At 48.9% G+C, this 69237-nt stretch overlaps 3 protein-coding genes across 8 annotated transcripts; 1 reads left to right on the top strand and 2 right to left on the bottom strand.

Moving 5' to 3' along the window:
* The first annotated feature begins 13417 nt into the window (after positions 1-13417).
* GLT6D1 (glycosyltransferase 6 domain containing 1) lies at positions 13418-30886 on the top strand. 3 transcript variants are annotated; one of them, XM_054502389.2, is made up of 6 exons: positions 13418-13571; positions 15181-15377; positions 15477-15553; positions 23039-23086; positions 28334-28471; positions 29864-30886. In XM_054502389.2, exons 3-6 carry the CDS (start codon positions 15483-15485, stop codon positions 30531-30533), a joined length of 927 nt encoding a protein of 308 aa, XP_054358364.2. In that variant the 5' UTR covers positions 13418-13571; positions 15181-15377; positions 15477-15482; the 3' UTR covers positions 30534-30886. The 3 variants fall into 3 exon arrangements, with proteins under 3 accessions (XP_054358364.2, XP_054358365.2, XP_054358366.2); XM_054502390.2 differs by having other exon boundaries at positions 15224-15377; positions 29864-30733; XM_054502391.2 differs by lacking the exon at positions 15181-15377 and having other exon boundaries at positions 13446-13571; positions 29864-30885.
* Positions 30887-34527: 3641 nt separating this feature from the next.
* Positions 34528-40322, bottom strand: LOC129044151 (beta-lactoglobulin). 2 transcript variants are annotated; one of them, XM_054501826.2, is made up of 6 exons: positions 40155-40322; positions 39030-39166; positions 37877-37950; positions 37522-37629; positions 36427-36522; positions 34528-35531 (listed from the first exon to the last, which is right to left on the bottom strand). In XM_054501826.2, exons 1-6 carry the CDS (start codon positions 40263-40265, stop codon positions 35512-35514), a joined length of 546 nt encoding a protein of 181 aa, XP_054357801.1. In that variant the 5' UTR covers positions 40266-40322; the 3' UTR covers positions 34528-35511. The 2 variants fall into 2 exon arrangements, with proteins under 2 accessions (XP_054357801.1, XP_054357802.1); XM_054501827.2 differs by lacking the exon at positions 39030-39166 and adding an exon at positions 38895-38998 and having other exon boundaries at positions 40155-40285.
* Positions 40323-61048: 20726 nt separating this feature from the next.
* LOC129044554 (beta-lactoglobulin-2-like) lies at positions 61049-67187 on the bottom strand. Of its 3 annotated transcripts, XM_054502530.2 has the most exons (8): positions 67092-67187; positions 66139-66282; positions 65413-65509; positions 64016-64120; positions 63017-63121; positions 62690-62735; positions 62128-62279; positions 61049-61138 (listed from the first exon to the last, which is right to left on the bottom strand). In XM_054502530.2, the coding sequence occupies exons 1-6, from the start codon at positions 67185-67187 to the stop codon at positions 62719-62721; spliced, it is 564 nt and encodes a 187-aa protein (XP_054358505.2). In that variant the 3' UTR covers positions 61049-61138; positions 62128-62279; positions 62690-62718. The 3 variants fall into 3 exon arrangements, 1 of the variants encoding a protein (XP_054358505.2); XR_008504702.2 differs by lacking the exons at positions 65413-65509; positions 66139-66282; positions 67092-67187 and having other exon boundaries at positions 63667-64120; XR_010123393.1 differs by lacking the exons at positions 61049-61138; positions 62128-62279; positions 62690-62735; ... (2 more) ...; positions 66139-66282; positions 67092-67187 and adding an exon at positions 64607-64949 and having other exon boundaries at positions 65413-65470.
* Between the last annotated feature and the right edge of the window lie 2050 nt (positions 67188-69237).

The raw sequence follows: 69237 nt of genomic DNA, 5'->3' as shown, positions 1-69237 counted from the left end.
TGAGTGACATGGGGCCAGTTTTTCCAAGGGGCTTTTATGCTGGTCTTCCATCAGTGTGGCCTTGATATTAATATTTAATTTGTAGAGAAACGCCGAACTGATTTTCTCTCTCATAATCAGCCCTGAGAATCTCACGTGCTCACCTCTTCTAGAGGGGCTGGATAGTGTTAATATCTGGTCCTGTGTCTCATGAATGCAGGTTATTTTGATTGTCATCTCATGGGTCTGAAGATGAGGCTTTAACTGCTATTTGTGTTTAAGGTTTAGTAGGCTTTGTGTCCTTTCTAGACTGGAGTCAAAGCTCTGTAACTTAATGACACAAAGTCTTTAAAAGCAATACCTAGAGTTACACAGATACTGTAACCTTATTTTTTTTAATCTCAGTTTTCAATTGGACTAACTAATTCCAATTGGACTTGAATTAGTTTTCAATTGGACTAACTAATTCAATTGGACTTGAATTAGTTAGACACATAGGAAGAGTGTGTCCTGGGTCACAAATGAAAGTTTCCAACTTCATAGAAGAATTTGAAGCCAAGAGCACAGAAGGTTATATTGAAAGAAAACATTTCCTTTAGATCTTTTCTTTTTTTTTTTTTTTGAGATGGCGTCTCACTTCGTTGCCCAGGCTGCAGTGCAGTGGCGTGATCTTGGCTCACTGCAAATTCCGGCTCCCGGGTTCAAACAATTCTCCTGCCTTAGCCTCCCAAGTAGCTGGGATTACAGGCGCCAGCCACACCTGGCTAATTTTTTTGTATTTTTAGTAGAGATGGTGTTTCACCATGTTGATCAGGCTGGTTTCGAACTCCTGACCTCATGAGGGCCGCCTGCCTCTGCCTCCCAAAGTACTAGGATTACAGGTGTGGGCCACTGTGCCTGGCTGAGATCCTTAAGATAAAATATTCTGTGGCATCAGGCCACAACAGCAGTTAGAACCTGAGGAAACTAGTTACAGGAGATCATGAGTAATTTGCAGGAGAAATTTATTTCAGGCCTTCTTGAAGGGGAGAGAAAGCTGAAAACAGTGAGATGCAATAAAAGTTAAACTTTTGCATTAAAAAAATTAAAATCTCTTGTAATTTTATTGAGTAAATCAATACCTTAATAAAATTTTGTTGTTCTAACCAATTCTTTAATTAGTGTATTTTAATATCAAAACCCAACCTCTAGAAAGACTATGGGAATTTCCTTTTAATTAGAACCAACTTGATTATATAAAGTTTTTTCATAAATTCCCTTTTTGTAAACCTTATTACCACTTACACAAACCATTTACAATACTCTTGGAGTTCCTGTTTTATCCTAAACATCCCTCTTTCTTAAATAACCAGTCATTTTATTTTAGGACAAAAAAATTACCACACAAGACTTTTTCTCATATAAAATTATTTTCCTTTCTTACCAAAAATACCTCTTCATATTTATAACATTCTTTATATCTCTCTTATGTACTGGTTCCTTTTACCTTGTGTGATGGTTAATACTTCATGTTAACTTGATTGTATTGAAGGATGCAAAGTATTGTTCCTGGGAGTGTCTGTGAGGGTGTTGCCAAAGGAGATTCACATTTGAGTCAGTGGACTGGGAGAGGCAGACCCACCCTCAATTTGGGTGGGCACTATCTAATCAGCTGCCAGCACAGCCAGAATAAAAAGCAGGCAGGCTGGGTGTGGTGGCTCATGCCTGTAATCCCAGCACTTTGGGAGGCTGAGGTGGGCGGATCACGAGGTCAGGAGATCGAGACCATCCTGGCTAACATAGTGAAACCCCATCTCTACTAAAAATACAAAAAAATTAGCCGGGCATTGTGGTGGGTACCTGTAGTCCCAGCTACTCGGGAGGTTGAGGCAGGAGAATGGCATGAACCCAGGAGGTGGAGCTTGCAGTGAGCCAAGATCGTGCTAATGCACTCCAGCCTGGGTGACAGAGGGAGACTGTCTCAAAAAAAAAAAGCAGGCAGAAGAATGTAAAAAGACTAGACTGGCCTAGCCTCCCAGCCTATATCTTTCTCCTGTGCTGGATGCTTCCTGCCCTTGAACATTGGACTCCAAGTTCTTCAATTTTGGGACTCACACTGGCTGTCCTCACTCCTCAGCTTGCAGACAGCCTACTGTGGGACCTTGTGATCATGTAAGTTAATACTTAATAAACTCCCCTTTATATGTATATATCTATCCTATTAATTCTGTCCCTCTAGAGAACCCTAACACACCTTGTTTCAAAAATGACCTTTAAATAGCCTTTGAATTAGACAAAAATTATTTCCTTTTCATAAGAACACACTATTTTTCAGAAAAATGTTTTCTCCTATAATCAAATTTTCGTTAAAAATATTGGAAATGATGCAGACATTTAACAAATATTATTTAATTTACTATAACTTTAGATTTTAAATTCTATGATGTTTATTTGTAAGCCTTTATTCCATTACATTTACCTAATTAATTTTTAATAGTTTACCTAGATTGCTTATGAAAATTATGATAGTCATATAAACCAAAAGTAAAATTGTAAGCCCCCCAACCATCTGATTGGGGGGCAACCTCCTCTCTGCCACGCGCATTCCAAAGTTAACCTGAAAAACTAGCTCAGGCCAAGATGGGAAGAGGGAGTTGGATATACCTCATTACCATCAACACAGACCTTCAGACTGAGAGGACAGACGCTTTAAGTCTGATAAGAAACATTTACAATCTATTCTCTCTGAAACCTCTGCCTGGAGGCTTCACCTGTGTGATAAAACTTTGGTCTCCACAACCCTTTATCATAACTCAGACATTCCTTTCTACTGATTTCAGGTCTTTAGGTAATAACCAACTGCTGATCAGAACATCTTTGCGTCTGCCTATGACTTGGAAGGCCCCATTTCCAGTTGTCTGGCTTTTTCTGGACTGAACCAAGGTACATCTTACATGTATCGATTGATGTCTTATGTCTCCTTCAAATGTGTGAAAAAGTTGTGGCCTAACCAGCCTGGTCACAAGTCGTCAGGACCTTCTGAGGCTGCATCATGGGTGTGAAAGGAAAATCTCTTGGGCCCCCCAAATCACTAAGCTAAAGGGAAAAGTCAAGCTGGGAACTGCTTTGGGCAAACCTGCCTCTCATTCTATTGAAAGTCATCCCTCAGCTCACTGGGTTAAATACATATTTGATTGCCTCCTTTGGAGAGGCTCATCAGAAACTTGAAAGAATACAACCATTTATCTCTTATCTACCTATGACCTGGAAGCCCCCTCCCAGCTTCGAGTTGTCCTGCCTTTCCGGACTGAACTAATGTTCATCTCACATATGTTGATTGATGTCTCATGTCTCCCTAAAATGTGTAAAACCAAACTGTGCTTGGACCACCTTGGGCACCTGTCATCAGGACCTGTGTCATGGACACGTGTCCCCAACTTTGACAAAATTAACATTCTAAATTAAATGAGACCTGTCTCAGATTTTGGGGGCTCACATGGGCATGTCCTTAACCTTGGTAAAAGAAACTTCTAAATTCACTGGGACCTGTCTCAGATATATTTTGGCTTACAGTCATCATTTAAAGTTATTTCCCTGTTGACCATTTTTATAGCCAGTGAATTTCAGGTGTTTACCTAAGTAAGAATCTTAAGGTTAAATAAATGGCTTTATTTGGCCAATAACTCGGGATTTACTGTTTTTATTAAATTAACAATATTAGACCAATAAATCTAAATAATAATGTATGTTGACAATTCTGAAGACATTTCTATTTTACCAATTTTTTTAAAGTTAGGCTATTTATTGAAGATTTACTGAAGTCATATGAACTTGAAAAGTATTTGCACTTATTTACTTAATTTATTAGCACTCCTTTATTTTTAAGCCGATTTGGTACCTTGTGGTCACAACACATAACAAAACACATGCATGCACACATAAACACACCTAAGCACGCATGTGCACACACACACACTCACACACATGCACACACAAGCACACATGCACACACACCACATGCACACACTCGCACATGCACACACTGACACACATTTGCACACACTTGCACACACTCGCACATGCACACACCACACATGCACACACACAACTCACATGCACACACCACACACTCGCACACACACATGCATACATTCACGCACACACACCACACACTTGCACATGCACATGAACACATTCACATATATGCACACTCACACTCGCACACACACCACACACTCGCACACTCACACACACACTCGCACACTCACACATGCGCATGCTTGCGCACACACACATGTGCACACGTGCACACACACACACACACACAAAGGTCCCATAGCTCTTGCCTTGGAATTCCAGCCAGGAGGTACCAATGCAAACTCACCAGTTTACCAAAGAATGGTTGGATGTGAATAGTGATTTTTATCTCAACACCAGGAGAAAGGTCCTCTAAACTAGAAAAAAAATATGTTTCATTAAGCAAACCACATCCTCATGTTTTTTTTATAAACTTCACCAAAAATGCATCTTACTTTCTTACTATTCTCTTAGAAACCCTAATTTCCAGCAAACAACCTAGGATGACTTAATTTAACACAACATGACTTTAAGATTTTCAATTACTGGAGAGAATTGTGAGACAACATTTACCAAATTAATCTTACCAAAGATTACTTAAGTCAAGTGAGCTGAAAGGCCTCTGGGCTAGCTTCTATTAGTCTACAAACACTAACTTTTCTTTAAGCCAACTAATTAGAGCCCTTTCATATGATTGGTAGTGAAATATTATTTCCATGTGACACATAAACACACAGACTTAACAGACCCAGACAGAGGCAAATCTTAGAGGTTTAAAATGTTTCACTTGCCTGTTTTCAAAGTTTTTTCTTCCCTACTTTAGACCACTAATCTCTTGATTATCTATTCCATGTCTTAAACAATTGTTAACTAGGTAACTCTAAATTTGCATCTCCAAATACACGATTTAGGTGAAGCAAGGTAAAAAATGTACATCTCAAAGGCACAGACTTGGATCTAAAAAAGGCAAGGTCTGTTATGTAAATGAAGCCATTGTCTCCCTCTTAGTTAAAGTTCCTAGTGGTTTAGATTCAGAGACAGAGATGTCCTTACAAAATGGAAATTTCCTTTAAAGACATAAATTTCCTTTACACAGAATTTTATTGAAGTGACTTAGTTTGATAGGTAGTATTTTCAGCTGAGCTTGATTAGATCACTGGCTTTACAGTGGAACCCTCTAAGGAACAGAGCCAAGAAAACATGCACAATTTTCTGATCTAAATGTGCAATGAGTGGCCCCCTGTAGTAATGACCATTTCCTGTAAACTGTCCTCAGTCTTCCCTAACGTTGTAGCTCTCATCTGCCATGACACACATGCCATGACACATGTGTCAAATCCTCTCACAGTACAGAGTGATCTCTGGTATCTCTAAAAGCCAAAGAAGTCAGGTAATGCAATACAGGAAAGCAGAACTTTAGACCTAAGAAAAACCTGCTGTGACTCTGAAAACTCCACACAGAAAGCAGAACACCCCCGCACAGGGTGAGTGGTGCCTTTATTCTGAGTTATTTAAGGATCCAAGTCATTATGATACAGGAGCGAGAAAGAAATTCAGGCAGATAAGGAGGGTAAGAGTCCTCAGCAAGGTTTCCTTTTAATAAAAAGCAGCCTCCAAATCATTTCTTTCCTAACAAAAAGCAGCCTGAAAAATCAAGCTGCAAGTATAGATAAACAAGCTAAAAGCTTACATAGGTAAATGCTAGCAGCTGTGGTGATAGAAGAGGGATACCTGGAAGCCAAGTCTGTTCAACATGGAGGTTCCCCCTTCCCTTTTCTTGGTTGCCACCTGTGCAGTAATAAAGCAGGCAATATGACACCGGACAGGTAGAGACCCCATCTGGATAATAAAAGATTAGGTTGGGTCGGCCAGCTTCTTTGTGCATATGCAAATGGCATGCCTAGTCTGACCAATCTCTCATGTCCTATGTAAATCAGATATCGCCTCCTCAAGCTCGTCTGTAAAACCTCACGCATTTCACCAAGGACCTGGAAGACCCACTCAGACGCCCCTCTCTCTCTGCAGGTGAGAGAGCTATCCTCTTTTCTCTTTCCTTTGCCTATTAAGTCTCTGATCTTAAACTCACTTCTTGTGTGTCTGCATCCTCGATTTCCCTGGTGTGAGAGGACGAACCTCAGGTATTTACCCCAGACAACAACGCCACTTCAATTAGAACCCTTCTGTAGACATTTTTTTCACTTGGTACCAAAGATGGCAAAAGGGCTTCCCCTTTTCAGGAGAAATAGGGTGGAAGAAAAATAAAAGAATAATTTTTTAAGGAAGCACATGGAGAAATCAAGTGAATGTTTTTTTTTTCTTTTTTGCAGCTTCAAGGAATTTTAGCCAATCCAGAGGCCTGTTACCCATAGTGTGGAATTCTCATTCAGATTTGACCAAGTCAGGTAAAGATGGTCAAATCCAATGGGAGAAAGACCAAAACGACAATGAAACCAAACTATATTGTTGGAAAAAAATGCTTGGTGCTGCCAAGAAAACCAGGCAGAAAATTTCTCAGCAAGGCACATTTACTTCTGCAGAAGGGTGCTGCCTGCATCAGTCACAATCGCAAGAGCACACCGAGCTGGGTAGGGCAGGGGTTTTTATCCCTAATGCAGTTCCTGTTGCTGTGTCCTTTCCCCATTGGCTGGAGTCGGACTGCACAGTCTAAACTGACCTGATTGGCTAGTGTTTGAAATTGAATAAGGCCAATTATGTGGAAAGGGAGAGGCTGGCTGTTCCTTACCAACTAGGTGGGAAGAGTTGTTTACAGAATAAGAGGTTTGCTGGTTACAGATTAAGCAGAAAAACAAGTGCTCATTACAGATTAAGCAGGAAGGGCTGTGTACAGAGCAAGAAAGACCAAGGAGGCTTTGAAGAGGAACTTATATTTCTGGCAATATGATTACTGAGCTCTCTAATGGAAGCAGAAGTGAAGACCAGCTGGGGGTCAATCTTAACTTTTAGTCATGAGGGAGGATTTTCAAGACAAAACTCCAATTCAGCTACTTACCTAGAAATGGGGCCCAGGCTGAAGACTGCTCTCTACCGTCTCAGAAACAGGAAAAGTCCCAAACTCACCTTCCCTGTTGGAATCGAGCTGAAACTCCAGAAAAGGAGTTGCTCAGCAAAAGAAATCTCAGATCTCAACTGAATGTTGGGAGATCAGGGATTCTCTGGGGTAGAAGGGGATACTCCTGGACTTCAGCAAATTGTCCTATTCATTTGAGCAATAAAGATAGCCCAAGCTGATACTGAGCATGGATAGGAGTATCTACAAAAAGAGTCAAACTTGGTAAAATATTTGAAGGGATTCATTCTGAGCCAAATATGAGTGACCACGGCCCGTGACACAGCCCTCAGGAGGGCCTGAGAACATGTGCCCAAGGCGGTTGGTTTTATACATTTTATACAAGCTTGGTTTTATGCATTTTAAGGAGGCATGAGACATCAATCAAATACATTTAAGAAATACATTGTTTTGGTCCAGAAAGGTGGACAAAGCAGGGGCTTTCACATTATAGGTAAATTTAAACATCTTCTGGTTGACAATTGGTTGAGTTTGTCTAAAGACCTGGGATTATAGAAAGGAAATATTCAGGTTAAGATAAAAGATTGTGGAGACCAAGGTTCTTTTGGAGTCTTATAGTGGCTGCCCTTAGAGACAATAGATGGCAAATGTTTCCTATTCAGAGCTTTAAAAGGTGCTAGACTTTTAGTTAATCTCTTTAGGATTGGGAGGGCCTGGAAGAAAAAGATCTAGCTATATTAATTCAGATTATTTAGAGATGCAAATTTTCCCCCACAAAGGACAACTTTACAGGGCCATTTCAAGATACGGCAAAGAAACATGTTTTAGGGGTCAAACATTTTGATTTTCTTCCTTGTCTTATAATGTTATGCCAGAGTCAGGTTGGAAAGTAAGTCACAATATATAGGGTTAAATAAAACCCAGCTAATGATAATTTATGATTTGTATGGCATGACTCCCCAGGCCCCTTAGATAGGAATTTGGGCATGATAAAAAATCAGTTTAAGGAGAATCGCTTGAACCTGGGAGGCAGAGGTTGCAGTGAGCCGAGATCATGCCACTGCACTCCAACCTGGGTGAAAGAACAAGACTCGGTCTCAAAAAAAAAAAAAAAAATCAGAGTTTAGTCCTCAGGAGATTTGTCAAAGGACCATCTCCACTCAGAGTTCCTTCTGTTGGTCACAATTTGTAAGCCAAAAAGTGTCTGAGACAGGTCTTAATCAATTCAGAAGTTTATTTTGCCAATGTTAAGGAAAAGAAAACCAGAATCACAGAAACAGTCTGCGGTCTGTGTCTTTCTCCAAAGATGACTTTGAGGGCCTCAATATTTAAAAGGGAGAAGTGGGCTGGTGGGGAAAAGAAGGAGGGTGTGGCCATCCACAGGTTGCAAGAGAAAAGGAACATGTAGGGGAACAGTCAATCATGTATTTGTCTTGTGCTCAGTAAATCCATGCTTTTCATAAGGTCAGGTGAACATGGAGTAGCTACCTGTGAAGATACTTAACCTTTTATCTGTAGCTTTCTGCTTAGGAACAAAAGGAGAGGCAGCTTCTTATATGACTCAGCTTCCAGCCTAATTTTTTTTCTTTTGGGTGAGTGAAATGAGGTCCCAAGTTTTTTATTTTCCTTTCACAAATCAATTTTTTAAAAAGAAAGTATCATTTAAAATAGCACCAAAAATGAAATACTAGACATACATTTTTACTGAAACATGTTCAGAATTTGCATGCTGAAAACTACAAAACGAACAACTCTTGACGTTCTTTAGGTTCTTATTTGATAGAAAAGTGTTCTCCATTTTTACTTCCAATGTCCCATTTTTTTGGTATCTCTTATAAACAGTATGTTATTGACTTTTTGAAATGTTGTCTAAGAGTCATTTTCTTTAAACTGGAGAGAATAACCAAATTACATTTGCTGTCATTGCTGTTGTAGAAAACTTATTTCTGTCCATTTGCTTTGTATTTCCATTTGTTATACAATCAGTTCTGTTATAATGTGACATACATGTTCCTACATTCACCATGCTCTGCAAAATAGTGCCAAAAAATCTCGTGATGGGTGGGAAAAAATAGGGGTTAGGATCACAATGTTCAAAAACTTCATCAGTAGCACACAAAAAGGAGGAACCTAATGAAAATGGTAAGGAATATGTAAATACTACAATCCATATGGCATTTGACCTTGGAAAGGACTGAAAGTTGCCTGTAGGTAAGGGTAGGGTCTGCAGCCTATGAGTTAGTGTCAAGTGCTGGAGGTCAGGGCCCCTGATTGGACAAGTCTGGACAGGTGTGGCTCAGCCAACCCAGGATGAACCAAGTTTTTAAAATGTAAAGAGACAAAGAACCTAACAGAAAGTGAAAAAAAAGCTACAGACAGTTTACAGACAGGCAATGCAATGACTCTCAAACAGGTGAAAAGATGCTTAACATCAGCTGTAGTAAAATAAATGCAAACTGAAACTACAGCAAGAGAACATTTCATATATTAGAAATAAAGGCTCAGAGTCATAAGGAAAATGAGCACTCAAACAAAGGATTTCTCAGCAAGGCAAACTTACTTCTGCAGAAGGGTGCTGCTTGCACTTCTGGCCACTGTGAGAGCACACTGAACAAAGGAGGGAAAGAGTTTTTATCCCTAACGCGGTTAGTCTCTGCTTCTGTGCCCTGTCTCCATTGGCTGGAATCGGACTGCACAATCTAAACTGACCTGATTTGCTACTGTTTAAAACTGAATATGGCTAATTAGGTGGGAAGGGAGAGGCTGTCTGTTATGGTACAAGGCATGTTTGGCCATGTCAGAGCGTGGCAAAGGCGGGCAGGGTAGTTTTGGCGGGAAGAGCTGTTTTGGCGGGAGGGGCAGTTTACAGAATGGGTAGCCAGGAGTAAAAGAGGACTCTTTCCAAATAAGGAAGAGATGTGAGTTACAGAATGGGACTGGTGGGAGAAGTTGTTTACAGAGTAGGTAGCTTAGGAGAAGGGACAAGGAAGTTGATCTCGAGAACAAAGAACAAGGAAGTCAGAAATTAAACCTTTGAAGAGGAACTTACTGTATCTGACACATACCAGCAGATTGTGAAGTGCTCACCGTGTTCACAGCACCTGTGTCGCTGGGGATGTAGGGAAGCACACTTCCATCCATTGACGGTGCAGTGGAACCAGTCCCACCTCTGTGGAAAGCACCTTGACAATAGCTGCTTAAATTCTAAATGGGCAGAATCTTCAACCTAGTGAGAACTAACCTCTGAATTTTTATCCTGCCCAGATTCCTACCTAAGGGGTCTGGGGAGTCATGCCCTACAGATCATGGATTCTCATCAGATGGGTTTTATTTGACCCTGTATATTGTGACTTGCTTTTCAATCTGACTATGGCATAATATTATGAGCCAAGGAAAAAAATATTTAACCCCAAAATATATTTCCTTGCCATGCCTTGAAATTGCCCTGCAAAGTCTCTTGTGGGAAAAATCCACATCCTATAAAGAATCCGCTTCCCCGTTTGTTTTCCTTCCTTTCTTTCCAGATCCAGGAGATAATCAACCAAGAGCCAGGCACCCTTTTAGGTCCCATAAGAAATATTTTACAACAGGCTCTCTCTCTGAAGTGTGCTATCTGAGAGATTCCTCTGCACAATAAAACTTGGTCCCCACAATCCTTTGTCTTGACCTGAACATCCTTTCCATTAATCCCAGGTCTTCAGATAACCTCAACCAATTGTCACCCAGAAAAAGTTTAAATTTACCTATAGCCTGGAAGTCCCTGCTTTGAGTTGTCCCACCTTTCTGAACCAAACCAATGTATTTCTTAAATGTATTTGATTGACATCTCATGCCTTTCTAAAATATATAAAACCAAGCTCTACCCCGACCACCTTGGGGACATGTTCTCAGGACCTCCTGAGGGCTGTGTCATAGGACATGGTCACTCATATTTGGCTCAGAATAAATCTCTTCAGATATTTTACAGAGTTTGACTCTTTTTGTTGACACCAGCAATTACATTTCTGGGGATCAAGTCAGTGTTGGCCAACACGTGGTTGCAAAGCATACCCCAGGATTGTCGTGGCAGCATTATCACAAATGTCTGGCAATAGGAGACTGGTTATGTAAATTATGGTACACTCATATAATGGAATACAGCCTCCCAAAGTGCTGGGATTACAAGTTCAATTTGAATGAGATGTAATGGAATGATCTTCAAAATACACTGAGAGAGAAATTCAGGGTGCTGAAGAGTGTAGCACATCACCACTTGTACTCAAAAGAGAACTATAGACAAAACTCTGTGTGTCTCTACATGCATAGAAGGGTTATGGGATAAAACCCAAGGGCTGTTACAGTGTGTGCTCCTGGGGTGGAGGAGGAGGAGAGCCAGGGCCAGCAAAGAAGTAGACTTTGTGTGCATTGCAGAACCCTTTGTACCGTTCAGTGTTTTGTTTTTATTTTGAGACAGGGTCTTGCTCTGTCACTTAAGATGGAGTGCAGTGGTTTGATCATGGCTCACTGCAAACTCCGCCTCCTGGCCTCAAGAGATCCTCCCACCTCAGCTTCCTGAGTAGCTGGGACTACAGGTGTGTGCTACCACACCCAGCTAATTTTTCTATTTTAGCAGAGACACGGTTTCTCCATGTTGCCTAGTCTTGAACTCCTGAGCCCAAACAATCCACCCACCTTTGCCTCTCAAAGTGCTGGGATTACAGGCATGAGCCCCCACACCTGGCAGATGCTTTATTTTGATTTTTTTTTTTTTCCAAGTGTGCTAGGTAGAATGGTATTCTTTAAAAACATATGCCCAAGTCCTAACCCCTGGTATCTGTGAATGTGACCTTATTTGGAAATCGGGTCTTTGAGGATTATAGTTAAGATGTAAATTAAGATGAGGTCACACTGCAGTAGGATGGCCCTTAATGCAACATGATGATGTCCTAAGAAGAGGAGGAAAGACACAGACACACACACACACACACACACACACACACACACACACACAGAGAAATGCCATTTGATGACAGAGGCTGAGAGGAGGGATGTGTACGCAAGCCAAGGGAGCCAAGACTGGCCGCAGCATCAGATGCTGGAGACACCTCGATTTTGGACTTCTAGCCTCCAGAATTGTCAGAGAATAAATCTGTGTTGTTTTAAGCTACTCAGTTTAATTTGTTATGGCAGCTATGCAAAACTAACATGTACATATGCTAGTTTTTCTTTTCTTTTTTTTTTTTTTTTGAGACATGGTCTTGCTCTGTTGCTAGGCTGGAGTGCAGTGGCTTGATCTCGGCTCACTGCAACCTCCACTTCCCGGGTTCAGGCAGTTCTCCTGCCTCAGCCTCCTGAGTAGCTGGGACTACAGGCATGCACCACCACGCCTGGCTAATTTTTGTATGTTTAGTAGAGATGGAGTTTCACCATGTTGGCCAGGATGGTCTCCATCTCTTGACCTTGTGATCCGCCCGCCTCAACCTCCCAAAGTGCTGGGATTACAGGCATGAGCTATGGCGCCAGGCCTCCTTTTTCAATGAGAAAAACTATTTTATTTTCAAATGAGAGGGGTGAAATAAATAAACGTTCCCATTATGATCACGAGTGAAGGCAGCTGTCTGAAGATGGTGGAATTGTGTACGATTGTCATTTCCTTTGTGTGGTGAGGCATCTGACTCATAACACAAAAATGTGCTATTTTTGTAATCAGAAAAATAAGTACTTAAATGACATTCTAAGACAGCATAAGAAGGGATTTACTCTCTGGGAGTGATCAGATAGAACCTCAAAGAGGATGAAGGGGGAGAAGGATGCTGCATTTTTCCTCTGTTGTATGAACGTAAACATAGGTCATTCAAAATCTCTCTCCATAAGTAAGAATCAGTGATTAGGAAGTAAGGAGACACAACAATGGAAATGAAAAGCAAAAGATATTTAGAAATATCCTTTAATCTTTCTTTCTTTCTTTTTATTTTATTTTATTATTTTTGAGATGGAGTCTCGCTCTGTTGCCCGGGCTGGAGTGCAATGGCACGATCTTGGCTCACTGCAACCTCTGCCTCCTGGGTTTAAGCGATTCTCCTGTTCTCAGCCTCCCAAGTAGCTGGGATACAGGTGTCCACCACCACGCCTGGCTAATTTTTTGTATTTTTAGTAGAGACAAGGTTTCACCATGTTGGCCAGGCTGGTTTCGAACTCCTGACCTCAGATGATCTGCCCACCTTGGCCTCCCAAAGTGCTGGGATTACAGGCATGAGCCATCACACCCGGCCTATCCTTTAATTTTTCAAATGGGACAAAGTCTTGTCCTCACAACCGTGGGAAGAACCTGTGGGCAGAGGCATCACTGTGATGCTTGCATCATCAAAGGAGCCCAGTGACGTCAGCACCAACGGAAGACTCCAGCGCTAGGAGAGCAGTAGACGGCAGCTGGTTCATGACATGACACAGACCAAAAGATATGATGCTTAGAAGATCCCTGTCCTTGTGGAACATCTTTGGCTATCTCTTTACATCACTCTAACCCAAGGTAAAGGACTTTTAAAGAGGGATCTAGGAAAGTTTGGATGACTGTGGTAAAATCAGGGTTAGGGTCATCCTCTAACCTTGATCTCAGAAAGATATTGACAGACAGGCAGCTCATCAACATACAGCTAGTAGCATGCCCAGGGATGATGTCATGGAGGAGGGCACACTGCTGCAGAGAATCTGGCCAGATGGGCCTGTCTTAACCCATCCACATGGCATTTCTAGTGATCTCGAATTTAAAAGGTGGTCAGTTTCCAATTGCAGAGGCACAAGAACTGGGCCCAACTGAAGCCTGCCCAGGATGGGATTATATGAAGAACTGCCCCATAGAAATATAACATGAGCCACGTTTTCCTTCTTTCTCTCTTTTTTTCTTTTTTCTTTTTTTTTAGATGGAGTCTTGCTCTGTCACCTAGGCTGGAGTGCAGTGGTGCGATCTTGGCTCACTGCAACCTCTGCCTCCCGGGTTCAAGCGATTCTGCTGCCTCAGCCTCCTGAGTAGCTGGGATTACAGGCGTAAGCCACCACACCCGGCTAATTTTTGTATTTTTAGTAGAGATGGGGTCTCACCATGTTGGTCCTGCTGGTCTTGAACTCCTGACCTCATGATCCGCTCCCTTTGACCTCCCAAAGTGCTGAGATTACAGGTGTGAGCCATCGCGCCCAGCCCGTGAGCCACATTTTCAATGTCCAGTTTCCTAGTAGCCACATTACAAACAGTAAGAAGAAACAGGTGAATTAATTTGCATAATTTATTTTTCATTTAACTCACTATTTCCAGACTACAACACCCATACTGTTACCGTTTCACTTGTGATCGATGTGAAGTTATGAGTGAGATGGTAAATTATTTTCTTTCGCACAGTGTTTGACTTTGAGACCCCATGTGTGTTACATACTTGCAGCTCACCTCATTTCACAGCAGCTGCATTTCACACAATCAGGGACCACACGTGGCAAGTGGCTACTTTATGGCTATCAGTGCAGAGCTAAAGCGTCATGTTTGTTAAATTAGTGTTCAAAATTGAAAATCATTGGGAGGCTGAGGTGGGCGGATCACCTGAGGTCAGCAGTTTGAGACCAGCCTGGCCAACATGATGAAACCCCGTCTCCACTACAAATACAAAAATTAGCTGGATGTGGTGGCTGAGGCAGGAGAATCGTTTGAACCCAGGAGGCAGAGGTTGCAGTGAGCCAAGATTGTGCCACTGCACTCCGGCCTGGGAGACAGAATGAGACTCCATCTCAAAAAAAAGTGAAAATCAGAGAATCAGAGACCTGCATTTTGTGTGGACACACAGCCCAGTGGCGTGTTCCCGATGGGCTTGTAAACCAAATCCCACATAAAGCCTCCAACACAAGCTCAGGCACTGGAGAGAGTCCAGACTTCCATCTTAAAGTCTAATGCCTTTAATTTAGACTTCATTCCCTGTTTACAAGATCTACCTTTGAGAGCACTTGTAAATTTTTAGACTGGCATAATCTTGGAACAAATTATTCATCTTACTATCTTAGTGAGGAAGAAAGAATAAAAAGTCGACTTTGGGGGCAGAATACATTCTCCTAGGTCAAGATGACTTCCTCACCAAGACCTTGTTCTATTTTCACAGCCCTGCAGTGGAGAGATTTATTGCGTTTCTTTTATGCAATCAGGGCAGACTTCAGTGTGAACACGGGGAGAGACAGAGTGCATGTGCACCTGGCCCATGGGGAACAGTCAGCCCCAGGCACTTGAAGGAGAACAGATGCTTCCCTAACTCAAGTCGCTGTCTCCTGACAGCTGAACATTCTAGAAGCAACCTCTAAGGTTGGTGTCCAATGCCCATACATTAACCCATTGTTAGATGATGACAAATATGTCATTTTTTATTGCTTAAAATCTAATTTTTTCTCCCTTTTTCCCTAGGAGAGAATGAATTCTAAAAGAATGCTGTTATTGGTTTTATTTGCTTTTTCACTGATGTTGGCTGAGCGTTATTTCAGGTAAATGTAAAATATTGATGAATCATGATCTTTAGTGATTGGCAGAGGTGGTTTTTAATTTAATTAAATTAATTTATTTAATTTTTGAGACAGGGTCTTACTCTGTTGCCCTGGCTGGAGTGCAGTGGTGCCATATTAGCTCACTGCAGCCTTGACCTCCCAGGCTCAAGTGATCCTCCCGCCCCAGCCTCCTGAGTAGCTGGGACTACAGGCACATGTCACCACACACAACTAATTTTTGGATTTTTTTTGTAGAGACCTATGTTGTCCAGGCTGGCAGAGATAATCTAAACTGCTGAGTTTTGTCCAAAGATATCAATACTACTCTCTAAATAAATCAGAAGTTACTTTCTCTTTGTGGGACAAAGGAAAATATATGTATTTTAATTCTTTCATTGTTAAACATTCAACAATTATTTATAGAGTGCCTTCTAGGTGCCAGGCTGTATTCTAGGTGCTGGGGATGCAGTGATAATGAAAGTGCCTGTCCTCAGGGAGCTTTCATTCTATTTGGAGAAGGTAGATAATAAATACACATAAAAGACAATGCCAGGGATATAATATTTTGTAAAACAAGCATAATAAAAAATAAAGGTGAGAGTGCCATTTTAGATGAATCATAAACTATCTCAAGTTTCCATCTTTGTGTTTAATATAAATAAGACTAAAGGTTCCATCTTTGTGTTTAATGTAAACAAGACTAAAGTCAACCTATTTCTATACATATAGAAACATGTGTACTAGAGGACACATCTGTAAACCTGCTGGTATGGTTTGGCTCTTTCTGCACCGAAATCTCAACTTGAATTTTATCTCCCAGAATTCCCACGTGTTGTGGGAGGGACCTGGGGGAGGTAATTGAATCATGAGGGCTGGTCTTTCCCATGCTATTCTCATGATAGTGAATAAGTCTCACGAGATCTGATGGGTTTATCAGAGGTTTCCACTTTTCCACCTTTCTCATTTTCTCTTGCTGCTGCCATGGAAGACATGCCATTTGCCTCTCGCCATGATTCTGAGGCCTTCCTAGCCATGTGGAACTGTAAGTCCAATTAAACCTCTTTTTCTTCCCAGTCTTGGGTATGTCTTTATCAGCAGTGTGAAAACAGACTAATACATCTGCTAATATTTTCCCATCTAGAAAAACTCAAATTCTAGTTTTTTCCATACCACTCCTCACGGTCTTCTTCATAAGCAGTGCAGTGTTTCCAGAGGCTATTTGAACAGCAGTAGTATCATGAGAGATAATGGTTTTTAAAAACGAAAGCTTTGTACAACATGTATCTGGTAAGGGACTTGTACCCAAAATATGCAAAGAGCTCTTAAAATTCAACAATAAGGAAACACCTAAATTTAAAAATTAAATATTGACATTTAAAACATTTAAAAATGAGCAAAAGAACTGAATAGAATCTCACAAGAGAAGATATACAGATGGGAAATAAGCAAACACCAAGATGCTGAGTCTCATTTGTCATCAGGGAATTGCAATGAAAACAAGGAGATACCATTACACGCCCATCAGAACAGCTAACACCCAAAAATCTAAAATGTGAAAACCAGCTTCTGGTGAGGAAGTGGAAGGACAGGAACTCTCATTCATTGCTGATGGGAATGCAAAATGTTACAGGTACTGTGGAAGACAGTGTAGCAGTTCCTTAGAAAGCTAGATAGAGCTTTACCATGCCACAGAGCAGCTGTGCTCCTAGGCATTTAGCCAACTGATTAAAAAACTTATGTCCACACAAACCCTGCACAAGATGTTTATAGAAACTCTATTCATAAATGCCTCAAACCACTAACATACTAGATGCCCTTCAGCAGGTGGATGATAAACAAGCTGTGGTTCACGAAGTGCTCCAAACCAGAAACAAACAAGACGCCTGTCAATAGGAGAAGGATAAACATGCTGTGGCTCATCCGTGCAATGGAATAACACCAAACAGTAAAAAGAAATGAACTGGCCGGGTGCAGTGGCTCATGCCTGTAATCCCAGCACTTTGGGAAGCTGAGGCAGGCAGATCACCTGAGGCTGGGAGTTTGAGACCAGCCTGACCAACATGGAGAAACCCAATCTCTACTATAAATACAAAATTAGCTGGGCGTGGTGGTACATGCCTATAATCCCAGCTACTCGGGAGGCTGAGGCAGATGAATCACTTGAACCCGGGAGGCAGAGTTTGCGGTGAGCCGAGATCATGCCATTGCACTCCAGCCTGGGCAACAAGAGTGAAACTCGATCCCCCCGGCCCCCACCAAAAAAAAAAAAAAAAAAGGAAAAGAAATGAGCTATCAAGCTGTTAGAAGACATGGAGGAACCCTAAATGCATATTGCTAAGTGCAAAAAGCCCATATGAAAAGGCTGCATGCTGTGTAATTCTTATGTGACATTCTGGAAAAGGCAAAACTATATTGGCAGGAAAAAGATCAGTGGTTGCCATGGGGTGGAGGTGGGGGAGGGGATGAATAGGTGAAGCACAAAGGAATTTTGGGGGGCAGTGAAACTGTTCTGTATGACAGTGTGACCATGGACACATGTAACTTTGCATTTGAAAAAAAACCCACAGGATGTTACAGCATGAAGAGTGAAATTAACATATGTAAATTTAAAAAATTAGCTAGGAGGTTCGAGGTATCCTAGGAAGCAATGCAGACTGTGAGAACATAATCTACATCCCAAATGTACAGAACAAGCCCACTGGAAGGGGTCAGGGAAAAAGCTGCTGACCTAAAATAACTTGGGAATGAGTGGAGTTTTTTTTGTTTTGTTTTGTTTGGAGACAGAGTCTCACTCTGTCACCCAGGCTGGAGTGCAATGGCGTGATCTTGACTCACCACAACCTCTGCCTCCTGGGTTCAAGTGATTCTCCTGCCTCAGCCTCCCGAGTAGCTGGGACTACAGGCACATGCCACCACACATGGCTAATTTTTTATTTTTAGTAGATATGGGGTTTCACCATGTTGGCCAGGCTGGTCTCAAACTCCTGACCTCAGGTGATCTGCCTGCCTTGGCCTCCCAAAATGCTGGGATTACAGGTGTGAGCCATGGTGCCCAGCTGGGAATGAGTGAAGTTTAAAAGTAAAGGCAATAGAAACTGCACATGAGCACTGTGTTTGGGTTGATAAAGGTTTTTTTTTCCCACAGGAGAATGAGTTAACAATTCTGCTGCTGCTATACATGTATATTTGAATCAATTAAATAAATGGATGAGGCATGGAGAACAGGTTTCTTGCTGTTGGAGGGAACTTCATAGATAAGCAAGAGAGGGGGCCGCAGTGATCCGGGTGGGAATGGATTGAAGCTGGAGACCTCAGCATGAACTCACGTTTACCTTACTATGAACAGAGATGTTTACATGTCAACATGTTTGAAGATATGTGGAGATACATACAGATTAGTGTCTATTTCCTTGCTCTGTTAACTGAGAGGGCCTCGGAGCAAGGACACCCCAGAAGCAATGAGCACACCTGGTACCCAGATCTTGGTTTCTAGCACCATTCTCCAGGAAAGCAGCAGATCGTGGTTTCTAGCACCATTTTCCAGGAAAGCAGCAGATCTTGGTTTCTAGCACCATTCTCCAAGAAAGCAACCAAGGCTTCTTGGAGAAGTGGGTGGTTCTAGATTCCAGCAGGAGATTTTCAAGATGAGCCCAGAGCATCTCATAGTGCCAGGAAGGTTGGAAGGGATTTTTTACAAATTCTGTATTGAAGGGAGTATGTCACTTAAATAGGACATGGGAGCTAACTGGGAGAGCTCCTGATGGCCAAAGCTGAAGCCATTTGAGCAAGAAAAGAAAGTAACATTGAATTATAACCCAAAGTATGAAACGAACTTCCACAAATTCATACTGATGTAAATGAATGATTGGAGGAACAAAAAGAAGGAAGAAAGGAAGGAAGACAGGTTGGCTGGATGTTGGAAGGACAGAAGGAAGGAAGAAGGGAGAAGAGACAAATTTCCTATATGCAGAAGAATTCCAAATCACACTGTAGATTCTCCACTACAAACGACACAGAACCTGATGCTCCAGTCCTGAAGTGTGGGTTGCGCGCAGAGCTTCCTTATAAAGAAAATGGGGAGAAAGAGCAGTCTTTGCGTGGAGAAACCTGAAAACAGAGCCCTAGCCAGGCGGGCAAGGTCAGCATCACCGGGAGGCATGATAGGGTCTGAGAGGCGGCTGCAGTCAAGAGGATCCTGTGCAGACAGGAGGCTGAGTGGAGTGTGGCATGCTGGGTGGGATCCAGACAGGAGGCTGAGTGGAGTGTGGCATGCTGGGTGGGATCCTGAAAAAAAAAGAGACATTAGGGGAAAACAAGAAAATCCAACCAAAGTATGGACTCTTGTTAACAATAGAGCATCAGTGTTGCTTCGTGAATTGGAACAAAAGTACCCTACTAAAGCAAGATGTTAATAATAGTGGAAACTGGGTGGGTGCAGGGGATTCCGCATGCTAGCTTTAGAATGTTTTTGTAAAGCTGAATCTTCTCTAAAAATAAAGCTGATTGAAACAAAAAAGGGGAAATAAAGTAAAAATAAATCATGCAAAAAAAAAAAAAAAAAAAGGAAAGGAAAAACAAGGCCAGGCGTGGTGGCTCATGCCTGTAATTCCAACACTTTGGGAGGCAGAGGCAGGCTGATCACTTGAGGTCAGGAGTTCAAGACCAGCTGGCTGACATGGCAAAACCCTGTCTCTACTAAAAATACAAAAATTGGCAGGGTATGGTGGTGGGCACCTGTAATCCCAGCTACTGGGGAGGCTGAGGCAGGAGAATAGCTTGAATCTGGGAGGTGGAGGTTGCAGTGAGCTGAAATTGCACCACTGCACTCCAGCCTGGGAGACAGAGTGAGACTCTGTCTCAAAAAGCAAAACAAAATGACCACCCCCACTGCTTTGGTGCCACGTATTTTGTGTCATTTGTCCTCCTGGAGGATTGTACCTTAATGAAAAGGATGCATGGCCAGTTATAAAGAGTTTCAGATGATCTGTTTGAGGATAATGACGGGGTAATCTTCAGCAGAAAGGGGACAGGGACCCACATGCTAATCCATGGCACGGATTCTGCCATCTACCCCAGAACCACAGCCAGGGCCCTGGCATGAAGGAGGTGCTCACTCATTATTTGGTAAGAAATGCGTAAATAAATGGATCTTGATTCTAGATATTTTGTTGTTGAAATTGCAATGGGTCTTTGTTCAAATTTGAAACTTAAATAATTTTTTTTTGTTTATTTAAAGAATAAGGAGTTATTCACTGGTTGGGTTGATCCATTTAGGAAATAAACATACAGGATGCTCAGTTACATTTGAATTACAGATAAACAATGAATCATTTTTTAGCAGAAGTATGTCCCATGCAATAGTTACAATAAAAATTTATTCATTGCTTATCTTAAACTGAATAGACGTCCTGTGTTTCGTCTGGCAAACCTCTCTATAGAAAAGGAATCTCAGGCCAGGTGCAGTGGCTCATGTCTGTAGTCCCAGCACTTTGGGAGGCTGAGGCAGGCAGATCACCTGAATTCAGGAGTTCGAGATCAGCCTGGCCCTGTCTCTACTAAAATACAAAGAAAAAAAATTAGCCGGGCGTGGCAGTGGGCACCTGTAATCTGAGCTACTCGGGAGGCTGAGGCAGGAGAATTGCTTGAACCTAGGAGGCAGAGGTTGCAGTGAGCTGAGATCATGCCACTGCACTCCAGCCTGGGAGACAGAGCAAGACTCCCTCTCAAAATAAAAATAAAAATAAAAATATTAAATAGAAAAGGCATCTCAACCGGTGAGAATGTTTGTTGTCTAAATATTCCACAAACTGCAAAGCAAGGCTGGAGGGGGTCAACTGGGTCCTAATGGTGAGAGAGGCAGGGGAAACAGTAAACCACTGTCTGCGTATGTGTAGGCTGGTGTGTATGTAATGCACGTGTGTGTGTGCTTGCATGTGTGTTTGCATGTGTGTGTGGTGAGCTTGAGGATTTGGGGGTTAGTTACAGAAAGGACAGGACAGGCTGGGCATGATGGCTCATGCCTGTAATCCCAGCACTTTGGGAGGCTGAGGCCGGTGGATCATTTGAGGTCAGGAGTTTGAGACCTTCCTGGCCAACATGGTGAAACCCCATCTCTACTAAAAACACAAAAAATAGCTGGGTGTGGGGCATGTGCCTGTGATCTCAGCTACTGGGTGTGCTGAGGCAAGAGAATCACTTGAACCCAAGAGGTGGAGGTTGCAGTGAGCTAAGATTGCGCCACTGCACTCCAGACTGGGCTACAGAGCAAGACTCTGCCTTGAAAAAAAAAAAATCTCTGTCGAGGGTGATTTTTTTTCCTTAGGTTACAATAACCCTCTTCAGCCAAGGTTGTTCTCTGCTCTGGTCATTCTGCAGGGCCCCAGAAATTAATAAGACCAGCACGATCAAAGAATGGGGACTTTTTATTAAGTTCCCCCTTTGTCGTTTCATGTTTTTGATGAAGTCTGGCATGAACAGTTTGGATTTTGATGAATCTACCCCTGTGGAATCCAATCATGGAATGTCTGCAGCCAAGGATACTCATGATAATGCCAGAAAGGGAGACGGTCTTGAAGTCATTTATTTTACTTAAAAATATCCCAGGGTTACTATCCTAGGCAACACACGGAGACCCTGTCTCTACAAATAATGTAAATGTTAGCCGGGCGTGGTGGCACACCCCTGTGGGCCCAGCTACCTGGGAGGCTGAGATGGGAGGATTGCTTGAGCCCAGGAGGTTGAGGCTGCAGTGAGCTGTGATGATGCCACTGCACTCCAGCCTGGGCGACAGAGTGAGAGCCTGTCTCAGAAAACAAACAAACAAAATTCCTCCCAGGGTTATGAAACAGAGGTTGCCTAATAAGCTTGCTAATTGAATAATTAGCTTAAAAGCACAGTTACACTCTAGATGAATACAGTGTTGAAATGCAAAGGGAGGTAGCTTGTGCCTGTGGTCCCAGATACTTTGGAGGTGGAGGTGGGAGGATGGCTTGAGCTCAGGGGTTTGAGGCTGTTAGTGAGCTATGATCATGCAAGTGGGAACGCATCTCTTAAAATAAATAACAAAATAAATGCAAACAGAATCAAAGATGAACTTCTGGATGCCTCCTCCCCACCCCTTTACAACATATAGCAAAGCCACTTATGTTTGGTAAATAAATTAATTAAATCTATGTTTTTGTCTGAATATACATTCTTTTAGCTGATCTGTTCATCTCCTTTTATTAAAAAAAATCTTCCTCCCAACACCCATATTCTTTCCTGACATTCTGCCTTTGGCCATGACCTCCTTTCCCTACATCTCTTTCCTAGACCAGTTCATACCCTTCCCCACCCAGCTGAGATATCTCTTCTCCGGGAGGCTTCCCCTGACTCTGATTTGGGTTGACACATGTTGATGAAACGCCAAACAGGGCCTGCCCATCACAGGCTCAATAAACATTGAACAGGCTCCTTGTAATCACTTGATTTTCTCTTTGTACCCAGGAATCGCCGAGTAGAAGAACTTCGGCTCTCAGACTGGTTTCATCCTAGGTAAGAACAAAAATGCCTGTTTACGTGCACACACAAACAATATACTTCAATTTGAAGTAACAGGTTTTTCTTCCCCAGTCACCAAATTCAGCTCTCCTGGGAGGTTTCCAGAATTGGAGTTTTATTTTTGAGGCTCTTATAAACAAACCAGGGTCTGTTGATCAAGAACCAGGCGATGATGGTGGTCACGAAGAAGCAGACGCTCTCTACCTGGCTTAGCTTTCCTGGTTTATGCAGTGCGAGAAAGTCTCTTCGGAACCAGCTTGAAAATGCCCTGATGACGCTGCTTGACTTTGGTGGCAGCATTCAGGGGCAGCCTCGTCCTTTGTAAAGTGTATGTAGTTTCAACTTTGTGTTGTGTTCCTATGTAGCTTTGGGGTTATTTACAGTTTGGGGGCTGTTGTAGGCAAAGTTCTGGTGACTAAATGTAACTCTTTTTTTTTTTTACACAGATATATGACTTCCTGTGTGAGACACATTTCTAAAATGAAGTTATTAGGCCAAAGAATGCAGACATTTAAAATTTTTGATGTAAATTTTAAATTGCTAAATTTACTTTTAATAATGGTACCATTTTATCTTCTTGTCTACAGTGCATAAACTAAAGTATTACTAGCTTTTTCATGTTTGGCAAAGCTGCTAGTTAAGGCATCTCAATTCAATTTGCATTTCTGTAATTGTTTGAGTATCTTTTTTTTTTTTTTTGTAGAGACAGAGTTTTGCTCTTGTTGCCCAGGCTGGAGTGCAATGGTGTGATCTTAGTTCACTGCAACCTCTGCCTTCTGGGTTCAAGTGATTCTCCTGCCTCAGCCTCCTGAGTAGCTGGGATTACAGGTGCCTGCCACCACACCTGGCTAATTTTTGTATTTTTAGTAGAGACAGGGTTTCATCATGTTGGCCAGGCTGGTCTTGAACTCCTGACCACAGGTGATCCACCTGCCTCGGCCTCCCGAGTATCTTTTTATATGTTTACCATTCATTCATATTTCATCTTTTGTGTAGTCTTTTTTTTTTTTTTTTTTTTTTTTTTGAGACAGAGTCTCGCTCTGTTGCCCAGGCTGGGGTGCAGTGGCATGATCTCGGCTCACTGCAAGCTCTGCCTGCCGGGTTCACACCATTCTCCTGCCTCAGCCTCCCGAGTAGCTGGGACTACAGGTGCCTGCCACCACGCCTGGCTGATTTTTTTGTATTTTTAGTAGAGACAGCGTTTCACCGTGTTAGCCAGGATGGTCTCGATCTCCTGACCTCGTGATCCACCCTTCTTAGCCTCCCAAAGTGCTGGGATTACAGGTGTGAGCCACCATGCCTGGCCAAAATTACATGACATGTAGAAAATAAAATGTCAAGTTTTATTACATTTTGTAAATGGGTAAAACACTCCAATTAAAAAAGGCAGAGATTGTTAGAATGTATAAAAACATATTTATATGCCATCTACAAGAGACATTTTAGATTCAAAGATGCAAATTAGTTTAACTAAAAGAATTGAAAAGTGTATACCATAAAAACAGTAACCAAAAGAGAGCCAAAGTGACTCTATACAAATATCAGACAAAATAGACAAAGACAAAAATTGTTACTAGAGAAAAAAAATGGAGCATTTTATAATGACAAAAGGATCAATCCATCAATAAGATACAACAAATATATAAACATTTGCATCTAATAACAGTCCTAAAACACATGAAGCAAAAACTGACAGAATTGAAGGGAGAAACTGACAATTCAACAAGAATAGCTGGAGACTTCAGTACTTCACTTCCAATAAGAGACAGAACAACTAATCAACAAGGAAATAGAAGCCTTAAAAATACGACAAACTAGGCCTCACAAACATCTATAGAACCACCTAACAAGGGAAGAGTATATATTCTCAAGCACACATGAGACATTCCCCAGAATAAGCCATATGTTGCACAATAAAATCTCAGTAAATTCAAACGATTGAAGTCATACAAAGTATGTTCTTTGATCATTTTTTCTAAATTCTAAAATTAAAAATCAATAACAGAAAGTAATTTGGGTAATTTATAGATGTGTGGAAATTTAACAGTTCACTCCTAAATAATCAAAAAAGAATCACAAGGGAAATTAAAAAATTTTTAAGGTGATTGAAAATAAAAACACTACATGCCAAACTTATGGGATGTGGCAAAAGCAGTGCTTACTGAGAAATTTATAGCTATAAATGCCTACATTAAAATGAAAGATCTCAAGTCAATAACCTGCTAATTTTTAAATTTTTTTGTAGAGATGAGGTCTTGCTGTGTTGACCAGGCTGGTCTTAAACTTTATACATTAAGGAAAATTTATACATTAAGAAAATCAGAAAAGAAGAACAAAATAATACTAAAGCAAGCACAGGAAAAAAAGAGGAGCAAATCAATTAAATAGAAAATAGAAGAATAATAGAGAAATTAACAAAACCACAATTGGTTTTTTGAAAAGACAAACAAATTTGCCAAAAGTGTAACTTGATTGACCTAGCTAAAAAGGGAGAACTGAAATTACTAGAATTAGGAGTGAAAGAGGGGACATGACCACCAACCCCCAGAAATAATAAGGATTATAAGGGAATACTGTGATTAATTGTATGCTAACAAATTAAATAACCTATATGAAATGAAGAAATTCCTAGAAAGACTAAAGAAAGGGAAAATTTGATTAGAGCTATAATAAGTAAATACATTGAATTAGTAATAAAATCTTTCTACAAAGAAAAGCCCAGAAATACAAAATGTCATTGGTAAACTATGTCAAATGCTAAAGAAGAATTAATATCAATCTTTCACAAACTCTTCAAAATATTAAAAGAGAAAGGAATATTTTTCAACTCATTCTAGACCAGTATTACCCTGATATCAAAACCAGACAAAAGTATCACAAGAAAACTACAGACCAATATCCCATATGAATTTAAATGCAAAACTTTTCAGCAAAATACTATTATAGAAAACTGAATCCAGCAACATATAAAAAAGGATTATACACCATAAACTACATAGTGGGATTTATTCCAGGAATGCAAGGTTGGTTCAATGTATGAAAATTGATTAATGTAATACACTGTATTAATAGAATACAGAATATAAAAACCACAGGATCATCTCAATAGATGCAGAAAAAGCATTGGACAAAATTCAATACTTAAAAAAAAATAAGTACCCAACAAACTAGAAATGGAAGGGAATTTCCTCAACCTGATGAGTCAAAAGTACAACAACAATAAAAATAGGTAAAGTGGACTTCATCAAAACTAAAAACTTTCATGAATCAAAGAACATTATCAAGAAAATGAAAAGACAATCCACAGAACGGGAAAAACATTTGCAATTCATGTATCTGATAAGGGCCTAATATCCAGAATATATAAATAATTCTTATAATTAAACAACAAAATGACAAATAGTAATTTAAAATGGGCAAAGGATCTGAATAGCCATTTCTCCAAAGAAGATATACTAATGGCCAATAAGCACATGAAAAGATGCTCAACATTATTAGTCATCAGGGAAATGCAAATTAAGGTCACAATGAGATAGCACTTCACACTCTATGATGCATAAAGTTGTGTAAAGTAGGATGGCTGGAATAAAAAAGATAACAAAAAAGTGTTGGTAAGGATATGGAGAAATTTGAAATTTCATATACTCTTTTGGTGGGAATATAAAATGGTGCAGCCTTTATGGAAGACAGTTTGTCAGTTCCTCAAAAAGTTAACCATAGAATTACCATATGACCCAACAATTCTACCTCTAGATATATACCCAAGAGAATTAAAAATCTATCTTCACACAAAAACTCACATATGAATTTTAATAGCAGTATTATTCATAATAGCCAGAAAGTGTAAATAACTCAAATGTTCATCAACTAATGAATGTATAAACAAACGTGGTCTAGCCATCCAATGGAATATTATTCAGCCATATTTCCAGAACAGGCAAATCTACAGAGACAGAAAGTAGATGAGTTGTTGCAGGGATTGTAGGGAGAAGGGAATGGGGAGTGACTGCTTTTGGATAGTGATATATCAAAGTATTCCATTTTCTTTGGAGAAACTGTAAATAGCATTGTGTTTTAAATATTACTTTCTGCATGTTCATTGTTCATAGTAATGAGATTAATTTTTTAATGTGTTGATCTTGTATCCTGAAACTTTGCTGAGTTCACTTGTTATTTCTAGGAGATTTTGTTTTTTTTTTTAGATTCCTTAGGATTTTCTATGTAGACAATTATGTAATCTGCAAATAGGGATGGTGTTGTTTTTTTCCTTTCCAATCTGATGGCTTTTATTTCATTTTCTTGCCTTATTGCAGTGGCTAGAACTGCTATCACTATGTTGGAACTGCCACGTTCCTCACTGTAGGGAGAAAGCATTCAGTCTTTCACTATGAAGTGTGTGAGCTGTAGGGTATTTGTAGATGTTCTTTGTCAAGTTGAGGGGATTCCCCTCTATTACTTTTTTTTTCTGGGAGCTTTTATCATGAATGGACATTGAACTTTGTAGGGTGCATTTTCCTGAGTTGAGCATGTGATTGCTCTTCTCTAGCTTTCGATATGGTGGTTTACATTCATTGATTTTCAGATGTTGAATAGCCTATCTTAAATCCTGCTGTTGTCTTGTTGTATTGAAGGCAAATTGGATGGCTCTCTCCCTTGTTGGACTCATCTCTCATTTCTGCTGGATTGCACTGGTGGGCCTAAAGCATGAGGGAGAAGCTGAAAAAAGGACATCCCCAGAAACTTGTAGGAAAAGGGGAGAGAGAAAAAGAAAGCAGAGAAGGAGGGGAAAATAAAGGCATTGTGTAAGGGAGGTGATCTCCTGCCTCCCATCCTGGCGTCAGTGAATGATTGGAGAGTGTTCTGACTCCGGGCTGCCTAATTTTGAGCTGCAGTCAGAGCTCGGAAAAGGCAGCTCCTGGGTTCAAAGGCAGGTGGTTGGGGGAGCAACGCACAAACCCAGGAGCCAGGTGGGCTGGGTGTGGCATCCCGACCCCCACGTGTTAACTGTGCAGTGTCAGGCAACTTACTCAACCGTGTGTGCCTCTAGTTCCCCACGTCGAGATCGGGGTGGTGGCACTCACTGCATAGGGCTTTGCAAGGATGAACCCAGTGGGATAATGCACTCAAACACGGAGCTGGGTGCGCAGTCGGTGCTCTCTAAGCATTAGGCACTACTGCTCGGCACCTGCTGCCGGCGCCTCAGTAAAGCACTCCCTGTTTAACTTGGTTCTTGTTCCACAGAAAACGCCCTGATGTTATAACGAAAACAGACTGGCTCGCTCCCATCCTATGGGAAGGGACTTTCGACAGGCGGGTCCTGGAAAAACATTACAGAAGGCGGAATATCACTGTGGGCCTGGCCGTCTTTGCTACTGGCAGGTAGGTGCCACTCACCTTTGCCCTTTTTTATTTTGGGAAAATGTGGATCAGCATTCACAAGCCTTTAACCTCCAAAGAGCCAACCATAATTAAGCATAATTAATGATAACAATAGCCACGATTTCTGGGAGAAACAAACTCACCTGTCCAAACCCAAAGAGTGGACTCAGACCTGGAGAACAGTGAAAGTGAGACTTTTAGTGACAGTCTTGCAAGATCGGATGTCTGATGAGCAGGCACACCCAGCACAGTTTCAACTGCAACTTATCCCCTAGTGCACAGGTCCCTCCCCTAGTTCCTCACAGGCTGAGTACTGTGGGGGGGGTGGGGGGGTCACAATCTTCCCAGACGTCGCCTATTGGTTGTTGGGCTGCGGCTTTAGGTGTTTTCTTTAGGGTGGTCTTGCTGCATTTTGTTGCAGCCCACAATGCATTGCAATCCTAGTGAGCTCAGGGGCTCTTCAAGTATCTGACTTATGACCTAAGTAGCTGAACAGGCTGATAAGAAGAGACAAAGCAAGCTATTTTGCAGACTAGTAAAGTTTTATCTTAGACTAAATTTTTTGGTTTGGGTGAGGGCAACTAAGGCAGGAGGCCGACAAGCAGGCATTGGCTATTTAAGTGGGGGCCTAGTATATCCTGTTTCTTTTGTAGTTTGCTGACCTAAGCCGATTTAAGGCCCTTTGTCTTGGAGATGGTCTACTGTAGACATGATTTCCTTCCATTTCTGGCTGTCCTGTACAAAGGTGTGCTGGCTTTCTCTGTCGATGGCCAAGTCGTTAACACCAGTGGGAACCTTTTGACTCATACCCATTTAGCTCCTGCTCCCTTTCTTCACAACAGCCATTCCAAAACATGGTGGCTTTTCTCAGGCCCTCCGGGTCAGGACATTTCCTTCCCACTCACCAACTCAGCTGAAGCTGTGGGCCCGACTCCTCCACGCTTGTACATCCCGAGTTCCTTAGCATCAGAGACACCCATGTTAGTGCATTCAGCCACCTCTTCTCCTGATCATGTTTAGAAAAGTAAGTGTCGGCTGGGCACGGTGTCTTATGCCTGTAATCCCAGCACTTTGGGAGGCCGAGGTGGGTGGATCACCTGAGGTCAGGAGTTCAAGACCAGCCTGGCCAACATGGTGAAACACCATCTCTACTAAAAATACAAAAAAAAAATTACCCGGGCGTGGTGGCGCGCACCTGTAATCCCAGCTACTTGGGAGGCTGAGGCAGGAGAATTGCTTGAACCCGGGAGGTGGAGGTTGCAGTGAGCCAAGATCACGCCACTGCACTCCAGCCTGGGCATCAGAGCGAGACTCCATCTCAAAAAAAAAAAAAAAAAAAAAAGAAAAGAAAAAAGAGAAAAGTAAGTTTCTTTCCCAGTGCGTGTTTCCTAGGTTTGCAGAGGAGTACCTGAGGCCGTTCCTACACTCCGCAAATAAGCACTTCATGACAGGCTACCGAGTGATCTTCTACATCATGGTGGACGCCTTCTTCAAGCTGCCTGACATAGAGCCCAGTCCTCTTCGAACGTTCAAATTATTTAAAGTGGCCACCGAGAGGTGGTGGCTCGATGGCCCCCTGGTGCATGTGAAGAGCCTGGGTGAACACATCGCCAGTCACATCCAGGATGAGGTGGACTTGCTCTTCAGCATGGCTGCCAACCAGGTCTTCCAGAACGAGTTCGGGGTGGAGACCCTGGGCCCGTTGGTGGCCCAGCTCCACGCCTGGTGGTATTTCAGAAACACCAAGAACTTCCCTTACGAGAGGAGGCCGACCTCAGCAGCTTGCATCTCGTTTGGACAGGGGGATTTCTATTATGGCAGCTTGATGGTTGGTGGCACACCCCATAATATTTTAGACTTCATCAAAGAATATCTGAACGGAGTTATTCATGACATCAAAAATGGACTCAATAGCACCTATGAAAAGCACCTTAACAAGTATTTTTACCTCAATAAACCCACCAAGCTGTTATCACCAGAATACAGCTGGGATCTTGCATTTTCTCCTCCTCCACAGATCCAATACGTCAAGGTCGCACATGATTCCCAGAGGAAATTATGAATTATGCCATTAGGTTTATGACGAATAAATGAATCACGGCAATTTCTTATAAATGAGGGAAGTCTTAAAACCTTCCATTTTTTAGAGACATACAAATTTACATCCTTCCCAAATAAATGTTTCTTTTTCCCATTTTGAGCCATCTTATTTGGCTAATGTAGGATAAAGAATAAAAGGATAATTACTTAATGTTAATACACAGTAATGTTATTATCTATGTATTGTAGACAATGTGAAAATACATTTGACATAGAATGAATATTTTTAATGGAGAAAGACTCTAGTTGAGAAAAAACATTCATAAAAGGGAAAAGTAGTTCACACAAAGGAAAAAATAAATGCCAGGCCACTCACTGAGAAGTCACTGTGTTTTTCCACGCTGGGATACGTGTGGCTTGTGGTCAACCTTGCCTATTGTCTCAGTCTGTCTGCTGTGTGATTCGACACAGGTGAGCTAGAGGAATCCAGCCAAAGCCACGTCTTACTATTATGGTTTCAAAGTGAGATATTCAGTTCCTTTTGTTAAAAAGCTATAGGTATTGGCCGGTTGTGGTAGCTCATGCCTGTAATCCCAGCACTTTGGGAGGCCGAGGCAGGCGGATCACCTGAGGTCAGGAGTTCGAGACCAGCCAGACTTGCTAACATGGTGAAACCCCATCTCTACTAAAAATACAAAAAATTAGCTGGGTGTGGTGGTGCATGCCTGTAATCCCAGCTACTCAGGAGGCTGAGACAGGAGAATGGCTTGAACCTGGGAGGTAGAGGTTGTAGTGAGCCAAGATTGAGCCATTGCACTCCAGCCTGGGTGGCAAGAGTGAAACTCCATCTCAAAAAAAAAATCTGTAGGTATTTTATTTTTTTAAAAAAGATATTTACTGAGCTCAGTGGTAAAGATGCTCTGCCAGACGCAGACAGGGATAGAAAAGAGTTTGGAACACCTGTGTCCCTGGCAGCCCACACTCTGGCAGAGGTTGAGGCTGTGTGCTAGGAGTGCATGTTCAGGGTGCTAAAAGTGACAAGGAAGACGGTCACCTGAGCTCTGTGGTGGTCAGGGAGCCAGCATCTCCACCAGACGCTTTGTGTGTCACACAGGGAGAGTGTTCCTGAGTCCGTGGGCAGTGGCAGCTGTGAACAGCTTTAGTAAGTGTCACGGCCCACCTCATTACTATGCTGCACCCCATTACTATGCTGAGGTCCTAACTCCGTACCTCAGAATGTGACTGTGTCTGGGGATAGGGCCGTTAAAGACGTCATTAAGGTAAAATGAGGTCGCTGAGGTGGGCCCTAATCCCACAGGACTGGCGTCCTTATTAAGAGATGAGGACACAGACACACAGAGGGACGACCGTGAGGACACAGGGAGAAGAGGCGTCTGCAAGCTGAGGATTGAGGCCTCAGGAGGAGCCAGCCCTGTAACACCTGATCTTGAACTTGCAGCCTGCAGGACTCTGAGGACGCACGTTGCTGTTGTTGACGCTGCCCAGCCCAGTCAGTCGTACTCTGTTACGGAGGCCTGAGCAAACTAATCCGGGAGGTGTCCCAAAAATAACAGCAGTTCAAACACCAGATTGCAAGGAGCGCCGACCTCCGTTTCCTGGGATGGAAGATGGAGGCTGAGAAAAGCCTCCCTGGGTTCAGAATGAGACCTGGGGCTACCACCTCAGGGTCCCCTTTGTTATTTCACCCAGCCTCCCCCTCATGCACAGTTCATGCCAGGGACTGCCTTAAAGAACCTGTCAAGGCTTAGCTCACCCTCCCTCTTTTTTGCTGTCGTCTCCTTTGACTAAAAGAAGGTGATCTTTTCAGAGACTCATTCTTGCATCTCACAGAGTAGCTCTCAGTTTTTGAAAAAAATCTATGAAAGTTTCAAAAGGATGAAAATAGATATTACATTAGCCACAAACCCCATATATACAGTATTAGTAAATACCTGGGCTAGATCTGGAAAGGGTGGGGTGTACTGAACTAAACAAAACTTTTTTTTTTTCCTGCCAATTTATGGATAAGGCTAGAAGACTTACTTTGAAGGCTGCTGAAGTTTTATCTTTAAAAATTATGGAATCAATATTAAAGCATTGTAAATGTCTTGATTTGCATGGCAGAACAACAGGTAAGCTTGCCAATGTTGAGAACTTCCAGGTCCCAAGGCAAGCCTGCTTAGGAGACTTAGAAACCAGGTCATCCGGAAAAGCCAACATCTGTCCCCACCAGCCAGCGTGTGCCTCCCTTATGGTGGGTGCTAAATTGATTTCTAAAAGAAGTTTAATTTTGCCAATTTGATGAGCAAAAATAGCCTCTCTTTTTTTTATTTGACTACTTATGAAGTCAAACCTTCTTTTAATCAGCCTTTTGATCTGTGCAAATATCCTTTTTCCATCTTTTGCTCAGTGCTTTTTTTTTTTCCTTTTAGAGACAGGATCTCACTCTGTTGCCCAAGCAGGAGTGCAGCGGTGTGATATCATGGCTCACTGCAGCCTCAAACTCCTGAGCTTGAGGGATCTGCCAGCCTTAGCCTCCCAAGTAGCTGCGTCTATAGATGCATATCACAATGCCCAGCTAATTTTTTTTTCTTTTTTCTTTTTATTTTCTTTTTGTTTGGGGCTTCTTTTTGTTAAGGTTTTTTTTAATTTTCTTTCTTTCTTTTTTTTTTTTTTTTGTAGAGACAGGGTCTTGCTATGTTGCCCAACCTGGTCTCAAACTCCTGGTCTCAAGTCATCATTTGGCCCCCAGCCTTCCACAGTGATGGGATTACAGTCATGAGCTGCCATGCCTGGCCCTTCAAGGAGTTTTGATTTACATATGTATTTACATATGTGATATGAACCTTTCATCACATTTGCTGCAAATGTTAATTTCGGATTGTTCTTTCCATTTTGATTGTGTTGATGACGTCTTTGATGTGCCGAGTTTAAAGTTCTCATCCTTTCCCCTGGTGTTGATACTGTCTGTGTAGGCACCCCATCCTCAAGTTACAGAAAGTATAGAAGTTTCAAGGTTTCCTTTTATTCAGAATTGATCAGGAACGAATTTTAAGATAATGTATAGGGTGAGATAGCTAATTTTATTTCTCCCCTTCTGTCTTGCCCATTTCCCTCAACACTAGTTATTGAATAAATAATGCTTTTTTAGGACAGGCCATTTGTACCATCTATGAAGTTGTTGTATATATTCGGGTTCATTCCTTGACTTGATACCCAGTTTCACTGCTGTTCTTCTGCCCTGAGCTAATGTCACATGCTTCTCAACATTGCTGTTTTATATTAGGATAGAATGGTAGATCCATCTGCATGACGCTTCTTTTAAAAATGTTTCCAAACCTTTATTCCTTCATGTAAATTTTAGATTCAGATCTACAGTTTGAGGAAAAATCCCACTGGAAGAGTAACTGAATTGCTCAAGTGTATGGGTGAACCTGAGGTTATCAACTCCATGATGCTGAGAGAGACACAGCACTCTCACGTTGCTATTTATCCTGGTCATTTTAGGGCCCCAGAGAAGGCTATTTTTTATGATCTCACAAATTCCATAAACCTCTTGTTAAACGTGTGCTTTGTGATTGTCGTTTTTCCTTGTGTTTTTCCAGCTGGGCTTGTTGGTTTGCAGGAGAACCATGGGGCTTCATCACTAGCTTCACCACCAGCTCTGGGTTTCGTTCCATTGTGTTTTTCCCACGTGGGGGAGAAGGGAGAGAAGGGGGAGAAGGGGGAGAAGGTGGAGACGGGGGAGAAGGTGGAGATGGGAGAGAAGGGGGAGATGGAGGAGAAGGGGGAGAAGGGGGAGATGGGGGAGTAGGGGGAGTAGGGGCAGACGGGGGAGAAGGTGTAGACTGGGCAGATGGGGGAGACGGGGGACAAGGAGTAGGGGGAGAAGGGGGAGAAGGGGGAGATGGGGGAGAAGGCGGAGAAGGGGGAGAAGGGGGAGAAGGGGGAGATGGGGGAGAAGGCGGAGAAGGGGGAGAAGGGGGAGAAGGGGGAGATGGGGGAGAAGGCGGAGAAGGGGGAGAAGGGGGAGATGGAGGAGATGGGGGAGAAGGGAGAGATGGGGGAGAAGGGGGAGATGGGGGAGAAGGGGGAGAAGAGGGAGAAGGCCTCACTGGAGGCGTTTTCGGAGCAGCCTCTGGCCATACCTGTCTTGGGAGCTCCAGACGACAAGTATTGAGTCCCTGACCCAATTTCCTCAGAGCCTGCCCTGCCGATGGGTGGCCCTGGCTCGCTGGGAACAGAAGCGGGCGCCGCCCTTCAGAATCCTGGGCTCTGAGGAGTGGGCGTTGGCTGGTCTCACCTGCCACACAGGTACAGCCGTCTGTGTTTATCTGGCAGCCCCGCTGGGCTTCTACAGGGAGCAGGGTCTGGAGCTGGGCTCACTCAGGGATCTCCCACCTCAGTGGGGACATATGCGTTTGCTCACGGAGCATGGAGGCCGCCTCTCTGGAGGATCCCCAGCCGACCCAGGTGAGGCAGGTCACAATGGAGGGGAGCTGGAATCTGAGAACAGACTCCGTGGGGTCATGTTCCTGAAGGACACTTGGGGGCCACCCCAGCAGCTCTTGGGGTGCTCACCGGAGGCACCTGGGACTACAGTGCTCCACTCATTGTGGATGTTTTGGAGGCGTCTGGCACTGTGGGCAGGAGCTCAGGGGGCCATGTGCCCCCTCCTCACCACCCTGGGTGTGCTCCAAGCCCACAGGCCAGGCTGGGGCCGGCTGCTGGCCCTCGGCTGTTGGTTGGCAGGTGGTTGGCAGGACCTGGATACCCACAGAGGGAAGAGGCCTTCCCAGCAGGGGAGGGGACCAGGGGAGGGGCAGAGTTGGGCTCAGGCTGGGGAGCTTCCTCGAGTCCCTGAGATGCAAAAGGGCTTCCAGGGGGACCTGGGGACAGTCCAGGCCACAAGCCAAGGTGAAGGAGGTGGAAGGGAGGCTGAGGGCAGCAGAGGGGTGAGGGGCCCAGGCAGGAAGACTCCAGAGCCGCCAGACCTAGGCTCAGGGTGGGGGACATGGGCCTGTGGAGCAGAAAAGAAAAAGGTGGTGATTCTGAGGACTTCACTCATTCATTTTGAAATCAATCAATAAATAATCACATAGCACAAAACAGCCGTCCCTCCCCTGGCATCACCTGGCCTTCTGCCTCCCCATGTTGGCTGTGTCCTGCCAGGGCCCTGTGCTCTGTGGAAACCCAGTCCCCCTGGGGGCCCACAAGGCCCCACCCACTGCCCCACTCAGCCTTGGATCTCATCCCTGCCCTCCTCTGCTTGGCTCCTGTTCCATCTGCATGACCCATCTTCCAGGGAGCCTTCCTCCCTCATCTCATCTCATCTCATCTCAGGGCCACCCACTCTGGCTGCCCGTGCTCACACAGCATGGTCACGCTCCCCCAACCCTGCTCCAGCCCCCACTCCCACCCCCATAGCCCTTGCCTTTATCAAATCAGGTAATTACAATGCTTGCTACAATGTAACCCGCACTAGGGCTGGATGATGTGTCTGTCTTGTTCTAAGTGAATCCCAAACTCCCAGAACAGGCCTGGCCCGTGTGTTTGTTGATTGACTGAATGATGCGTTGGGAGGCAGCAGAAGGGAGAGGCTGGCTGGGCACTTGGCTCAGGAGGCTGGAGATCTGGATCCCTTCCAGCTCCTCCTCCTGGCTGTGCAACTTGGCCTTGTTACTGAACTTCTCTGAGCCACATCTGTAGAGTGGAGACGGCGTTGGGCCCATATCATTGTGTCACGTGGGGCTGGTGAGATCCGGCAGCCCCTGAAGCAGCCAGCACAGGCCTGGCCATAAGGGGAGTGGGGATGGGCTACACCCTCAGTGGTGCTGGCTGGGAAGACGAGGCCCCAGACCCTCAGGCCCTCTTCCCGTCCGGCTCCAGGACATGACTGGGGGGGCTGTGCTTACCATCTATGTTGAAGACCGGGGCTTTCTGCAGGTGGAATTTCTCCACATACTCCAAGTATCTTCCCAGCCATTTGGGGTCCTCCAGCATTCTTCTCGCTGGAATCAGAGGGGCTGACAGTGAGGGGCTAAGGCCTGGAGCCTCTGTCTTTTCTGTCCTCCTCCTCCTCTGCGGAGAACAACGGGAGGCAGAGGCTCTGGGCATCGGCCACCCCACCACTAAGTTGCCACGACACAGGCTGGGGGCTCTTCGGAGCATGGCAGCATCGCCTCTGTGACCTCCCAGGCCCGGCCAGCTCTGATTGCACTGGCCCCAACCTTGTCTCCTCTAAACACAGGTCTGTTCTGAGCACAGCAGGTAAAGTGCCCCTGGAAGGAGGGAGTCAGGCCTGGCCTGCCTCAGTGGAGACCCCCAGAGGGTCCCGAGTTCTGGCCTGGTGCCACCCCTGCCACCCCGTTGACCTTCTCAGCCCTGGGGACTCTCGGCTGCTGCTGCCCCGCTCCACAACCCCATCCCGGGCTTGGGCTCCGGCTGGTCCTCTGCCCTGAAATGCCCCCAGCCCCATCTGTCTCCACCTCGTCTTCAGGACACTGCAGCCCCTTAATGTCCCCCACTCTGTCCCCTGTGCCCTATGTATCTCCACCTTGTCTTCAGGACACGGCAGCCCCTCGATGTCCCCCACTCTGTCCCTTGTGCCCTTCGAGCCCTTCTCGCATGGTGCTTTTACTTTCAGGGGCCCCACAGGACCCCGAGACATTGCTTGATAAGGAGGAGGACAAGGAAGGTGTTTTCTTAGTTTTATCCACTGATAATTCAAGCTCCCAGTGCAGCGCCCAGAGCAGTGCCCGCCTCGTAGCAGGCCCGCAGTGCACGTCCTGCGTGGGGACACCCTCCCTGAGGGGCACGTGTTGGAGGAAGCGCTCAGCTGCATCTCGGCCTAAGGCTGCCTGTGCCCTCAGAACACGCTGCACAGAATGCCCCCTGCCAGACAGGACGGCAAGTCTCCGCACAGACCCGGGAGTGTCCGGCAGCTCCTCCCTCCTGTCTGGGGTCCGAGGCACCGCATCCGCCAGCGCTGGGGAGAGCTGGCCACTTACCCAGCAGCACCCACAGGTTGGTGACCTCGTCATCCTCAAAGCGCACGTAAAGAATGAGGTTGCTGTAGTCGGTGCTGACGAAGCGTACGTGCATGCTGCCGCCCTCAACTGTGGGAGACCCCGGGCCAGATGATGCATGATGCCTCTCTCCTCCGTCCCCCAGGCCCTGGACCCCCCATGCCCTGTGGACAGTGCAATGCCACCAAGAGGATGCACGGCCTCCTTCCCCCACCCGGTCTTCCCCCAAAGCCGACAGCCCCTCCTGAGTGTTGCGGCCAGGACTGGGCGTCCGAGCGTCCCTTGCTCTCCCCTCCCCACTCAGAGCCCAGCCTGGATCCTGGACAGGGGCACTCACATGAGCCTTGGTACTGGCCTTGCAACTGGGTTGGATGGACGATGATGTTTGTTTCTTTACACACCCCTTCTCCTCTGGGAAAAGAGAAGGGAACCGGGGCCTGGTCAGCCTCCATCTTTGTCCTGTTGCCCTTTCCCAGGACGTGGTGGCCCTCTCAGGGCTCTCCACCAGGGGACACTGGGGCTGCCACCAGCTGAGAGCCCTCGTGTCCTCCCCGGGGCGTCAGCTCCCCAGGCTCAAGGGCAGCCTTGTCCTGGCACAGGCACCAGGGTCATGCAGCCAGGAGGAGGCGATGCCCAGGGGGTGCTGGGGATGGGACTGGAGTGATGAAATGGAGTCTTCCTCATTTCTGGGATGACACCAAGCCTCCTGGAATGGATTGGTCCCAGTCTGGCCTTGGCTCTGAGCTCCAGGTTTTGGGGGCTGGGACCCTGACTGTCCTGCCTGTCCCCACTTGCTCTGGCTCTGTACATAGACAGAGGTCCCTCGCCCCCATGCTCCTGCCTCTGTGCATAGACAGAGCCCCTCCACTCCCATGCCCCTTGCTCTGGGGTCTTCAGTTTCTCATTTGGGGTGAGTGCCCACCAACCCCGGGACTCTGCAGGCCACCGTGCGGTGTGTCTATGACCGAGCGTCTGCTAGGATGTGGGTCTAATGAGCTGTGGGTGCAGATGGAATAATGGAAGCTCGTTGTCGGCGTCACTGGGCTCAGCGTAGCTTGTCCCCAGGGCCGATTTTCTTTTGCTGACAGTGCAGCCGTCCTCAGGATTCCCAGGCTTACATCGGGGCCGGAAGGGGCGTGGGCCCGGGGTGGCTGTGGCCCTTGCGAGAGGGTGTTGGGAATTAGGAAACTTTCAAACACTGGAGATCGCACATTTAAAACTCCAGACCCGGGCTTCCTTCACAGCTGGAACACAGGCCCATGGCCCAGTGGGCATGTCTGCTGGGACTGGACATGGCCTCCGGGGCCGGGCTGTGTGTTTCCTGCCTGCCTGCCTCTGGCAGCTTCCGAGCTTACCCCTCTTGGAGCCGGGTCTTGGGCCTCAGCTTGGTGTGATGTGTTGCTCTGGCTCTGAACACTGTCACTGTCCCTTGGGGGTCCCTGGGTCTGAGAATGAGGGCCTGAGAGAGGGGCGGCAGGAGCCGTGCTTACTTCCAGAATAGCACGAAGTCCACGTCCCCGCCATCCCTGGTCTGGATGGAGTGGAGAGCGAGCCTCAAGGGGTCGGCCGGGGAGACCAGGTCTGCATGGTTGGCTGCCAGCTGCAGGGTGAGCCAGCGCCCCTCCACCTGCAGGGGTGTGGGCCGGGGCAGAGGAGGCCAGCTAGTGCCCGGCTGTGTGGCACCCCCTCCACCTGCAGGGGTGTGGGCCGGGGCAGGAGAGGCTGGCTAGTGCCCGGCTGTGTAGCCCCAGCAGGCCACCCTCTGGACTCTCAGGCCCCAGGTTTGGCACTGAGCATGGTCAGCAGGTGGTCGTGCCCCTCCCAGGGGGCTGCACTGGCAAACGTTCCCCCTTCCTGGTCCCTATAGGTCTAGATGGGTCCTTCCTGGCCCATCTGTGGGTCCAGGTGGAGGATAAGCCATGCTTCCTTCTTGGGAAGAGTCACTTCCCGTCCCCTTGTCTCAGGTCTCTGTCCAATCCCCTTCCCCACTTGCTGCCCCCGCTTCCCTCAGCCCCGCACCCCTGCCCCTGCCTTGTCCAAGCTCTGTTCCCCTGGCCAGAGAGGGCAGAGGGGAGGGTCTGGTGCTGTGCCGGGTGTCCCTCCATCCCTGCACTCCCACCAGCAGCACCGGGACCCCAGGGTCCACACAGGGAGGAGGAACTGGGACCCTCTCTGTACCCGGGGCTGGCCTCTTCATGTCACCCAGGGTGAACCCTCCCCTGCTCGGCTGTGTCCCCTGGGACCCTGCTCCCTGCCTGGGCTCAGTGTCTGGGCACTCTGCTTCTCTGGCCACCACCCTGCAGCCTTCTCCTGCGACTGCTCTTGTGCTGCAGCTTCCACAGCCCAGAGAGAGAGAAAGTCCCCGAGGAGAGAGGGAAAGGCCCCGAGGTTAATTAGTGGCCGCTGGTGCCGGCTGCGCAGGAGGACAGAGCCCGCTCCCGCCTGGGTTGGACCCAGGTGCAGCTCACCCTCCAGAGCTGCTGCGGGGTCAGGCAGGACCCGAACCCCGGCCCCCCCATCTGCCCCCACCCCCTGCACCTCCTCAATGTGACACTCATATCCACTCAAGCCCTTTTCCCAGGCCTGAGTCTGGGGACCGGACCCATGACACGTACCTTCTGCGCATCGAAGCCTGGCTGTACCGGCACCTCTTCCAGAGCCTTCTGGGCACCCGCCAGGCCCAGGCCAAGGGCCAACAGCAGGAGCGGACCTTTCTCCAGGGCCATGACTCCGGGGAAGGGAGAGCGTCCCCAGCCAGCTCCCTCCTCTGCGCTGCTCGGACCCACCCCACTGTCCCACCCGCCACCTAAAAGTTCCGCAATCTCACCCCAGGAATGACGCCGCCTCCCAGCACCACCCCGTGTCTAAAGTGATGCCAAGCTGTTGTTTGGACTGGGTGTGGAGTGGCCGTTGGGGCGGTTTAACCGCATTACACATCTGTCCTGGATTCTGGGATGAGGCCTGTGGCCTGAGGGAGGCTGAGAAGAGGGCAGAGGAGGACGTGGGCTCATTCGGGCCTGCAGCCCCTCCTCCCCAGGCGCCCTGGCCCCCAGTGTGTTTGTCCACTGGCTGCTGGAGCCACGGATGCCAGGATCACTCTCACATCCCTGTTCACCTCGTGCTCACAGTGGGGCCTGCCTGGGTGTGGGGAGGGTGGAGGGGATGACACAGACCAGCTCTGGGATGGCACTCGGCACACTCCAGGCACTGAACCGTCACGGGGCGTCTGCCCCTTGTTCCTGCTTACTGCAAATGTCTCCCACCAGCCCCCTCTCTCCAACCCTGGAGCCACTCCCAGGCCACGCCATGAGCCTCTCTCCTGCCCCATCCTCCTGCCCTCGCGTGTCCGGAGGCCAGCGTGGGGTCGGGTCAGGTGCTCCCTGCTTGCCCGTCTTTGGGTCCTCCTTTGCCATCTGGATTAAGTGCAGATCTCCAGGCAACAAAGCCCCTGTGGTGTACCCCTTCCGCATTCCCTCCCTCTCTGCTGCAGCCGCACAGAGAAGCCTGCCAGCCCTTGAATGTGGCACCTGCCTCTGTACCCCGCCCCCGCCCTGCCCTCCTTCCTCCTGCCTGGGGCTGCGTGGGGCCAAGGAGAGGCTGCCTGACCGCTGCAGGTCCCAGCTTCCAGGGAGTCTGGGGTCTGGTGTGGGGAATACAGCTGGCCTCAGGATGACCACTGGCTTGGCCTCAGGGTTCTTAAATGGACACTGGGGGCTACTCTGGGCTGGTGCTGCAGGGTTAGCTCTAGGAGTGACGCCCCCCCCAATCATGGAATGTGGCCAGTCCCAAGTTCCACCCACTGAGCTTCTGCTTTCTCTCCAAAGATGGAGAGCGGGCGGGGATGCCATGGTCTGTGCAGGGTGCTCCAAGGACGGAGTCAGGTAATAAAGGAAAGAGCTTAGTCGAGTGTCTGCCCCTCATAAGCTCGCTGTGAAGTCAGCTCCCAGCCAGAGGTCCTGGCTGAGGGTCCGGTTAGGTTTACAGGAAATGCACCCAGCCCATCAGGGAGGCTCCGAAGCCCTGGCTGGGGAGGGCCTGGCCTGATCTGTGGGGTCTTTCTGGAGGCTTCCATCAGCAGGCCAGGGTGAGGCAGCTCTCCCAGGTCAGCCTTGGTAATGGCCAGGCTAGAAGATGAAGTCTCATTCCCCACCCCTGGCCACAGGCACAGGGACTCAGGTGGGCCTGAGGAGACCTCAGGCCCATCCCCTATGTCCTGGAAGACAGAGCAGCTGCCGCCCATGGCTGACTCAGTCTGGGCTCCTACACACCCTCCAGCGCTGAGCTGGCCATGCTTGAGTCAAGGGGCCAGGGACCGATATAGCATCCTGCATCCTGCCCACGCCCCCTGTGCCCTGGGGAGGCCCCACTCTGCACTGGCTCAGCTCCGCATGCAGGTTCCAGAAGCGGCCACGGCTGGGTAGGGCTCAGCGCAGGGGTGGCAGCTTGGGTGCAGGACGTCACTCAACAGCGGCCACACTCAGTCTCAAGTCGGCCTGTTTGGTTGGGCCTTAGGGGGTCCTAGCACTCCCTGTGGACCTTCCAGGGCCCAGCTGCTGCCCTGGGTCTGTGATTTCTGCCTCTGGGCACCTTCCCCTATTTCCCATCCTCCCTGGTGTCCAGGTGCTAGCCTGAGATCTGTGTGCAGGGGTGAGTGCAGGTGTGTGTGAGTGTGCAAGTATATGTGCATGCAGGGGTATGTGCACGTGTGAGTGCAGGGGTGTGTGTGTGCAGATGTGTGTGAGTGCAGGGGTGTGTGTGTGTGCAGATGTGTGTAAGTGCAGGCGTGTGTGTGTGCAGATGTGTGTGAGTGCAGGGGTGTGTGTGTGAGTGCAGGGGTATGTATGCAAGTGTATGAGTGCAGGGGTGTGTGTATGCAGGTGTATGTGAGTGTAGGGTGTGTTGCAAGCATGTGTGAGTGCAGGGACGTGAGTGCAGGGGTGTGCATGTGCAAGTGTGTGTGTGCACGTGTGTGCAGGTGTATGTGCAAGTGTGAGGTCAGGGGTGTGAGTGCAGATGTGTGTGAAAGTGTGTGAGTGCAGGGGTGTGTGTACAGGGGTGTGTGCAGGTGTGAGTGCAGATGTGTGTGTGCAAGTGTGAAGTCAGGAGTGTGAGTGCAGGGATGTGAATGCAGGGGTGTGCATGTGCAAGTGTGTGAGTGTGCACATGTGAGTGCAGGGTGTGTAAGTGTGAGGTCAGGGGTGTGAGTGCAGATGTGTGTGCAAGTGTGAGTGCAGGGGTGTGCACAGGGGTGTGTGCAGGTGTGAGTGCAGATGTGTGTGTGCAAGTGTGAAGTCAGGAGTGTTAGTGCAGGGGTGTGTGAGTGTGCAAGTGTATATGTGTGCAGGGCTGTGTGTGCAGGGGGCAGACAGAAGGGGTGACTGGAGACAAGGCAAGGGGCACCAAGACTGGGTGCCAGTTTCATGCCATCTGGGGTGGGAGGAGGCTGTGGCTCTTCCTGAGACCTCAGTGGGAGCTTCTAGAGGGTCCCCACCTGCCCTGTGAGCCCTGCACACCTGGGTAGAGAGAGTAGGGTCTTCCTCGGTCTGAAGATTCCCTTCCTACCTGGATGTTCTGACTGAGGCCAGGCCCTGGACCAGCCATCTTTAACCAGCACCGCCCAGCGGCCTCTGGCCCAATGGACTGGGGACTGCACTGGGAGGGCTGTCCTTGGAGCAAGACCCCGTCCCTTCTGGTGGAAAAGGCCGCTGGCCCAGAGCAGCAGGTGTGGACAGGGGCAGGGGTCCATTCACCCACAGCTGGAGTTTGTGCACTTTGCTGTGGATTAAAGCAGAAAGCAAAAGTCACTGCAGGAGCTTAGTGGCCTGACCCCCCAGCCCTGCCCACAGCAGCAGCAGCCCAGCCCCAGACTCTGCAGAGCCCTGGACCAGCCAAACCCACCCTGGACAGCCCCTGGTCTCCTGGCTGCCTCTCGGCACGCGTGCTCTCAGGGTGAATTTCCTATCGGGGAGTGTGGTCATCCCACAGCCTGCTACAGTTCAGGTTCCAGCAAGACCTGAGGCTACACAAGCGGCCCCCAATGCTGTCCCTTCCTGACGCCTTCTGTAGGTGTGCGGGTCTCATGTACCTGCTGCCCACGCTCACCCGCGCAGCCATCCCTGCGGCCACCAGGGCTGCACCAGGTGGTGCATGGGGTTGAGGGGGTGGGGTGCCAAGGAGGTCACAGGCGACCAAAACCATCTGTGACGAGGATGGCAGGTGAAGAGGGTACCCTGGCATCTCCATGGAGGGAGACCAGCCCGTGGGAGGGGGCTCCAGCCCCTGACCCTCACAGCCCACCCCCCGGACTCTGTTCCTTTTCTCCTTCCACTGTCCCGGTATGGGTGCTCCTGTCCAGGGGTCGAGCAGCACCTACCTCGGGCCTCTGCCACAGGGAGGCTGCCTCCCTTGTGATTTTCCGTGTCAGTCGTGGCAAAGTCACAGCCATGAGAGTGAGATCGTTTTTGCCCTTCTCCATGACAGAAAATGGAACAGCTCACGGATGTGGGGATCCACTGGCCACCTCCCACCCCAGTGTGCCCTGCCCCTCCCAGCTGGCTCAGCCCCGATCCCCATCTCCCTCACAGCTCAGTCCTCGATGGGCACCTGGAGCCCAGGATCCAAACCACGGGCGCAGACCCAGACCACTGACATCATGTGTCTCTGTCTCTCTGTCTGTCTCTCTCCATCTCTGTCTCTCTGCCTCTGTCTATCTCTTTCTGCCTGTCTCTGTATCTCCATCTCTGTCTCTCTGTCTCTCCATCTCTGTTTCTCTCTCTCTCTGTCTCTCCTTCTCTGTGTCTCTCTAGGTCAGAAGGATGGCAGGCCAGACGCATGGAGGAGGGGATGGAAGGACCTTCTTAACTCTAGCAAATCCTGCCTTCAGTGCCTCTGTGCCTCAGGCTCACCCAGCCCAGGCCCTGGCTTAACAGGACGACCGTCCATGGAGCACCCAGGAGCGTGAAGCTCACCTCCATCTGTTCCTCAAATTTCCAACCGTGACTTTTATTTCCAAAGGGAAATCTTATGTGCACCCCAGACCCTGGCTTGCCCCTCCCCACAGCAGCCTCCCCCCAACAACCCCGCCTGTCTCGGACTTTAAGCTGGTGGGGAGGCGACCTGCCCGAGTGTGCGGGACCCTGGGAGTCTGAGAATCGCAGCTGGGGAGCCACTGCTCCGGGTTTTTGAATTTCTGTGGTGTCATCTCCTCATTCCTGCCCCATCTCGCCTCACTGCCCCTTCCAGAACCTTCCCACCAGGTCACATTTACATCAACTAGCTCACGCCAACCCCCATGTGAGCCACCTGGGAGCCACGGTCACTTCTACTCATGATCAAAGTGTAGTCCCCTGGGTGTCTTCTCCCATGTAGAATTCTTTCATGTGCTTTGTTTTTTTCTAAAACAGAAGCAGCCTTCCTTGTGAGACGTGCCTGCTAGAGCTGGCGCTGTTAGGGTCACCTGGGGTGTGAATAGGTCGCCAGCCTTGGGTTCGCCCAGGAGGAGCCGAGGGCTGCCATCCCACCTTCCAGGGGAGCAGCTCAGACGGGCGGCCCTGAGCCCTATTATCAAGGCCCTCCTGGGGGCTCAGGGCATGGGGGGAGCCATAAGCAGTGGGGAAGCCCAGGGGGAAGGGGTTGGGTGCGGGGATTCAGCCCTGGGCTCTCCCAGGGGAGGAGGGGGTGCAGAGGTGGAGACCTGGGGGCAGGGTAGGCGGACATCAGAGCCCCTGTCGCACCCAGGAGTAGGAGGCCTTCGAGCTGCCATTTTCCAGGAGTTTGATGTCTGACATGAAACACAGACACGGGGGCGCCTCCGCCCTCAATGAAGGCCCTTGGTGACACAGAGCTTGAGGGAGTGTCATGACCCCTCCACCTGGAGGCAGCAGGGCCCGGTGTCCAGCCTGTGGCAGCCCTGCTGAGCCCCTCCTCCCCAGGTCCTGGGCTGCAGCAACGATGGGGGCCGGGCGTGCACAGGGCGGGTGTGCACTTTCTCTCATGTCATGTTCTGGGCCGGGGTCTTGGGAGCCGCTGACTCCGAACCCCCTCCGCAGCTGGGCTGGCCAGCCTGGTGTGGCCCCTTGGCCACGGGTGATGCTGAGGGTGTGGTGGGGACTCCCTGCGTCTTCTCCTACCTGGTGCCATTGAGTCTGTCGCTGTGGGGAACACGGTAGGCAGGCCTGGCCGAGGGCCCCAGGTTCTGAGCCCTGCTTGGACCCTGGCCAGCCCGTGGGGAGGTCTCAGGTGGCCCCCACCCCGAGGGGAGCCCAGAGAAGGGAGGGGAAGTGTCCCATGGCTCCTGCCCTCTCCATTCTGCAGGTCCCCTCTGTGAGCACATTCAGAGCCCTGTGAGTTCTCGGTGCAGTGCCCACAACGGGCCTGACTCAGCTGCCCCCTCACTGCCGCCTCCCCGTGTAGCAGGAGTCCTGTGCCTCAGCATCTCCGCCTGCAGAGTGCCGTGGGGTGCACAGTGTACTGTGGGGTGGCAGGGTTCCAGGACAGGCCTCAGGGGACATCGGCTGCCCCCCTGCACCCTCCCGCCAGAACCCCCAGAGCACCTCCTGCTCAGGATGGAAGTCTGGCTGTCATACCGCAGGGCCCAGGCCAGGCCCAGCCCCACGCTGAGGGGCTGCAGCTTCATCGTCCCTGATCATGGCCATTTGGGGACGTGGGGCTGCGGGGACATCGGGCTGCGGGGTGGATAAATGGCTTCGCCCGGGAGCTTCTATGCACTGCTTCAGAGGCAGGGTGGCCCAAAGAGAACAGGCCCAGGCTCCTCACCCACCAGCTCCCTCCCCACCTTGCACAACCCGCCAGAATCAAAACATGTGGCAAGCCAGGGCCTTCTAGACACAGAGCCAGGGCCTTCTAGATGCTTCCAGCCTCGGTTGACATCAGCTTCTGCTGATAAGGTCAGGTGGGGTCTCGGGGCTGGGCTGCCCCCATGGGACTGGGATGGGCCTAGGAGATATCTAGACCAGGGCACACCTGAGGCCCTGAAATCTCAGCCCCATCGCGTGTCGCTTGATGGGGGTTCTGCATGTTTCTCTGGGAAGAGGCCATGGCTTTCCCTAAACTCCCAAGGAGCCTGTGGCCACCACGAGCTTAAGAACCATTGGAGATGAGGCCGTACTTTTGCCCCTGGAGCCTTGGACCCTGTCTCCCAGCCTCCACCCGCAAGCGGCTTCCAGCTGCTTTGGGGACATAGAATGGATATCATCACATGGGTGAGCTGGGTCTCTGGACCATGGCAGCCGGACAGGTGGGGCAGTGGCCGTCGGGGGAGCTGAGCAGAGGTCTCGCTGTGTCCTTGCAATGGCTGCCTGGGGGGTCTGGCAGCCCTCCTGCTACTCTGACCTGTGTGCACACACGTGCGCCTGTGAGCATGCGTGCCTGAGTTTGTGTGTGTGCATGAGTGTGAGTGTGAGCACACACGTGTGATGCATGTCCACAGACGCATTTCTGTTTGTGTGACCGTGAGCACACGTTTGCTTCTGTGCACAAGAGGAAACTCGAGATTCTCTGGATGTTGTGGGAATGTTCACACTCTTCAGAAAGCCACACGCTTGTTCCCAGAAGCAACCTTGATAACGGTCAGCAAAGTGTGCAGGGGCCTGGCTGAGAGCTGAGGGTGGGGCTGGACCGACAGAACCAGGCCTTGGACGGTCTGTGGCACCACAAAGGGCTGAATGTGAAATCGGGCTTTACCCATCAGATCCCAGACATTGAAGCAAGGGGGCTTTCTGAGCAGAGAAAAGGCGGGAAGGAGGAGAGTGATTGCGTTCATTTGAAGGATAAACGGGGGGAACGGCCCAGAAACCTGGTAATGCAGGCGGACAGCAGAGTGGCAGGTGGCAGCTCTGTAGACATCAGCTCACCTGGTACACACCGTGTGCACCTCCAGGATGTGCTGGCTGCTGCCCTGGGCATGGGGAGAGATGGCCACACGCGATGTCCATAGAGTCTTCTGGAACTTACAGCGTGGCTGGGGCCCCACACAGAGCTACCCAGGTAGGGGTGGGGCTGTGACGGGTGTAGTCAGGAACAGTGTTCCAGAGGTAGGAACAGCATGTGTGAGTGGCCCAGTGGAGCCAGCAACAGCCCAGCCGCCTACTCGAGCGAGCCCGGCTGGGGTGGGTCCCAGAGGCACAGGGCTGTGGGGGCTCAGTGAAGGTGGGTGGTGCTCCATTAAGTCACCAGGTGGCCGGGCCAGGCCCCATGAGGGTCTCAGAGGTGCAGGGCTGTGGGGGCTCAGTGAAGGTAGGTGGTGCTCCATTAAGTCACCAGGTGGCTGGGCCAGGCCCCGTGAGCTCCCGGCCCCTGGGCAGAAGGCAGGCTCACCTGCATGGTGGAAGCAGTTGGTGGATACAGCTGGGTTTGCATTTTACAGGCCCCTGTCGGCGTGGTGAGGGGCCTTCTGCAGGCCAGGGTCCCAGTGGAGGAGGAGAAGACCATACCCGTGCCTGCCTGTGGGGTGGCGGCTGCAGCCAGTCCCTGAAGCCCCACTGCTCTGCTGTGGGCTATTCCTTCCCCACCCCATCTGCACACCTTCCCGGCCAGCTGGGAGCCGTTCCACGGGGACCCTGTGAGGCTGCCACCTCCAGCCTCAGAACGGTGACCACCTTGTGGCCTGGAGAGAACACATGTTCACTGAAAACAACTAGCAGGCCGAGCGCGGTGGCTCACACCTGTAATCCCAGCACTTTGGGAGACTGAGGCAGGTGGATCACTTGACGTCAGGAGTTCGAGACCAGCCTGGCCAACATGGTGAAACCCCGTCTCTACTAAAAATACAAAAATTAGCCAGGTGTGGTGGTGGGCGCCTGTAATCCCAGCTACTCAGGAGGCTGAGGCAGAAGAATTGCTTGAACCTGGGAGGCAGAGGCTGTAGTGAGCCGAGATCGTGCCACTGCACTCCAGCCTAGGCGACAGAGCGAGACTCCATCCCCCCAGAAAAAAAAAATTACATAGCGATGGGGTCTCCCTATTTTGCCCAGGCTGGTCTTTGACTCCTTGGCTCAAGCAATCCTCCCGCTTCAGCTTCCCAAATAGCCAGGATGTCAGGTGTGAGCTCCCATGCCCAGCCTATGCCATCAGGTCCTGCCTCTTCCACTCAGGGAATCCCACGGGGACAGCAGGAGGGCAGAGGGGAAACAGGCTCTGAGCAGAGGGAGCCGGGTCCACTCATCAAGGAGCGGCAGGCCCAACAGTTGCCGATCACCCTCCCCTGCCACACTGATGTCCCAGCCGACATGGCCACCGGCGACCCTGAGACACAAGAGCTGATCAGGAGCCACTGGCCCGCGTCCCAGGTGTGAAGGATAGGAGCCAGCATGGCCCAGGCAGTGCTGGGGACACCCATGGCCCCCTGGGGACCCCACTATCACTCACCAAGGCCAGGCTGGTGGGGCAGAGATGGAGGTCCCCTGGGAGACAGTCACGGCCCAAGCCTGGCCACACGGGCAGAAAGCCCGAGAAGCGTCGGGTGTCAGGTGCTCCAGATTCTGCAGATTCTCCCTTTGGGCATTTCCACCCAAACGTGCCGCGTGGAAGCTGCCTCCATCCAGGCAATGGGCCTTGGCGGTGCTCCAGGAACCTGCTCTTCCATAGCAAACAGGCCTGAAAACCCAGGCCGGAACCCTTTTTGAAAACAAGTGGGAAAAAATAAACAAACTGAAAAGAATTCTGCTGAGACAGCGAGCACAGCACTGGGACGGGCCGACCACCCCCGAAAGGCACGGGAAGGGAGCCGGGACCCCAGTGTGCAGGTCACCCCGGAAGGAACCAGAAAGGAGGTGGGACCTGGGACCGACAGGATTCTCCTTCAAGACCTCCTGCCTTGCAGGTGTGCTCGGCAGTTCTCTCCCTCCCCTCTCCCTCCCTCCCTGCTTCCCTCCTTTCCTCCTTCCTCATTAGCAAGTCAGCAACACTTTGGAGGCTGAGACCCACCTGGCTGCTGTATGCTCTGGGCCTGATGGGGGCTGAGCCTGAGGTGCCCTATGTCCGCCATCCCTCTTGACTCGAACGCCCCCTGGGCCTGCTGGTTGTCATGGTCATGAGGCCCACCTGTGTCCGGGGGTGAAGCTGCTTTCTTCAATGCACCATCATGGACGTGGGGAGGCCAGTGCTGTGGCAGCGTTTCCAAATTAGCTTGACCCACAGGGCACCCCCAGGAACCCCTACCACACACCCCCACCTCATGAGGAGCATGTCCCCCACGCACGGCCAGGGGTGCGCTTTGGGATCTCAGAGGTATCCCCACGGAGGCACCCCAGCCCTTGCGGGGTCTGAGCGTGCTGCAGTGGACAGGTGCAGCGGGAGGGAGGCAGCTGTATGAGTCTCAGCTTCTCGGCCTCTGAGCCGGGCTCGCTGTGCACTGCTCACACAGTGATGGTCGCTGTGCCTTGGTGGGTGGGTCAGTGGACCCAGCGAACATCCGGCTCACGGTGACAGCAAAGCCTACCTCGGAAGAATCCGGTTTAGTTATCTGCGACTCTTAGGCTGCAGAGCGAGCGGTGGGAGGCTCAGGCACAGCAGGTGTCTCAGAACGAGGGTTAGGGCCACTGAAACACGCCCTGGTAGAAGTCCACGTGGTCCACTCGGTGGGGCTTCTGAGTCTTGCCCGACAGTTGCTGTCCTCCAGGGCTGTCATAAACGCAGATGAAAGCAGGATGGCTGGACGTCTTGGGTCACATTTTCCACCAATATTTCTGTAAAATTTGGCCCGATCTTTCCCAGGGCCCTTCCACGCACTCAGAGGACTCGGGCGCCACCAAGTGGCCATCGTGGGGACGTCAACGGCCGGGGCCGCACATCCTCCGGTGAGGCGAATTTTGTATGAGTTAAATCCTTCCGGAAGGTGATAAACTCCTCGGGGGCTGCCTGTGGGCTCGGCATCCATTCTGTTCACGCTCCAGCCCCGGGCACTCCAGCTGCCTGCAATGTTGGACTTGCTTCTAATTTGTCACTGCATTCCCTGCTCTTCTATAGGGATCAGCACCAGGGTTAGAAAACCCCTGAAGGCTGAGGCAGGTGGATCACCTGAGGTCAGGAGTTTGAGACCAGCCTGGCCAACATGGTGAAACCCCATCTCTACTAAAAGTATGAAAACTAGTTGGGCGTGGTGGCACACACATATAGTCCCAACTACTCGGGAGGCTGAGACAGGAGAGTTGCTTGAACCCGGGAGGCAGAGGTTGCACTGAACTGAGATCCTGCCACTGTACTCCAGCCTGGGTGATGAGAGTGAAACTCGGTCTCAAAAAAAAAAAAAAAAAAGAAAAAGAAAGAAAGAAAGAACCGCCCTGGACTTGTGCAGCGGAATTAAGTTGTGAAAACTCTGGAGGCAGATCTGCCATCAGTGGAGGGGATAACTCGGAACCCATCAGCAGGGTGCGTGCTGACCTGTGAGATTTGGGGTGCCACGTGGCCCCCAAGCCTGGGAAAGAGGCAGCCCCAGGGGGAGGTGTCCAGAGGCTGCGGAATCTATGGCTAATCATCTATGTGGTTGTTTAGGGATAGGGGTCGATGGGGGAAAAAAAACCATGCTGAGGCCTAGCAGAGCTGGGGTCACGTCAGGCTGGAGTGGGGCAGCTGTCCCAGGTCACGGGGGTCATGGGGGTCCCCAATGGGGGAGGGGGAGCACAGTGGTTAGGGGAGAAGCTGTGACAGTTATATGAGATGGGACAATCATAGCATTTCCAGGGTACTGTGGCGGCTGCCAGAGCAGGGCTGGGTGATGATTTGGGGAAACAAGGCTCTTCCCTTATGAGGGACCCATGGAGTCAGCGGCAGGGTGGGGACACTGTTGGGAGTGGCCGTGTCCAGTGCTGTCCTGAACACATCCTGACAGACCAGTGTGACATGGGGAGGGCACCCACTCCTGCGCCCCACGCTGCCCCACGAGGGTAATGACACAACACAGGACTCAAAGGCCACCCCATAGATTACAAAGCAGCATCCTTCCTGTTCGCCTCTGGTGGGTATTGCATTGCAGTTTTAATTTACGTTTTTCCTGATGAATAACCATGTTAAACATTTATATATTATATATACATATGTGTATAGATATATATTTTTTTAAGACAGAGTCTCGCTCTTGTCACCCAGGCTGGAGTGCAAAGGCACGATCTCAGCTCACTGCAACCTCCACCTCCTGAGTTCAAGCGATTCTCCTGCCTCAGCCTACTGAGTAGCTGGAATTACAGGTGTCTGCCACCATGCCCAGCTATTTTTTTTTGGTATTTTTTTTTAGTAGAGATGGGGTTTCACCATGTTGGCCAGGCTGGTCTCGAACTCCTGAGCTCAGTTGATCCACTCACCTCAGCCTCGCAAAGTGTTGGGATTACAGGCGTGAGCCACCATGCTGGGCCAGTATTTTAATATTCTTTTGTGTGCGTGTATGTGTGTGTAGGGATGGGGTCTTGCTATGTTGCTCAGGCTGGTCTCAAATTCCTAGACTCAAGCAATCCTCCAGCTTCGGCCTCCCAAAGCACTGAGATTACAAGCGTGAGCCACCTGCCCAGCCCAGTTTTTGTTTTTGCCATTCAGGCAAAGCTTCTGTTCAAGGTGCTTGTCAGTTTTCAGTGGGGTTGCCTTTCCTTTCCATTCTGGATGGAAATCCTCTCTGGGACAAATCCTCTTGGTGAATAACTGCTCTGTGGGTTGCCTTTTCGCCCTCCTAATTGGATCTTAATTGCTGCATAATCCAATTTACCTAACTTTTTCTTTCCTAGTGGGCTCTTTTGGAGCCCTGTTTAAGAAATCTTTGCAGACTCCCAGGCCACAAAGATGTTCTGTGTTTTCCTCTGAAGCCTTATTGGCCTGGTGCCTCTGGAATTGATTTTTGCATATGGTGTGAAGGAGGGTTCAAAACGCATCTTCCAAGGCCAGGCACGGTGGCTCGCGCCTGTAATCCCAGAACTTTGGGAGGTCGAGGTGGGTGGATCGTTTGAGGTCAGGAGTTCAAGACCAGGCTGGCCAACATGGTGAAACCCCATCTCCACTAAAAATACAAAAAAATTAGCTGGGTGTGGTGGCACATGCCTGTAATCCAAGCTACTCAGGAGGCTGAGGCAGGAGAATTGCTTGAACCCAGGATATGGAGGTTGCAGTGAGCCGAGAATGTACCAGTGCACACTCCAGTCTGGGCAACGGAACGTGGCTCTGTCCCATGAAAACAAAAACAACAAAAAACCGTATCTTCCCCACACTTCCCCAAGTGATGCCACGCCATTAACAGAGAAGATCTTAGCCTCCCACCCCCACCCCACCCCCCAGCTCTGCCTTCTACATTGATCTGGGGCTGTGTGGGGTCTCTCTCTGAGCCTCTTTTCTGTTCCATTGGTCAAGTTGCCAATCCTTGTGTGATGTCACACTGTCTGCATTACTGTAGCTTTGCCTTCATTTGAATTTCTGTTTCTTTTCTTTTCTTTCTTTCTTTTTTTTTTTTTTTTTGAGAGGGAGTCTCGCTCTGTCACTCAGACTATCAGACTAGAGTGCAGTGTCACGATCTCGGCTCACTGCAGCCTCTGCCTCCTGGGTTCAAGCAATTCTCCTGCCTCAGCCTCCCAAGTAGCTGGGACTAAAGGCGTGTGCCACCATGCCCAGCTAATTTTTGTATTTTTAGTGGAGACGGGGTTTCACCATGTTGGCCAGGCTGGTTTCAAACTCCTGACCTCAGGTGATCTGCCTGCCTCAGCCTCCCAAAGTGCTGGGATTACAGATGTGAGCCACTGCTCCTGGCCCATTTTTATTTCTTTTGAATGTTGTTCTTACTATTCTTGCTCCTTTGCAATTACAAATGAATTTTTAAAATGAGCTTGTCAGTTTCTACACACCAAAACCCATTGTGTTCAATGCAATCAGGATTTCACTGAATTTACAGCTTAATTTGGAGACAATTGATGTCTTGGCAACATTGAGCCTTCCAATCCATGGATATGGTATATTTCTCCATTTAGATCTTCTTTAATTTCTCCTAATAGTGTTGCCTATTTTTTCAGTTTAGAAGTCTTGCATCTCTTTCTTTGCCCTTTAAAAAGTCAGATTTAGTGAGAATGCTAGTAAAATTCTCCCTTTTCAGTGTACAGCTCTACGAGTTTTGACAAATGCACACACAGTCATGGAACCACACTATAATCATGATACAGAACAGCTCCATCCCCTGCCAAATTTCTCTCGTGCCCCTTTGCAGTCAACTCTGCTAAACCACCCCCTGAACACTGCTGATGTGACCTTTTGTGTATGAATTTCATTCAATCTGCATGATGCTTTTGAGACTATCCTTGCTGTTGCCTGTAGCAGTTTTTTCCTGGTGACTCTTCGTCCATTCACTAGTTCATGGACATTTGGTTTGCTTCCAGTTGGGGGCAATTATTAATTAAGCTGCCTGCTACAAGCGTTCATGTACAAGTCTTTGAGTGAACATGTCTTCATTTGATTTAGCAAAATACTTAGAGGTGGGGCTGCTGAGTAGGGTGGCAAGTATGTGAATTGGAAATGAAGAAAACTGATCTATTTCCAAAGCAGTAGTATGATGTAGTTTAGATGTTTGTCCTCTCCAAACCTCATGCTGAAGTGCAGTACCCAGTGTTGGAAGTGGGGCCTGGTAGGAGGTGTTTGGGTCATGGCTTGGTGCCCTCCTTGCAGTGACGAGTGAATTCTCACTCTGAGCGCATGTGAGATGAGATGTTTTCTCTCAGTCTGAAGCTTATCTTTTCATTCTCTTAACGGAGTTGTTTGCAGAGCAAAAGTTTTTGATTTTGATGAAGACTAATATATCAATTTTTAATTTTATGGATCATGCTTATGGTGTCAAGTAAGAACTCTTTGCTACACCCTAGATTATGAAGATTTTTTCCTATTTTTTAAAAAAGTTTTAGTTTCATGTTTTATATTTTAGTCTGAGATCCATATTTTGCACTAATATTTTTATAAGGTATGAGACTTAGATTGAAGTTCTTTTTCTTTATTCGTTCTTTCTTCCTTACGAACTTCCCTTCCCTTCCTCTTCCTTTCCTTTTCTTTTTTGCTTAAGGATGTATGATGGCACAATTTGTTCCTTAATTGTACTGCTTTTTCACCTTTGTCAAAAATTGGCTGGGCATATTTCTGTCAGTCTATTCCTGGGTTACCTACTCTGTTCCTTTGACCTATGTGTCTTGTGCTTCTACTATGATGTCTATTTGCAGATGACATGGCTGTTCACATAGAAAATCTCAAGGAATCTACAAAAACCAAACAAACAAAAAAACTCCTAAAACAAATAAATGAGTTCACCAAGGTGGCAGGATACAAGATAAAGACACAAAAATCAATTGCCTTTTTCTACATACTAGCAATGCACAGATGAACACTATTAATACCATACAGTCTTGTAACTACATAATAATATTTGAAATGACATTCGATAGACTGATTCCTTCCATTTTATTCTTCTTTTACAAAAATATTTTAGCTATTCTAGTTCCTTTGCTTTTTCCCCATAAATCTTAGAATAATCTTACCTGTGTCTACCAAAAAGATTGCTGGAATTCTGATGACAATTGCATTAAGCTTATTTATCAATCTGGGGAGAATTTACATCTTTACTATGTTAAGTCTTCTAGTCCATGAACACAATAAGTCTCTCCGATTATTTAGAGCTTTCTTGATTTCTTTCATCAGCATTATTTTCAGCACACAGATCGTGTACATTTCATACAGTTTACACCTCAGCATTCCACTTTTTTTCTGACTGATCGTAACTGGCATTGTATTTTACATTTCAGTGTCTATCTGTGCATTGCTAGAAGGTAGAAAAAGGCAATTGATTTTTGTGTCTTTATCTTGTATCCTGCCACCTTGGTGAATTCATTTATTTGTTTTAGGAGTTTTTTTGTTAGTTTGTTTTTCGTAGATTCCTTGAGATTTTCTATGTGAACAGTCATGTCATCTGCAAATAGACATCATTCTATTTTATCCTTTCAGCTCTGTAGGCTGTTAGAAACTATCTCAGGTCCTCTCATGTAAGCATTAGAGGTGGCAAGAGGAACGAAGGACAGACACAAATAAGTGGAGAAACAGACAAAAATCAGTTGATTGAGAAGAATTTTTATTTTTCAAAAACAGGATCCAAAAAGGAAAAAAGCCTGAAAGCTTTTTTTTTTTTTTTTTAAAGACAGAGTCTGGCTCTGTTGCCAGGCTGGAGTGCAAAGGCACGATCTCGGCTCACTGCAATCTCTGCCTCCTGGGTTCAAGTGATTCCCCTGCCTCAGCCTCCTGAGTAGCTGGGACTACAGGTGTGCACCACCACGCCCAGCTAATTTTCTGTATTTTAGTAGAGACAGGGTTTCTCCATGTTGGCCAGGATGGTCTCGATCTCCTGACCTCGTGATCCACCCACTTTGGCCTCCCAAAGTGCTGAGATTACAGGCGTGAGCCATCACACCCGGCCAGCATAAAGACTTTTTTAAAAATATAATTATAGCTTGCAATCAGCTTTTAATTAATCTGACTTCTAACCTTGGAGCTCTTTAAAAGAAAAAAAAATCCATTTAAATATCTTATTAACAGATTTTAGCCAGGACAAACAGCTTATATTTCTGGCTTTTGAATTTCTTTACCAAAGGTAACTTTCCAAGTGAAACCAGCAAACCTTAACCAAGGTTATGACTTAACCAAGGATGCATGAGACATCTCCAAACAGGTGGCAGGGTAGTCGCCACAAGATCCAGAATCACCCCAATGACAGCTTGTATTATTAGTCTGTTTTCACGCTGCTGATAAAAACATACCTGAGACTGAGTAATTTACAAAACAAAGAGGTTTAATTGGACTCACTGTTCCACGTGGCTGGGGAGGCCTCACAATCATGGTGGAAGGCAAGGAGGAGCAAGTCACATCTTACGTGAATGACGGCAGGCAAAGAGAGAGAGAGCCTGTGCAGAGAAACTCCCATGTTTAAAACCATCAGATCTTGTGAGACCCGTTCACTGTCATGAGAACAGCAAGGGGAAGACCCTCCCCCACGATTCAGTCATCTCCCACTGGATCCCTCCCACAACACGTGGGAATTACGGGATCTACAAGATGAGATTTGGGTGGGGACACAGCCAAACCATATCACAGCTCCAAGAAAGGAAACTTTCACTCGCCATAAATGGGGCATAACCCATATTTCTATCTGGCTATATTTTCTAGGGTCTTAGCTTCCCAGCTGATGGTCTACTCACAGAGGCCCCAAATCCCTGTATGCCCGCACCAGCAGAAGACAGGAAATCAAAAGCTGTCAATGGAATGGAAAAGCATCAATAACTGGGAAAAGTCGCACAAATATCAAACTGAAAGAGTTCTCTGACCAGGAATCAGACCCCAGGCCATGGCAGTGAAATTGCAGAATTTTAACTATTAGACCACAAAGAACGATGGCTTTTGTTATTCCCCCGGACCATCTGACATAAGGAGTTTGAGCCTCCAAAGATTTTAGCTTTGTTTTAGGTTAGATTTTTCTTTTTCATTTATTCAAGAGCATTTTTAAGACTAGCCATGACACTATCATGTTTTCTTTTTTAAAAGAAATCTGATCACCCCATCATTTTTCAACATGGAAGCCTCTGGGGTCTCTTATGGTGGCTGAACAGAGACTTTTCTCTTAGAACTAAGGCTCTCTATGCTTTCCCTTTAGAACTAAGTTTCTTGCCTAGCACTCGGGTTCTCTGTAATTACACTTACCTTAGGAAGGGTTCCTTAGAGTGTCCTTAATGTGAGAGTCCTCATAAAATCTTATGGACCAGCTGAGTCTGACTGGACTGGGAAGGTCCCCTCCTAAACCCGGACCAACAAAGACATTCCCTCCAGAGTCCAGATGGAGGGAACCAGGACAGGGACTGGGGAGAAAACAGGAAGAAATAAAGGGAAGGGGTGGGGAGAAATAAAAGTCTCTGAAATGTTCAATCTAAAAGCAGGAGATCTCAGATCCAGGGGACCTTACCTGGCTTCCTCCCTGTGTGGTCAGCTGGGGAGACAGCTGAGCTGAAGACCTTGATGCATTGACTTCCAATCATGCTGGGAGAAACTGGGGCTCTCTGCAGATCCCATCCTCATCACCAATCATGTCAACTGAAGAATGATGAGGTTCATACATTTGGAAAGGAGAGTTTTCCTTCTGATAAGGGGTTGCAGCCTGCAGGGTGGCCATTCTGACAGGCTGAGAAGTGTAGCCTTGGGCCAGAAGACAGAAACAGAGATTTCCACAGAGAGGAAAAAGGAGCAGGAATTTATGCCCAGTGGAGTGACTGAATATGCATATTTAATAAGTTATAGGAAGAGTTATGAAAGGAGAAACATACACATGGGCAATGGAGCTTCATGCTGTCACACGTAGACCAGCTAGAACCACTCTGTGGTCAGTGGTCTCTTATTAGGAAGGAATGTTGGACAATTGTGTTGAAACCAAAAAAAAGGGAGAAGCAGTGTCAGGCGCTTGATTGATATCCAAAGTGGAGTCTTTTGAAGGGGCTGGTTTCTATTTATTCCTTAGGGAAAAAAGTCCAATGGCAGTTAGTGTGTGTGCAGGGGGTGGGGGTAATAAGGAGGAGTGTGTGATCCCCTCATCCTGTCATGGCTTAGAACTCAGTTTTCAAGGTTACTTTGGGGTCTGCTTGGCCAAGAGGGAGTCCATTCAGCCAGTTGTGTGGCTTAGGGTTTCATTTTTATTTCCCAAATACCATTATAAAAAGAAGAGAGATGAGACCTTTCTCTCTACCATGTGAGGATACAGCAAGAAGGTGGCCATCTGCAAACCAGGAAGAGAGCCCTCACCAGACGTGAAATCTGCCAGCACTGTGCTCCTTTTCTTACCATTCCCAGAACTGTAAGAAATAAATGTTTGTTGTTTAAGCAACCCAGTGTGTCATATTTTGTTACAGCAGCTGGAACTGACTAAGACAGAGAGAATGCATTCAGTTGTTCACAGTTGAGTATAGTATTAATTGTAAGTTTTTTTGTAGATGATCTTTATGAAGTTAAGGAAGCTGCTCTCTATTCTTACTTTTCTGAGTTTTTGAAAAAAATTATGAGCAGATATTGAATTTTGTGAAATACATTTTCTGTATTGATTAATATGATCATATATTTTGTCTTTGTTAGCGTGATAATATGGTGGGTTACATGAACTGATTTTCAAATGTTGAACCAATCTCTCCTCCCTGGCATAAACGCTTCTTATTCATGGTGTATAATTACTGTTATATATTGCTGAAATCTATTTGCTAATATTTTGTTAAGGATTGTCACATCTATAATCATGAGGAACACTAGGTTGTAGTCACCCTACCCTCAGGCCTTTTTATTACTGGGTTTGCGTGGTTTTGGTATCAGGGTAATAATAATAGCTTCATAAAATGAATTGGGAAGTGTTACTGCCTCTTCTATTTTATGCAACAGATTGTGTGGCATTAGTGCTAATTCTTCTCTAAGCACTTGGTGTAAATACCCTGTGACACTATCTGGGCTCCAAGATATCTTTTTATGGTAGTTTTTAAATTAAAAATTCAATTTCCTTAATAGTTGTAAGGGCTATTAAATTATGTAGTTCATATTGAATGAATTGTGATAAGTTGTATTTTTCAAAGAATTGGTCCATTTCATCTAAGTTGTAAAATCTATGTGTGTAGACTTGTTCACAGTATTCCCTTATTATCATTTTGATGTCTACAGGGTCAGTAGTGATGTCTCCTCGTCCATGCCTGATATTAGTGATTTGTGTCTTCTCTCTCTTTTTCTTTGTTATACTACATGTTTCCTTTACAGTGTTTATGCTTTTTGTTTTTTTAATTGTCTTACTGCACTGGAACTTTCAGTATGTGTTGGATAAGAGCAATGAGAAAGCACAACCTTGCTTTATTCTCAATCTTAGGGGGAAAGCATTCAGTCTAGCTGAATGCTTACATAAAGCACTAGTTGTAGTTTGGTAGTTTTTTTTTTTTTAATCATCAGTTTAGGGATGTTCCCTTCTATTCTTAGGTAGGAAACCTAGGTAGGATTGGACTTTTCAGCCCCCTTCTAGGGAGGTAATAGGTGTCCCTTTCAGGATAGGGCACTGAATGGACAGTTTGAAGCCCCCTGATGCCTATGTTTTCCCTCTGGCATGGTGGCCAGCAACACCTCGGGTGGTGGCTATTTGATCACTCAGATTGTTGAGTGACCATGAGGAGTCAACTCTCCTGCTAAGCCACAAAGGAAATTTTGCGTAAGTAAGAAATAACTCTTTGGTGCTTTCAGTGATTGGTTCATTCATTTCAGGGTTTCAGGGTTACTTATAAGCACAGCATATTCTATTTAATGTTGAATGACACTCTTGATGTGCAAGGTCTCCTTCATGAATGGAATATTATATTTTTTGAAACATATTTTTAAAAATTGATTAAAGATTCTTATATGGCACTTCTCCCTTAGTCTTAAGTTAGTTAATTTTATTGATACATTTGAGACGGAGTCTCATTCTGTCGCCTAGGCTGGAGTGCAATGGCGTGATCACGGCTCACTGCAATGTCCACCTCCCAGGTTCAAGTGATTCCCCTGCCTCAGCCTCCCGAGTAGCTGGGATTACAGGTACCTGCCACCACACCCAGCTAATTTTTGTATTTTTAGTAGAGACAGGGTTTCACCGTGTTGGTCAGGCTGGTCTTGAACTCCTGACCTCAGGCGATCCGCCTATCTTGGCCTCCCAAAGTGCTGGGATTACAGGTGTGAGCCACCACACCTGGCTTTTATTGATACATTTTCTAATATTGAAACATTCTTTGTTTTTTGGGCTAAATCATGATGTATTAAATACACTTGTTAGATTCAGTCTGCTAATAAGGTATTCAGATATTTGTGTCTTGATTCTGAAAGCTGATGGCTTTCCTTTTCCTGCATCTTCCTTCTCCAGTTTTGTTATCAGGGCAGCTGAGCAACTCACCATCTTCTTCTATGCCCTGGAATGGATTGTATGAGCCAGGAACTATCAGATAAAAGTTTTTTATTCTCATGCACAGACAGAAGATCTGTAACTATTCTGTTTTTTTCTATGATGATTGTTCTTTCTAAGTTTTCCTCTACTTTTTGAGCCAATATTGGTAATTGATATTTTATCGGAAATGTATCCATGCTGTCTATATTTTGAAAATTTAAAGTTATGCATGTTACAATTATTGACAAATCTATTTCTGTTGTTGCATATTCTTTTTCCTTTTGTGATGTTCAAAATATTTTATAATGAAAAACAAGTTCCCCTCCCATATCTCACCTCTTTTGTTCCGTTCCTCAATCCAGGGGAAATCTCTTAATTTCACATTAGCCCAAAAAAGATCAATGGCATTTATGAGCAGATGAAGGTTGACAGCAAAGCTCTTCCTGGTAGCAACTTCCCTTATGCTCCGGAGAGATGCCCTGGAGGTCATGGGGTTTGCGTTTTTTAAATAGTGCAGAATTTGATTTGTAAGTAACTCATTTAAGTTTTTATATCAATATTTATTCGATGAATGGGTCTGTGATTTTTCATATTTTGTCATTTGTGTGGCCTGGACCGCCAACGTGAATGGCAAGCTCTGGCCATCTCAGCAGCACTCTTATCTAGTTCCTGAAAAATTTAAAGCCTCCTATAGTGTCTTGATCCCCAAATATGATGGGGCCTATAATACAGAAACCATGAACTCAGCTCCCTCAACCCCCCCAGCCCCCGAGCCCCCCAGCCCCCGAGCCCCCAGCCCCTGAGTCCCCCAGCCCCCGAGCCCCCCAGCCCCTGAGTCCCCAGCCCCGGAGTCCCCTAGGCCCTGAGCCCCCCAGCCTCTGAGCCCTTCAGCCTCTGAGTCCCCCAGCCCCTGAGTCATCCAGGCCCCAAGCCCCCCAGCCCCTAAGCCCCCCAGCCTCTGAGTCCTCCAGCGTCCGAGCCCCCCAGCCTCCGAGCCCCCAGCCTCTGAGCACCCCAGCCTCTGAGTCCCCCAGCCCCCGAGTCTCCCAGCCCCTGAGCCCACCAGCCCCAGAGCCCCCAGCCCCCGAGCCCCATAGCCTCTGAGTCCCCTAGCCTCTGAGTCCCCCAGCCCCTGAGCCCCCCAGCCCCTGAGCCCCCCAGCCCCTGAGCCCCCCAGCCCCTGAGCCCCCCAGCCCCCGAGCCCCCCAGCCTCTGAGTCCCCCAGCCCCTGAGTCTGCCAGCCCCTGAGTCCCCCAGTCCCTGAGTCCCCCAGCCAGAGTCCCCCAGTCCCCGAGGCCCCCAGCTCCAGAGGCCCCAGCCCTTGAGCCCCCCAGCCCCAGAGTCCCCCAGCCCCCGAGCCCCCCGGCCTCCGAGTCCCCCAGCCTCTGAGTCCCCCAGCCCCCGAGTCCCCAGCCCCCGAGCCCCCCCAGCCCCCGAGCCCCCCAGCCTCTGAGTCCCCCAGGCCCTGAGTCTGCCAGCCCCTGAGTCCCCCAGTCCCCGAGTCCCCCAGCCCGAGTCCCCCAGCCCCTGAGCCCCCCAGCCCCCAAGCCCCCCAGCCCCTGAGTCCGCCAGTCCTCGAGTTCCCCAGTCCCCCAGCCTGCCCTCAGCTGCATCCCCACATGCCAGCCAGCACAGAGTCAGGGGACGGGGTTATTTACTGCTCAAAGAGGGACAGCTTAGGAGAGGAGACCCTAGGCTGAGACCCAGGAGGTCCCAGGGTCCCAGGAAATGTGCCTTGGTCTTCAGCATCCTTGTCCCTCCCAGGAAGGCAACATCCTCTCCGTCCACACAGGGGCCGAGGCTCCGGGACCTGATATGCACAATGGGGCTCCCCTGTGACTCTAGGACCCTGCAGGGCACGGGGCATCCCCTCCCAGGCTGGGGGTGAGGGACCCCTGCTTGTGTGAGGGGGAGCCCCCACCTCACCCCCAGCCGCAGGCTAGAGGGGCTTGTGATCCCAGGCCCGCCTTCCCCTGAGCCCCCAGCCCTCACTCAACCCCACCCTGGAGGAGAAGGTCTCATCCTGTGCCCAGGACACAGGAAATGGCATCTGGAGCGGCCAACCCCAGATATGTGGGCACATGGCCAGCTGGGCTTTTCCAGAGGCCCCCAGGATTCTAGCCCATCACTCAGGGTTAGCCCTGGGGAATGGACACAGTGGGGTCTGTTCCAGGGGCCCAGAGAGGCAACCTCAGGCTATGGGCGGGGCTGGTACATTACCCAGGAGGCAGGACAGAGCAGGAGCTCATCTAGACGCGGCACTGTTCTGTGGGATGAGAGGGGACAGTGGGGGCATCAGTGGGAGGGGAGACTTAGCTGGGGACACAGCAGCCCCAGGGCCAGAGGTTGGGGGATGACGGGAGGGGGACGGGACCCCACCTCAGGGTGTCTCTGCACCCCCAGGGGAGCCCTGTGGAGAACAGGGGAGGGGCCAATGAGGAGTGACAGGTGTTGCCCTGAGTCCTACAGGGCCAGCTGGGGGCTTGGGCTGGGACAGTGGCGGCTTCTCCTCCAGCCGAGGCTGGGCCTGTCCTGGGCGGAGCTCACCTTCCACCTGGGTCATGTCCAGGAAGATCTGCATGTGCACAGGCAGGGTCCTGAGAAAGCTGATGAATTCCACCATGGCCTTGTCGTCTGCCTCCAGGGTCCTGGCTGTGGGGGACGCCGGCTCAGTCCTGGGCCCCGGGAGCTCCAAGGGCCCTGCCTGGGGAGGGAGGGCAGGGAAGCAGGACCCAGTGCTCTGAGGTTGGGCAGAGTTTGGTCTGGAGCAGGTTCTCAGACTGGTCTCCAGGGTTTGGCCACCGGGCCTGCAGGCTCCCTGTCCCCAAGCCCTGCTCCTCGGCTGGGCCCACTCCTCCTCTGCCCTAGGCAGCGCTGGGACCCACAGAGCTCAGGATGGTGTCTACAGTGTCACGGGAGGAGAGCACAGTGCCCGCCTCCCCCACTATGTCGGGCTACCCTCCCACAGCCCAGGACGGCTGATTTATAGAGCAGGGGGCCTCTCTACAGCCCAAAGTCAATGGTCCATTTAGGGGCCCTGGGAACTCCCAACAGCGCTGCTGGTGTGACATGAAAAATGTCACCTTATGTTCGTTTTCCAAACATGATTGTTTGAAAGACATTTTTAGTTTCTGACTTCTTATTTGGCAAAATTATTGAAAATCTCCATTAAGGAAGGCTGTTGGATTTATAGTCACCTGTCGGCCACACAGAGATGGTCAAAGTCACCTGCCCTTGCAGCTGACCTGCAGGGACACCTCCTTCCCGGTGTCCCCAGTGGCCTCTGCTGTCCTCGGGGTCTGTGTCTGTCCCTCAAGTCCCTGTGTGCAACACTCCCCTTGTTTCTGATGCAACACTAGGACCCCCCTCCCCCTCCTCCCTCTTCCACGGGGTTCCTGGGCTCCTTGGGAAGGCAATCCCAGGGGCCGGGGGAGGGCCGAGCCAACGGCTCCCTCACAGGACCGCCTTCCGTTCACATGAGGACCCATCTGAACGTCTCATTCTGTGTCCATTTCCCACGGGAACCCCGGGGATTCGGGCGTGCACCCAGGTACTGGCAGGCCAGGTTCTGCCTGGGCGTGCTCTCCAGGCAGAGGAACAAATATGTGCTGCACTCGGTGTCGAACAGGAAGATCCTGTTCTCATCCAGATCTGGAAGAGAACAAGACAGGAGCAGAAATGAATTCTGGGCGCTTTGCTGCAGCGGGAGGGGGAGTGCTGGGTGGTCTCCTGTGAGGGGCGCGTCCACCCTGGCGCCCAGCGTCTCCCTCCCGTTTATCTCCCACCACCCTCCAGGCCGCGCGCAGCTGCCCCACATGGGTCTCCCTTGGGAGCTTCCTTTGGGTCCAGTGTCCTCCTGTACCCCGGCATGGTGTGGCTTTCCCATCAGAGAGCTCCCGGCATGGCTCACAAGTAACACGAAGGCACGAACGGGGCTGCGAGAGGCCTGGCTGTTAACCGTGACCCTCCACGGAGACGCACACTGTCCCCTGGCTCAGGATTCCCGCCCTCATCATCACACCCATACGACCACCTGGGTGAGCCGCCCTCAACACTGTGGCCCAGTGAGGCTAAGAAACGGGGTCTCCACTCTGATGGGGGTGAGACCGACACCCAGCTGTGGCAGCAAAGGTGAGTCCTGAGAGTCACCACCCCATGCCAGAGCGGCGGGGAAGCGGAGACCCTCGGATTGGGGCCGAGTGAGGTGGGCTCCGCCGACTTAGCCCAGTGGCACCACCAGGGCCCAGCTGTGTCACCAGGGTGGCTTACATGGAAAATGCCAACGTCCCCGCCCAGCTGCAGCTGCAAGCAGGGGATGCCGGAGACCCCGGGTGGTGCCCTGGCACAGGTGTCCCTTCAAGGTGCCTCAGTGGTTGTGGTGTGCAGCCGTGGGGGAGTCACACGGAGGGGAGAGTGGGGGTACCGGAAGGCAGGACGTGGCTCCCGGGGGCCTCCCTGCTCCAGGCTGGGGAGGGGTGGCCTGGTGAGAAACAGCCCTCATGGCTCTCTGGCATCTCAAATGTAGGGATGAACGAATACAGATTCAAGGAGATGCAGCCTCCGATCCGGTGGTCACAGGGGCCCTGACTCTCAGCAGAGGGCTGGTGGAGTGGAATTGGGGGTCACGGGGGCCCTGACTCTCAGCAGAGGGCTGGTGCAGTGGAGTCAGGAGCCAGGCGGAGGGTGCAGGGAGGGTGGGGACAGGCTGCTGGCTGACAGGTCACCGCTGCTGCCTGAGCTCAGCCCAGGTGACCCAGCGTCACTGCAGGGAGTGAGACCAGCCCAGAAGGGACCCAGAGGCGGTGCTGCTCCCTGCCGCTGCCATCACCATTGTGACCCGCCCGTGCCTTAGCACAGCCAGGCCAGAGGCCAGGCCCCACTGTCCCACCTCTCGGGAACCTGGCCGGGGTCCCCAAGCTGCCTGGGCTGTGGCCGGCACTTACAGTTGATCTGGAACTCGATGGGGTTCTCGGTTTTCTCTGCAGTGATCTTCTCCTCAACACATTGGTTGCTCTCCCTGAAAGGGCTTTGATTCCGTGACTTGTGTGCACAAATGCTACGGTGACCGAACTCCAGCCCTGGAGAGGGGGGCAGGGGCCAGACTCCGAGCACTGAGGAGAGAGGGGTCTCCAGGCCACAGTGCTGGTCACCAGGACAAATGCTGCTCTCAGGGAATCCCTAACATGTGGCCCGGGACCAGGCAGGAGAGGCCAGAGGGAGCCATTGAGCGCCCTGGGCCCCCGAGGTCAGGAACCATGACCGTGGGCAGCAGTGGTCCTGGGGTTCATGCAGCAATCGCGGGGTTCATGTCCTCATCTCCCCCAGCCCGTGGCTCCGGGGGCAGGCAATCATCACAGGCCTGGTCCCAGGAGACCACAGACCGCAGCAGCCCAGCCTGGCCTCCACACCGGCCTTCTCCGCAGACTGACCCGGGCTGCATTGTGTGGTCAGGTTGGCCCAGAGCCCTTGGGCAGGGTCTCTGAAGGGACAGGCAACCTCCTGAGCTTCATTCCCCACCCCACTTGGCACCATGGAGGGTCCACAGTGAAGCCCCTGGACCATCAGGAAACGCCCGGGGCTGGCCCTGGCTCTGCCCACCCCGTGCAGTCCTGGACCCCGGCTGTGGGAGAGTGAACCCCCCGCCAGCCACAGCCCCGATGACGAGGAACCCACCATTTTCGCAGGGCGATCTCCAGGTTGCCTTCGGGGGTGGGCTGCAGTGAGCTGATGTAGATCCTCAGAGGGGCCTCCTTGGTCTCCAGGAGGGAGAAGTCACTGGCTGCCATGGCCATGGAGTGCCAAGTCCCTGCCAACTGAGGGGGCCTTGAGCTGCACGGAGGTCCCCAGCCCACCATGGCTGTCGTCCCCCGTGCAGGTGAGGCTGAGTCCCACCTGTCCCCAGCTCCCTGAGGCCGGTGCAGGAGTTGGACTGGACTCATCAGGCTGCTGCGTGGTCCGGATGCCAGAGGGGGCCTCACCCAGCCCTGGACCCGACTCTGCTGGCCCAGAAATGTTCCAGCTAAACTCATTTGAGCCCATAAAAGCACCTGGCTGAGCCCATCACCTTGTGTCAGGGGAATATTTGGATTCTGGGGAGCCATGTGGTTGGGGCTGGAGGAAGGCTGGGGGACAGAGAGGCCCTGCTAGGGGCTGAATTGTGCCCCCAAGATTCATATGTTGAAGTCCTGACCGCTGTACTTCCAAATGTGAGCTAGGATGGTTTAGCAAGTGATGAAGTTAAACCGAGGCCATTAGGGTGGCCCTGACCCGGTCCGATAGGGGTTCTTAGAGGAGGAGATTAGGACACGGACACCCGGAGGGACGGCCCTGCGAGGACACAGCGGCAAGATGGCGTCTACAAGGCAAGGAGAGGAGCCTGGAGGAGAACCAGTTCTGCCGACATCTTGATCTCACATTTCCAGCCTCCAGGACTGGGAGAATCAGCTCTGCTGTTCGGGTTGCAGCCTGCGGGAGGCCAGCCCTGGGAAGCTCACAGGGGCCCTAACAGCACAGCCTCCTCTGTCGACCTTCGGCCTTCTAGATCCTGGGCTTCCTGCCTTCCCACAGCCCCCACCCGCCCCAGGCCTCCCACGGTAAAGCGCCCGCTCCCCCAGCCTCAAACCTTTGGGAGCTCCATGTCCTGCATGGTCTGGGGGCTGTCGAAGGCCCGGACGCCACAGACCAGGGCCACGTCCAGGGCGAGCAGGAGGCACTGCATGGCTGCGGCTGTGGGTGGCTCCGAGCTCTGGAGCGAGAGGGATGCCGAGGCAGTGTGGGCTCAGGGGTCTTATGTAAGAGGAGGGCAGAAAAGAGCCCCGCCCACAGCCTCGCCGTGCGATTCTTCGAACCCGTGACTCATCCTCAGCCTGTGGGCAGCTTCCTCCACTGGGACAATGGGAGGCTCTTCCCTGCGTCCACGCGGGAACCTCCTCACACAGACAGGGTCTGTATCTGGGCTGGGCAGTTCCTGGCAGGGCCTCAGGTAAGAGAACCTGGGTCGGGTCCAGGCTGGCAGCCAGCGGCGGGAGCACCTCCTGGGTCGGGGTTCTTGGAAAATGGTGGATCGGAGGCCAGCACTGAGGACAGCTGTGCCTGGGGGTGGTGGTAGGGCCAGTGGGGCAGGCAGAGAGCCTGAGAGCCCCATGGCTGCCCCAGGATGCCACAGACATCATGCTAATGAGCAGCCATCTGCTCCACAAAGGGGCCACAAGGCTGCACCCCTTCACACTCCCCAGCTGGGGCTCTTCCCACAGGTGCCCACCAGCGCCAGGTGCCGCCGGCCGGGCCCGGCTGGGCAAGGCCTCCTTGAAAGGCTTTGCTCTTTCCCAATCTCCCTCTTGTTTCTGTTTTCCTCTTCTGGCTTGGAGAGCAGCTCCTCCAGCATCCTCGGCCATGGCCTTGTGGGGACGGCGTCTCCTTCCCTGCTCAGTGCCCTCCAGCTAGGACAGGCCCGGGGTGGAGTCAGGTTCGGGGGAAACACTGAGGACCCCGGTGTGCGGTGCTCTTGGCTTCAAGTATTTGCTGTGAAGTACAAGCAACAACAGTGACAGTGACCACAGTGGTGGTGACGATCAAAACCAGGGTGCCCAATGGCCCGGCCTGTGGCTGCGGCCCTGGGGTGGGGAAGGTGGCAGGGGCCGTGTGTGCAGCACACCCAAGCGTGATCCGCGTGGATGCGTGTGGTGGGTCATGTCTGCAGCATTGGAATTTTACGTCTACCAAGGTGCTTCTGTCCCACTCAACTTTGCAGCCAGGGCCATCAGCAACTCAGGAGCGCAGGCTGCTGGAGGATGTGTCCCGGTTAGGTTTGGGGGGAGGATGATGCAAGTTGCAGAGGAACGTGTCTTTCAGGATTCCACATGTGCAAACCAACACCCACAGGGGAGTGTGTGTGTACACGTGTGCCTGTGTGTGCATACCTGTGTGTGTGCCCGTGTGCATGTGTGTGTGTGCCCGTGTGCAGGAGTGTGTGTCTGTTTGCATGTGCCCATATGCAGGTGTGTGTGTCTGTGTGCAGGTGTGTGTGTCTGTGTGCAGGTGTGTGTGTCTGTGTGCAGGTGTGTGTGCCTGTGTGCATGTGCCCGTGTGTGTGTGTGCCTGTGTGCAGTTGTGTGTGCTTGTGTGCAGGTGTGTGTGCCCATGTGCAGGGTGTGTGCCGTGTAGGTGTGTGTGCCTGTGTGCAGATGTGTGTGTGTGTGCCTGTGTGCAGGGGTGTGTGTGTGTGTGTGTGTGTGTGTGTGCAGGCGTGTGTCTGTGTGTGTGTGCCTGTGTGTGTGCCCGTGTGCAGATGTGTGTGCCCGTGTGCAGATGTGTGTGCATGTGTGCAGGTGTGTGTGTGTGTGTGCAGGTGTGTGTCTGTGTGTATGTGCCTGTGTGTGCCCGTGTGCAGATGTGTGTGCGTGTGTGTGTGTGCAGGTGTGTGTCTGTGTGTATGTGCCTGTGTGTGCCCGTGTGCAGATGTGTGTGCAGGTGGGTGTTTCTGTGTGCATGTGCCCGTGTACAGGTGTGTGTGCCTGTGTGCCTGTGTGTGTGCCTGTGTGCAGGTGTGTGTGTCTGTGTGCATGTGTGTGTGCCCATGTGCTGGCACTTGTATGTGTGTGCAGGTGTGTGCCCATGCTTGCGTGACTGTGTGTGCCTGTGTGTGTGCCCGTGTGCATGTGTGTGCATGTGTGTGCCTGTGTGCATGTACCTGTGTGTGTGCATGTGCCCATGTGCGTGTGGATCTGCGTGTGCCTGTGTGCATGTGTGTGCCTGTGTGTGTGCCCGTG

Source organism: Pongo pygmaeus, chromosome 13, assembly GCF_028885625.2.
Source record: "Pongo pygmaeus isolate AG05252 chromosome 13, NHGRI_mPonPyg2-v2.0_pri, whole genome shotgun sequence".
In the NCBI taxonomy this organism is placed as follows: Eukaryota; Metazoa; Chordata; class Mammalia; order Primates; family Hominidae; genus Pongo; species Pongo pygmaeus.
The sequence above is the reverse complement of the archived record's forward strand: the minus strand, read 5'-3'. Positions and strand labels throughout refer to the sequence as shown.

Coding starts and splice junctions, on each gene's coding strand:
- GLT6D1 (XM_054502389.2), top strand. CDS start 15,483: ATGAATTCTAAAAGAATGCTGTTATTGGTTTTATTTGCTTTTTCACTG. Junction 15,554..23,038: donor TTGGCTGAGCGTTATTTCAG/GTAAATGTAAAA, acceptor CTTTGTACCCAG/GAATCGCCGAGTAGAAGAAC. Junction 23,087..28,333: donor TCAGACTGGTTTCATCCTAG/GTAAGAACAAAA, acceptor CTTGTTCCACAG/AAAACGCCCTGATGTTATAA.
- LOC129044151 (XM_054501826.2), bottom strand. CDS start 40,265: ATGGCCCTGGAGAAAGGTCCGCTCCTGCTGTTGGCCCTTGGCCTGGGC. Junction 37,951..39,029: donor GACTTCGTGCTATTCTGGAA/GTAAGCACGGCT, acceptor CTCTTTTCCCAG/AGGAGAAGGGGTGTGTAAAG. Junction 36,523..37,521: donor CAACCTGTGGGTGCTGCTGG/GTAAGTGGCCAG, acceptor CTCTGATTCCAG/CGAGAAGAATGCTGGAGGAC.
- LOC129044554 (XM_054502530.2), bottom strand. CDS start 67,187: ATGCAGTGCCTCCTGCTCGCCCTGGACGTGGCCCTGGTCTGTGGCGTC. Junction 66,283..67,091: donor AGGACATGGAGCTCCCAAAG/GTTTGAGGCTGG, acceptor AGGCCCCCTCAG/TTGGCAGGGACTTGGCACTC. Junction 64,121..65,412: donor CATCGAGTTCCAGATCAACT/GTAAGTGCCGGC, acceptor GTTCTCTTCCAG/ATCTGGATGAGAACAGGATC.